The sequence below is a fragment of the Papaver somniferum genome, unplaced genomic scaffold (genome assembly GCF_003573695.1).
Source record: "Papaver somniferum cultivar HN1 unplaced genomic scaffold, ASM357369v1 unplaced-scaffold_65, whole genome shotgun sequence".
Taxonomy (NCBI): Eukaryota; Viridiplantae; Streptophyta; class Magnoliopsida; order Ranunculales; family Papaveraceae; genus Papaver; species Papaver somniferum.
The window spans coordinates 4,296,991-4,369,079 of NW_020649304.1; the positions used below are offsets into that span (position 1 = coordinate 4,296,991).

Sequence of the window (72,089 nt, forward strand, 5' to 3'; positions counted from 1 at the left end):
AATGAACTAGTTAAAGAGTTGTTCAATTGCTATGAGATCTTATGTAACTACACAAGACACAATTGAAACAAAGATGATTCAATTCGATTGAATCGGCTCATGAACTTTATAACCACGGTTTGCATAAAACATTCCTTAGTAATTTAAGTTTCATGTTCAGAGCACATCTTTAGATCATAACCTCTTAAGTTCACAAACAAGTTCGCAGACTTAAGTTAATCGGTTGAGTTTTCCATACTCAGCAGAAATTCTCGGAAAGAGAACTTCCGCCAGTTCGCGGACTGAGTTCGCGGACAAAGCACACAAACGAGTTTTGGAAAATCCAGCAGAAATTCTCGGTCGAGAACTTCCGACAGTTCGCGGACTGGGTTCGCGGACTTGGCAAGCCAATTCCACAATCCTCCCAATTTCTCTTGTTCAACAAAGTTCGAAAACTTCGGTTCAAGGAATACATGGTTATGTAATCTAACTCTCATTTCAATCATTGAGACATTCTCAGAGGACGCTATGTAGCCGTTATTCACAGACTGATTCACGTCAGAGCAATTCTCAAAGTGATTGAAACTTTTCATGACTTTCGTCACTAGGTGAAGATAAACTTGATCAAAGCGAAACGCTTTACCAACACACGATTTCGAGATAAAATATAAGCAATGAATGCTCAGCTCGAAATGTCAAATGTGTATGATCTAGTCTATATAGCATACGACTTTTTTCTCATAAGAAGTAGGAGGTAGAATAGATAGACTTTTGAGTGATAGATAAGTTCAAGTCTCCACATACCTTTTTGTTGATGAAGTTCCACGGTTCCTTGTATAGATCTTCGTCGTTGTATGATGAATCTCCATGAAGTCCTTGAGCTCAACTACACTTTTCTATCCTAGTCCGAGACTTAGCTATGTAGGCTAGAAATCAAGACTCATAGTTTTGATCACTAACATTGACAAACATGCTTGAGATAGCAATGCATGCGAGGTCAGCCGAGCTATGCTCTAACAAAAACAAACAATGTTGTTGGAAATATTGTTTTTAAAATTGCTGTGCACACCATCAGAGTTAAAATCCTCTTTATCTGAAAAAATACTTCCCTTGATTCGAAAGCACACAAACAAAATATTAATTATAGTTTAATCTCTTATGAAGAAGAGAGGCAAAGGGGGCATGCAGTCTCGGGCTATATCAATTAACGTAAAGCAAGACCTACTATTACAGAAAACACGTAAAGAAAGACCTATTATTACAGAAAACTATCTTGGCGAATAGTTCACTCGGTACAAATTTATCAAGGGAAGTAAACCCTAATGTTACCGCATTGAGGGAGAAGATGATGAACACAACTCGAGCAGAAACCAAGCATTCATGTATCAATTATATATAGCTCCGTAACTTGGTTACAAAGAAATTTCCCTAATTCTTTCACTAATTTTAGCATAAGATGCCAAAGAATCAACCGATATATACGGCGTAATCTATTTTAGTCTCAAACAACATCCACAAAAGAAAAAGAAAATTCGTCTGGATCACATTTCCATAATTATAATTCCAACACGGAAATCCTGCATGAGCATATCTAAAAAGATTCTATAAATAGACAATCTTATGGTAAGTAATTTATTTCAAATTTGGAAATTAATAAGATTTTCTATTTAAAAAAATACAACATTCAAAACGTTTCTTTTCATATCAATTTTTTTTTATAGTTAATAATAAGATTTTTGAGATTTCGTTTTTTTTTTTATATTTCACGGCCCTAAAATATCCTGACCCTCTATTATTGATTCGATTATACGATTCAGATTTTATTAATATTATGTAAACGTGGTGTAAGAATTTTTAACGAATTTTAGCCAACCAGAATCAAGGATTTCGTCTACCTACCAACATAAAAGAGGGTGGACGAAACCACTAAATTTGGAACATCAGATCAAATCTATTCAATTAAAAATTGACGGCCACGAAATGTGAGGGGGCTAACTTGTTTTTCATCCAATCAGGAGCGAGGGTTCTGTTCACCGACCAATGGGAGGGGAGGTAAGCGCAACTCTCGACGTGGTGTGAGAGATGTGATTGGGTGTTTAGGTTGTTGATATACTAATATAAAGAGAAGGAGGTAATTTGGTTGGTCACAAAATGACAAAATAACTTGGTGTAACCTTGATATTACTAATATGACCTTAAATATCAACCACATACATATGTATTCAAGGGTGGAAATGTACACTGAATCAATACTTACATAAACAACCTTATATATTCACATATTCACATAAATGCCATTGTTATAAAAATACATCAATTTTTTTAAAAACTTGATGTCTCATATTTGGAAAGCTCTTTAAAATACTTATTTAATGAGTACAAATTAGAATATTAAATTTTATTTTACGAAAAAAAATATCATTGTTATCAAATTTAGTATTGTTAAAAGAGCAAAATTCAAACATGTACATGGCACGTGTGGCATCACTAGTTAATAATAATAACAATATATTTACATCGGCAGAGTGAGACGTTGTCACAATGTTAGTCTTTGTAATACGTTAAGGCGCTGTGCTTAAGTGAGTGAACCTGCGCACAAAGGAGTTAAGAATTGGCCTGGTGCCAATGTATCGGCCGGCGTATTTGAAGTTTTGGAAGTGTGGCTATGATGTCAAACATAGCACCACTAGTTTATCCATTTGAAGAATTTTTTAATGAATTAGCTTTATTGTTGTTGCACGTGCTTTTCGTTGAGCATAGACCCACAGGTTTTCCCGTCGACACCATCGCCCACTAGATGAGACAAAAGTATCATAATACGCACATATGCATGCAACTACGTCAGCAATGAAGGAGGAAGTGTTCTGAAGGAATATAACGAAATGACAACAAAACAGGGTTCTCTCATGGACAGCGTCACCTTTCCTACAAATTGGCCAATCCACAAAAATCCTCGAATTTGAGTTTATGTCCTACCAGTATTTAACTTTCCTTCTCATAAAGAGCAAAAAGACAAAACTGCACTAATGAAAAAGTATCCATAGGTATCAGAAAGGGATTTGGTCCGTTGAAGAAATCTAAGAGAGTTTCGTGGTAGACATGGAATCATGATAAGTCTTTGATGTTTATCACAGATTACATAACTCTGATTTAACCTTTCCTATTAGTAAAAACTACCCAATTACGTCATGTTTTGTCAAACTAGGGTATTTCCACCTTCCAAATATCTTTGTTTGTCTACCATTAAGTGGAAGAAACAAACCGAGGATTGACAAAAGTGTTGGTTTACTAATGTTGTGCCACGAGACAGAATTTGGGTCACTTGGCAAATTTTACATTTTTGTTTCTATTGGAAGATTTGAGACATTGCAACATTTTGTGCTAACCCTGACAATATTCTTGTTCGACTTTGAGAACGGGCATCTAAGGTAGGTAGCGAGTGAAGTACTAGTTGGAACTGCTGCTCTCCTAGAGCTACAAAATATACAGGCGTACGTTGCCAGTTAAGCTTTTTATTTTCGACTACAAATGAAGGATCGTGTTTCAAAGTTCGTTATCCCAGAGCTCTTCTAAAGACTTGAACGGTCCATTGGCTGATATAAGAACATCCGCAATTGCTATTCTTCGTTGTGGGAGCTCACTAATTGCGTTCAGGTCTTCCGCTGTCAGTTCCCAATCGAATATCTTCAGGTTCTCTTTCATCCTCTCTTCGTTGTAACTTTTCACCAAAAGACTCACACCTTGCTCGTAAACCCATCTCAGACTAACCTGAACAAATAAAATACGGTCTAATATTTACTTTGCATAAAGAGGGCATGCACATGTAATATTGTAGTGCAAATACTATATCATGGAATATATTGCCAAATTGTACCAACCTGAGCAAGTGATTTTCCTCTGGCCGAGGCAATCTTGTTCAGTACCTCAGAGTCAATAACTGCATTGGATCCCCAGAAGGTTCCTTTGGCTCCCAAAGGCGAGTATGCAGTAACCAAGACATTGTTCGCCTTACAATGCTCCCTGAGTTTCTTTTGTTGCCACATCGGGTTCATCTCCACCTTAATCATTGGAGGTGCAAATTAAATTACAAAAGAGAATTCTTTGTGGAAGTTGTGTGTGCAAAATGTTAGAACATTAGATATAGCATAATCTATCATTACTTTGATTTCAGATACCGTATGCATTAGATATACTTTTGCATCTATCAAAACCATGTAGTAGTAACAAAGTTATACTCACTTGATTTACAGCAGGAGGGATAGTGGCTGTGTCCATCAACTCTTGAAGAATCTTGCAGGAGAAGTTGCTGACGCCTATTGACTTGGTGAGGCCAAGCATCTGACACTCTTCCATAGCTGCCCATACAGACTTGTAATCCATCGGAAGTAATTCATCCTTTTGAACATTTGGCACAATCTATTTGGCTTCAAGCTTACTGGATAGTGTATCAGGTATAGGTCCAGATATTCCAATTTAAGATTCCTATATCATATAAAACAAATCAAAATATAGGATAATCTTATATCAGCATATTATTCTTCCCCAGGGAACTTTCAAACTCTAATTTGTTATTCTCTTAGCAATCAGTCTACAATTTTAATATTCTGATAGATGTTTCATGTGTAGCCGTAGCTATGCAAGGGTTTGCACACAAGCCTAGGGTTCAACTTGCAAAAAGTTTACCTCAGAGAATTCTGAAGTGCGAGGAGGACACGCTCAGGGTGAGCATCGGTGCACCAGAGCTTGGAAGTGATGAAGAGTTCATCTCGGGATTTGATTAGGCCAAGTTGAAGTGCTTCAGCTACAGCTTCACCTAGAGAACCTCAACAAGCGCTGACTTCACTCTTTCGGATCCTTCAAGAAGGTTTTCAGCCGTTCCCATACCTAAAATTGGCATCCCCTGCTGGAACTTAAATTTATTACAGGTACATTACCACTTTCCATGTCTTTTCTATATCTCTCCTTACCAAACAAATTGTACATGTACAATACTTCTTGTTGTGTAGTACTTATATAAATAAATACTCAAAGAGCTGTAGTGGTAGCAGGTATAAAAAACAATATTAAGGTCATTTACCTTAAACAAATGCAGTTGATTAGTCTTTGTTTTGAATGGAAGATTATACTTAGGATAAACAATTTAGGTATCTTTGTAGCTATTCTAGGTTTTGTCACGGAAAACGTCATTGTTTAGATGAATAAAAGCCTGATATGTGTGCAACTGCGTCAGCCATGAAATGGCTCGAACTTAAGTTGACTAATAAGATTTTTACATCTGAAGTTAGTATGAAGAATTAAAAGAAAATCTGCTTTAATGAAAAGGGATACACAAGTTTACAGTATGATTTCTAGTTCTTGATGAAACTGAAACCGAAAAATAACCAAAAGAAGAACAGTGAAATGATCTCTAATTTTAAACACTAGAATCTTACCACATTTCACAATCATTTGATAATTGGGTTAAGTGGCAAAATGCCCCAAAATGGACATCATGGTTATGAAAATGCCCCGGACGTTAGGCGAAAGATTGAAATGCCCCAAAATGATATCGAAATGTCCAAATCCATTAAAGTTGCCGTTAGACATGGTTAAGTGGTCAAATTCAGAAGCATGTGGTTCGCAGATAAGCATGTGTTTTACTGAAATGATAGTTATTTTTTACAAAATGGTTGGCTGATACAAAAAAAATTCCGAAATGATAGTTAATTTTTACAAAATGGTTGGCTGATACAAAAAACTCATTTGGTCATTCACATTTAACAGACGCAATACGTTCGTTTACAAATTACAAAGTAATTCTCTTCGACCATCCCTTATCTGTACTTCTTCTCTTTATTGTCTCGTATTTCCTTTTGCAAATTTCTTGTTTCCTGATTATGAAGATACAAACAAAAAATGTTGTTTACAATTTGCTGACCATTCTTTCCGACTTCCCTTTAGATGGATGGTATATCAAGTGACTAGCCTTAAGTCATCTATGAAATTCCAAAGAATTACCAATTCATTCTTTCTGCACCAAATGCTCCACATCTGCAAGCTCGACCTCGCCTCTCTGCCATTCTTCATTTCCCTCCTGAAATAACAACTCGATTTGCTCCAGAGACTTTCATTTTGTTTCAGGAACATGTTTGTAAACAAAAGCAACTGAAACAGCTGAAATCAAAGAGAAAATGAAGAAGGTTCCTCCAACTGTAATGGCGCGGGATACAAAAAGGAACGACATGGCAATGAGGCCACTGCATAATCTGTTTCCGACTGCACCAAGGGCTGCTGCTCGAGCACGAACCCGAAGTGGGAAGATCTCAGATGTCAGAACCCAGCAAACTGGACCAATTCCCACCGAGAATAACACGATGTGTCCACAGATCAATAGAATTGCCAATGCAATGCCCATTTGTTCGTTCCCCATAACAGTGAGTGTAAACGCCAATCATAACAATACAACTCCTTGAATCTGCCACCCATATTAGTTATCCAGAAATCCCTATCTTCACTACCCATTCTAAAACAGTAAACAAAAATAAAACTAATCAATGAAACATTTAACAAGCCCCTACACAGAGTTCATTCTATTGCAGCAAGCTTATAAGGTGAGATTACAAGGGTAATTGCTCACACTTAACCACTATATGATTTTACATTAATCACCTAACTGGTGTAAATGCAAGTCAGGGCAACTTCAAGTTACATTTCACAGCAAAAAAAAGATTGAAGAGCAACTTATACAATTTTAAACATCCACAAACATTAAAAGAACACTAATATTTGCAAGAACCAATATTAGTTCCAAAAGAGGAAAACTGTTAATTATTCTGTTTTAGTACTTTAAATCAAATTAAAATATTAACAAAGTGTTAAATTTCTGTTAAGGAGACTAGAGAGACTAGATCTACAGTGGAAAGAAGGAAACAAGTGGGGTCAAATAGACCAGACTGACACAAGCGGCTATTCCGACGATCACATGTAAATTTTTACCATTCATTCGTCCAGCGACTCCAGCCTGCTTGGCAAAGGTGAGTATAGTAAAAATCTCATGAGAAACCCAAATTCACCCTTAAAGACATCTTCGAGTTAAGAGAATGTGGTATTGGAGACAACAGAGATCAAATTTCAAAGACATTACATGAAACATGTGCTAGACATTTTTTAAGAGTTCAAAATGGAAAAAGAAAAAAGGAATCGATTCAGTTGTTATGCACGGAACGATGAGTAATAACAGTCGAGAAATAACGAATGATTACTCGAGAAAAAAAGAGATCATACATTTTCAGAACATTTCTCATTTTTTAAGCTTCACACTGCTACAGCGAGCACTAGACACTTCTCATTTTTTAAGCTTCACACTGCTACATCGAGCACTCGACACATATGTGAAACAACTCCCCATGATGGCATATCATAAACGAAAATAATACAGACTGTGATTTTCATATGTTTAGCTAAACAAGCAAACAGGCAGAGAGATCGAAGATGAGATCAAAAATGAGAGGTGATGACGTCTTGACAAGGCACGCATAATTTGATAACACTAATTAATGTGAATGGATAATGCTTATGCATAATTTGATAACACTAAGCTTATGCATAAATTGTAATTTGTTCTACCATGAGGATCCTCAGAAAATGCTTATAGCTGTCATCAATTAAATTAAACAGGTCTCAAAGAAAATATTTCTGTCCTAAACAAGGATTATTTGTGGGAACACACTAACAAGACAAAATGAGATCTAGCTCTACATTGCATGAGAATTAATTCAATTAAACAACACACCATAGAGAAATATCCCAATTGAGTATACAGGGGAGATACATTCCATATATAAGTCGTATAAACAATGAAAAATATTAATCCCTAATTTCATTTCTACTCTCTGAAACCCTAAATCATATAAACCAAATCCTAAATCATATAAACATTTTTCATCTGCTAAAAATTTAAAAACCCAACATTTTAATCCCGAATTTCGTTTTATTCAAACCCTATTTAGAGTTGATGAAACCCTAATTTTGTTTCTATGAAACCAAATTTTGTTTCCCTGAAACCCTAGTTACAACTGTGGTGAAACCCATTCTACAGCTTATAAAACCCTAATTTCATTTCTACTCTCTGAAACCCTAATCGCAGATACCAGCAAAGCAAGGTTGGGTTTCGAAAATCCCAAATCGTAAAACAAAATTAGGGTTATAAGTTACCTGTTCTTCGCTGCAACTTCACAGTTCTTCCCCGATCTTATCTTCTCCGTCTCATCTATCCTCTCTTCTTGGTCTGCAACTTCACAGTTCCTCTCTGTCTCTCGATCTCTCTCGATCTATATCGTTCTGTGTTTTGATATTTTTCTGGCTCATCGAGAAGATAAGAACTGTGGTACTCGAATGAACCACACGTGTGGTACAGGTGGCAGTCAAGTCCACCTGTCAGAATTCTACATTGCACGCGTGTCATTTGTTTACAATGCCCACGTGTAATGGGTTCATTAGCACACGTGTGAATCAGTACAGCGCTGTTTCTGTCAAAGGGCATTTTTGGACATTCGTGTCACAGTTGACCGGTCAAAAAAATTAAAATGCCCCATTTTGACTACTATAGGCCACTTTAACGGATTGGGGCATTTCAATATCATTTTGGGGAATTTTAATCTTTCGCCTAATGTGCGGGGCATTTTCACAACCATGGTGTCCATTTTGGGGCATTTTACCACTTAGAACTCAAGATCGAAAGTACACTATTACACTTACGAATGACTAAATATATTCTGCACAATATATATATTGATCTGTTGAAAGGTTGTAATTCATTTGATAAAACATTTACGAATGACTAAATTTAAGGCATAAGTTACGATTTTATTGGAAAGGAAACAAGAAATCAAGAGAAACAAACACTAAATCATCAAATGCTTCAAGAAAAATAAAAAAAAAACAAAGCGAAACAATCCTGACGCAGAAGATCAAAGCTATCTTCAACCAAGAACTAACAACATAACTGATGAAACAATGTGTTGTTGAGCTTGGTGCTGCTTAAGCAGATTCTAGACAAAGTGAGAGAAGTGATTTAAGGAGGGAATACCATACAATCAAACCTCTCCATCCCATAGTTCTTCAACAGTCTTAAAGGGAGCTCCTAGAAGTTCCGAGACAGCAAGATCACTTGGGTGACCTCTGCTTTGTGGAAGTTTGCTGATCTTTACCAAGTCATCTTCAGCCAGCTGCCAATCAAAAATCATCAGATTCTCCTTCATCCTTTGTTCGTTGAAGCTCTTCAATAGCAAACCCACTCCTTGCTCGTATACCCATCTAAGACGGACCTGAACACACAAAGTAAAAGTAAACTACTAACTGCTTGTGCAAGACCTTAAGCTTTTCGCATGACATCTTCCGAACCAAATTTTAAGACCACTAGATATGCTATGCTTTGTGGACATTCAACTCAAGACCAATTGACATTAGCTGGTGCAACCCAGGGTCATTAGAATGTGGGTATGAAGCCAATCCACTCTTGAGTCACTCCACTTGTTGCTGATTGATTTTAAATTGTATTGTAAGTGTAGATAATTCACAGGACTAGGTGGAAAGATCCTAAGCTGTGATACACCAAAGAACAAAGAGCGGCGAAGCACAAGATAGAACCAAACGGCGCAAAGAGCGAGGTGTCACGTGGGTCAGACGTGATGGCCCAATAGGTGTCGTATGTGACGGGACCCTTATCCTCTGAAAGGTCGGGCGAACAATCAGAAAACACTCGGTCAGACGAAGGAAGATGGTCAAACAAAGAAACGAGAAGAAAGAAGGGCGACACCGTGTTAACCAGACGATTAAGACTCGGCCTCGGGTGAAGAACTATCGGTCAAACCATAAAGTCGGGCGAGCAGTGAAGGTCCGATAGGGAACAACTAAATTGATGTAATGTGACCAACATTGTAATTCTGTTGTATGTCGACCTTGGCCTATAAATATAAGGGCAGGTCGAGAGAGAGAGGCAGGTTGTAAGGGGAGAAAAAGAAGGAACCATACTTGAGTTGTGAGAGCTTCACCATTTGAGAAGGAGAAAACATTTTTAACCAAAGAATAGAAATAATAACATTCGCCCTTTCACCCCTTGGACGTAGGTAATCATACCGAACCACGTATATCTTTGTGCATATGTTTGTTGTGTATCTTCACTTTGTGTTAATCGATCTTCTACTTCGTTGGATGTGGTGTGTGGTTTTATGCCACTACATTCTGGCACCGACTAAGGGGAACGTCTAAGTTCTCCGGATACCTTGACTGCATGTGCCGACAGAGACGATCCAAAAGCTCCTAAAAACACTTTGTGTGTTAGTTGATGCTATGTGATGAAATCTGCTCGGTGAAAGTCTGTATATGATCGTTTGGTTTGAAGTCTGTTGAGATAGTTAAGTTTTCGTTGTTAAGATTGAGTCGTTAGCAAACATGTTCAGTTGGGTCGATCCCGAATAGTCGACTAGTCTTGCTTGTATGCGAGTCTGTTTTCGTGTCCTAATCTTCGTTTTCATAGTATTTTTCGCACTTATCTTCGTATTTTGATCTTAGTTTTTGTCTTGCGAGTTCAACAACGGAATACCCATAAACTTCCAAATAACATCTTTGATGTGTGGTTGAAGTTGCTTGAGGTTCCATGTTGGCTGGGAAAAATTCCAAAGCAACAGCACGGCGAGATCATCGGTCACTGGTGAAAAAATCCAAGGAATCAAGGGAAGACATCCCTTTGTAGTTACAAGGGAGTGCATAAGTCTTAGTCCAGTTTTTTCCATGGCATGCTGACCTCATAAAAGTACGAATTGAGACCTTTTACCCACAAAGAACTAGGTTTTAATGATTTGGAGTCTAGGGAATGGAGGACAAATTGTAGTTAATGCAGAGTCGTGGTATTGAAAGCGACGTCGTGCCCTTGAAAGCGACGTAGCAGGATACCCGTCTAAAAGAGACACTTAGAGTCCGAACAGGGAAAACTGGCGAGGTCAGCATGACAGAGCAGAAGGAATCGTACTTTTGAAACTCAGTTTTAGTGTCAGTCACCTTTTTCTTCTAAAAACCGTACGTACTATAGAAACTTTTCAAAAACAGGTCAAAGTAAAGTGTTGTCTGTTTCCGCTGACATAGGTAGGGACGACTCTCGTACTAACAACACACTGTGTCCGATGGCTAGCACATCAGGGATGGGAAGAACTCTGAGGAACCGCATGATCTCCAGTAACATCATGCAAGGAGGAGTAACTGGGACGAGGCGAGGGAGTAACATGCATCCACCACTAGAGGAATCACGAGCTGCTGCAAGGGGTATGGCAACTGTGGACGAGGAGATCGATCTGGGACGAGACGGTGACCCATCGCCTGTGGAGCGAATCGCCTCGCCCCCAAGGAGGGATGATCAAATAGATGGACTTACTGCGTCAGACACGGAAGATGATGAGGCAGCATTGAACCTGCATGCTCAGAGACGAAACATCAGACGACAAGCTGAGCATCAAGAAACCCTCGGGCGAGAGCAAGAACGACTAAGGAGAGTACAACTATGACGAGAAACAACTATCGGAATCGATCTGGCGACATCGACTCAGATACCCCCTGCAGTACCACCTCCACCACCTATGATGACGACACCACCCCCTGCCCATTTAGGCCATCCAAATGGTCACTCTAGCCATGAGAGTACAGTTCCAACACTGATCGCAATTCTAGAAAGCCAAAGAAGGCAAGAGGAGGTTTTAAGGGATCTTCAGCAGAGGAACCTAGCTCTAGAGTTCGAGAACTATCAGCTACGGAACTTAAGGTCGAGGTCGAGAGGATCTTCTAGCCGAGGGACATCAGGAAACCAAGGTCGAATCCGGCAGGTTCCACCTGCAGTAGGACCAAGCAATTCCGGTCGATCAGGACCACCCCCAACACCACCTATCGGAAGATACGATCCACCCGAGGATTCATCGACAAACGACGAAAGGCACGAGAGGAATAATCAACAGAGAAACACAAGGTCCTACAATGCGACTGAAGCCAAGCTAAGAGAGTTAGAGGAAAAGATAAGGAAGTTGTCAGGAACCGGCGAAGAAGATAAGCTCGCCGAGGTCATAAGCGAGGCTGAGAGGACCCCTTTCACCCAAGAGCTAGAACTAAGGGCCTTCCCACCTAAGTGCACGCTCCCAACCTTCCCATCAAGGTTCGACGGCACGGGAGACGCAGTTGAGAATTTGAAGATGTACACAATGTCCCTAATACAATGGAAAAACCATGAGGTGGTAATGTGCAAGTTCTTCCCTGCAAGATTAGAAGGCGAGGCAAGGAAATGGTTCTACAACCTCGCACCAGGAACAGTCAACAGTTATGAGACTCTAGTCGAAGACTTCCTTGAGACATACATGCACAACAACAGACCTCGGCCCAGGGTCAACAGGTTATTCACCTTGGCCCGACGGTTCAAAGAACCTCTCAGATCATTGACCGATAGATGGAGAAATTTGTGTACAAAAATTGGGAAAGTACCCGTCGACCAGCAGATATTCAAGTTTGAAAACGCACTTGGGAGGTCGGATCCCATCTGGATAGCCATGTTCACTGAAAAACCACAAAAATTGAAAGAAATGAGGAAAATGCAAGAACATTTCATCGCCCTAGAAGAAATTCAGGAAGAGTCAAGGGATAGGGGAGTGCAAGAGGCTAGTGCGACGCCCGAGTCGACATCAGACGATGTTCAAAGGCGGCCCGAGAAGAGACCGAGCCCACCTACGCGAGGAAATGGGAAGAAGGAATGGGTGTCTAAAGGAAAGAGTCCGAGGCACGAGGCGAGAACGTACACCCCTTTGAATGCACCACTAGAAGAAATATTCAAAGAGGTCGAAAAAAGGAGTGACATCATATACCCATCTTCAAGAGGGGTACAGTTCGAGGAGACCAAGGATCACCCGGAATATTGTCATTATCATCAATATCGAGGCCACTCTACAAATAACTATCGAGAAGTGAAAGACATCATGCAACACCTTATTAGAGATGGTTATGTGAGGAATTTCGTCCGACACCCAGCCCAGTCAACCGCAACGCCCGATGCACCCGTTCATCAGGTCCGGACCGACAGATCCACACAGTTTGTCAACACGATTTCCCATTCCGCCACTCAAGCATACAATCTGAATCCTAGAATCATGTCAAGAATCCACAAAAGAGATCATAATGGGAAGGAAATTTTCAGTGTAGCAAAAGCTTTGCCGATGGAATCCTGGATGATGCGACCCATCGTTTTCTCGGCTCAGGATGTCCCGATGAATGACCAAGCTCACAGTGATCCCTTGGTTATCACCCTACTGATTGAGGAATGGGGGGTATGAAGGATACTAGTAGATAGTGGGAGCTCAGTCGAAGTACTCTTCTACGATACGTTCAAAAGGATGGAGTTGTCAGATGATATACTTGTCCCATCGACATATCGTATCTATGGTTTTAATGGGACCGTAACCATCCCAAATGGAGAAGTAACTCTAAGGGTATCGGATGGAGGTGGTTACCTAGATACTTTAACCACATTCTGCGTGGTTGATGTCGTCTCGCCCTTTGAAGTTATAATCGGAAGACCATGGATCGCGGGAATCAAAGGAGTGGCATCGTCCTATCATCAAAGGCTACGATTTCCAACGTACAAGGGGATAGCTGAGGTCGTAGGAGATCCACATGAAGCCCGACAGTGCATGCAGGTCGATGCCCAGATAAATGAGGAGCGGCGAGCACGACAAAGGGGAGAGAAGAAAAGGGCTAAAGAAGCCAAAGTCACAGAAGAACTGGAAAGAGTTATTTCGCAGGCGGTCATGACTTACGAAGCACAAGGAAACGAGCCTTCATAGCAATTAAAGGAGACGGCGCCGGTGAAGGAATCAAAACCAAATTTATCGGCCGTGGAACCTACTCGGGAGATTAATTTGGGAACTGTAGAAGAACCAAGGGTGGTAAGGATCGGGTCCTTACTATCGGACGAACAAGTAATCCAGCTCGTGGCGGTGCTAAAGGAAAACATGGACGCATTCGCATGGAACATGCACGATATGGAGGGTATAGATCCGGAGGTATGCTGTCACCATCTAAGGATCGACCCAAGCTTCAAGCCAGTCCGGCAAAAGATGAGGCGAATCGCACCAGAATTACAGGCGGCCGTCGAGAAGGAGCTAAAGAAGTTACAGGAATCGGGAATAATTAGGAAATCGCACTACCCACAGTGGATATCTAACATGGTCGTGGTTCCAAAGAGAAACGGAGGAGTCAGAATCTGTATCGACTTCAGCGACCTGAACAAAGCTTGTCCGAAGGACAGTTTCCCTCTCCCAAGTATCGATCAACTGGTGGAATCTATAGTGGGGTACGAGGCACTAACGTTGATGGACGGATACGCGGGGTATAACCAGATCCCGCTGGCTCCCGAGGATCAAGAACACACCTCCTTCTTCACACCAAGGGTCCTATACTGCTACACCAAGATGCCGTTTGGGCTGAAGAATTCAGGCGCCACATATCAGAGGTTGGTGGGCGATATGTTTGAAGACCAGATCCACAACACCATTGAGGTCTATGTCGGATATGCTAGTAAAAAGTCGCCTAGCCAAGAATCACATCCGAGACCTGCGGGAAATTTTTCGATCGATGAGAGAATATAAAATGAAAGTTAACGCGACCAAATGCGATTTTTGGGTCACATCGGGCAAATTTTTGGGATATATCATCACTCCAAAGGGGATAGAAGCGGATCCCGAGAAAGTCAGAGACATCCTCGAGATGCCGTCACCAGCCACAATAAAAGATGTAAAAAAGCTGAACGGAAGTATAGCAGCATTGGGGCGATTCGTATCTCGGTCGTCCGAAAAATGCAAGGATTTATTTAGCACTCTTAAAAAGGGAGAGAAATTCAAATGGACGGACGCCTGTGAGGAGGCGTTTCAGAATATTAAGCTACATATTGCAAGTCTTCCAGTATTACAAAGACCCGAGCCGTCGGAGGTCCTCACATTATACCTCGGAGCAACTTCATATGCTATCAGTGCAGTCTTAGTTCGAAATGAAGGGAACGAGGAAAAACCCGTTTACTTCATTAGCAAGACATTGAGTCCGGCCGAGAAAAATTATACAAGGATGGAACAGATGATTCTAGCGCTAGCTTTCGCCACCTTGAATCTAAGGACATATTTCCAATCCCATCGGATCTGCGTGCTCAAAAAATCACCTATTGAGGCGGTACTGGACAATGCAGGCCGATCTGGAAGGATCTCCAAATGGGGGGCGCAAATTAAACAGCTCAACGTTTTCTACGAAATGAGGACAGCAGTGAAGGCACAAGTAGTGGCAGATTTTTTGGAGATTTTCCACTAAGCGACGAAGATGAGGTCGAGGACATACCCGGAATGGAAGAAGATCGAGAAGACCCGGCCGACTTACTCGAAGCAAGTATCCCATCACGTTGGGAAGTATTCGTCGATGGAGCGTCAAACAAATATGGATCGGGACTTGGGATAGTCTTTACCACACCAAAGGGACGAAAAATGGTTCATTCGTTTAGATTGGAATTTAAGGCGACAAACAACGTCACCGAGTACGAAGCTGTGATTCACGCCCTGAGATTAATCGTCGAGATGGGCCTACAAGATGTAAGACTAACTAGCGACTCGCAGTTGGTGATCCGAAAAATCACGGGCAAATACGCCATCCACGACCCGATTTTGCAGAAGTACTGGGAGCTCGCCCAATTCTATATCGACCAGATCCCCAACATCAAATTTTTCCACATATGCACAAAAGATAATTGACATTCGGATGCATTGACATATATTGCATCCCAGCTCACATACCCAAGTGTGGAGGGTATTCGTGTCATGAGACTCCTCACCCCATCTATACCAGAGATACCCGAGGTGCACGTCGACGTGGTTATCAACACGGCCGACAGATATCCGGATGGAGATTGGAGAAAGCCGATTCATTCGTACTTGGAGACAAGCGAATTACCCAAGGGGCGACCCGAGATCAACAAAGTGAAAAGCAAATCGGCCGCTTACGAGCTAAGAGACGAAATCCTATACTGGAAATCATACATGGGACCACTCTTAAGATGCTTAAGTAAGGAAGAAGGCCAGACAATCATGAATGAACTACACTATGGAGCGGCCAGAAATCACAACTCGGGACGAAGTCTGTCAGCGAGAGCGAAAACGATGGGATACTTCTGGCCGTATATGAACGATGATGCAAAACAAATGGCGCAAGCTTGCGAAGAATGCCAGCGGTTGGTAAGAAGATACATGCACCTTCAGTAACTCTAAACTCGGTAGTAAGCCCCTGGCCCTTCGCAAAGTGGGGGATCGATATCGTGGGACCATTACATGTGGGATCGGGGAGAAAATACTTAATAGTAGCGACGGATTACTTCACTAAATGGGTGGAGGCGGCACCACTGAGACATATCCGTGACAAGGACGTCTTCAGGTTCATTTGGGAGCACATCATATGTCGTTTCGGAGTACCGGCGGCCATCGTCTCGGATAATGGAAAACACTCCAGGGAGAAAACATCGACCTACTATTTAACACCTACAACATCAGAAAAAGCAAGGCTACCCCCATATACCCTCAAAGTAATGGGAGGCCGAGATCACAAACAAAACTATCGCCGATAATATGAAGAAAAAATTAGATGGAGAATACGGTAATTGGTGCGAAGAACTCTACAATGTTTTATGGGCCTATCGAACCACTCGAAGGGAAGCAACAGGCTATCACCTTTCATGCTGACCTATGGAACCGAAGCGATACTACCAACTGAAGCAATGATACCCACCACAAGAACTGAAGCCTGGAGGCGAAACATATCGGCAGATCTAATATTGGCCAAGCTCGATGACTTGGAGGAAACAAGGGAGATGGCGTTGCAAAAAATGGAGAATTACCAAAGGAGATTACAACGAGAATACAACAAACGAGTTCGACCAAGAGAGTTTCAACCGGGGCAGTTAGTGTTGAAATATCTAGCCGATTGGGAACGTGACAAAAGGGCGGTAAACTAGCGGCAAGGTGGGGAGACCATACACAATCGTGTCTAAAGCTGGCGAGGGAGCTTATCGATTACTCAAACCAGACGGCAAACCCGAGTTAAAACCGTGGAACGCTCAACATCTGAAACTCTATTACCCATGAGGGGTTCGAGGGAAACAGGAAAACATACTTGTCATTCATTTCTTTAAAACCGCGAGGGGTAGGAAATATGACATGAGCGACCAATGGTCATTCGTACTCGGGGCAAAGCCAGTGAGGAAGTGCCCAGGTGACTTACACTCGAATGGTCATTCGTACTCGGGGAAAAGCCAGTGAGGAAGTGCCGAAGTGAATTACACTCGAATGGTCATTCGTACTCGGGTCAAAGCCAGTGTGGAAGTGCCGAGGTGACTTACAGTCGACTGGTTATTCGATACTCGGGGCAGTGGCAGTGTGCAAGTGCCGAGGTAGCCTAAGGGTACTGGTGGTTGGAAGCCAGATACCAAAGGTCGTTAAGATACGATTTCTTCTCAGCCAGGTAACCTACTTACATCTGAAAGGTTACCCCCATCGCAGGTGGCCGTGACCACTTGCCCGAGTTGGTTGGTCGATAACCACTCGGGATTATCGAGCCTAGACCTAGGAAGACTATAACCCTTCCACTGAATCTAAAATATAGTGATGAGATACCTCGGATGGGACATGGCATCGGGCCCGATGACCCTTCTTGTTGAGTGTGTTCCACAGAAAAAGAACTAATAACCAATACATGTGACATTAAATGCAGGTGCATAACATAAACAACAAGATAAGGATGGAATGATCAAGAGAATTTTCAACACAGTGGAAAAGGCGGAAATTGTCAAGGAAAATAGAAAAGAAAAAACAAGCTTGGCGACGCAGCACCCCATTTAAAAGAAGTTGTTCAAAGAAGCATGGGACAAGTGTTCAAACGAATTACAACCCGCAACAAAGGGAAAATTAGTGGCGCAACACTACAAAAGGCGTGATCAACTCCTGGGTGGAACAACACCGGCCCCTCCCTTCCTCTGAGCAACCTCGCAGCGCTTTTGCGCGATGTACTCGTTTACACCGGCCTTGATCTCCTCAGCAAGCTCGCTCTGATGAGCGTTTTTCTCATCCACAATCTGCTGAGAAAGCTGCTCGGACCTCGACTCGGCGGCTTGGATATTAACATTCGTCTCACCTTCAGCCTTCTTCCACTGCTCCACCTCTTTCCCGAGGTTGTGCACATATCGCTCCAGATCCTTAGCACGACCCTGCTCGGCTGCAAAAAAACATTATAAGCATGTTAAACACGGAATATAGCAGAACACGGAGTAAAAACAACAAATTAACTCGGTCTTAAGGCCACCCCAGCATGCACTCCAGAGACCTGATAGGGTTGACAACACAGATTCTAACGACTCCACGGACTTGGACAACTCATCCTCGGCCTTAGAAAGATTCAAAGTTAACTCATTATAGTATTGTTCATTGAATTCATTCGAAGGGCAATATTTCTTGTGATCGTTCCACTCGTCCCTATGACGATTATAGGACAATTGTAGCATCGATAAATGGGCTTGGGTCCACTCTAGGTCACTGGACAGCTTATCGAAGCCCTTGGTCCTTTCAACAAGATCTCGGTTGGACTGTTCGGCCACAACTTTTTCCCTCAAAATTCGTCGACAATCTTCATGAAGATCTCGATTTTGAAGCCTAAGGGAACCATTTTTACTCTCCATATTATCGGCTAGTAACGTTTTATCACCAGCAAGTCTCTGAAACATCCCCAAGCGAGCCCGTAAGTTATCTATCTCCTCGGGGACATACTCAAACAGGCGATATCTGTCCAATTCCTCTTGAAGTTGCTGGATCTCGGCCTCCTGTCGGTCTATCTTCCCATCCTTATTGCAAATTCGTCGTCGAAGATTCTCCACAAGATCTTTCTCGATATCCCATTTTCTCTTCATAAGCCTATGCTCCGAAGAAGCATCTATATCTATACTAGATATTTCGGCTAGAAGAACAATAATTGACTCAGGATATTGGTACGAAGAACTCAATCAACACAACTATGTAAACAATATACCTTGAGCATCGGCGAGTTTGATCTCCAGGTCACGAGATCGTTTCTTCTCCTGCTGAAGAGCAGCCTCCAACTTCCTAATCTCTTGTCGTCGGAGTGCAGCCTCCAACCTCGACCGATTCAATGCCTACAAATTCCATCCCAAGGCGACATTAATAAGGCCCGATAACATCAAAACGAAGAGTTCAAACAAACCACTTACCAGATTATCAAAGACCGGCGCAATGTCATGATACAGGGGCACGGCAGCAATCATCTGCTCATCAGTATAGGAGCCGAACTCCTCCGAGTGTAATGCGCCAAGAGAATCACACATAGGGCCCGATATGGTAAAAGATGTCAGAACACCCGAGGGAGACCCAACATCCTTCTGGGGCAGCTTTTGGAGCGATGTTCGGGTCGGCCCCTGAGCTCCAGACTGCATGATAGGAGTCACAATAACAGTTTCCGCAGGAACCTCCCCTTCCTTCTGACCACCAGCATCCTCATCAAACAGTTGCTCGTCCCCGAATATATCGTCTTCATCTTCTTGATCGGGGATGTCGATCACAATGTCCGAGCTTTTCAGCACCACTACCTTCGCCGCCACCTTTCCCCGAGGAGGATTACGCCTTGGAACCAAACCTTCACCACCAACAGTATCGTACCCTCCAACATCTTCATCCTCGCGCCTAGGGAATTTCTGCACAAGGTTCAGCGTCAGAACACGTGAAGGAAAAAAACAGGGGCAAGTACATGTACTTAGAATAAAATCTATATGTTTGTTACCTTCCCCTGGTCTTCCTCGACCCTTGTGCCAGCACTCCTATTCTTGGAAATAGAAGCCGATTTGGTAGGCTCGCCCTGAGGCTTAACCTACGACAAGAAAGTAATCAGTACCCCAAGACGATACAGCAGGAATCAAAGAAAGTGGAAAGAAAGCAACATACCCTATCATCGTTAATCACCCAGAATGGATAAGGCTCTGCAGGAAATTGAGGATGAGGAAAGCTACCATGCAAAATTTGGCCGCGAAAAAGAAGTAGAACTCGGTCCCAGTATGGGTCATTGGTGTGGAGAGCACGCTTGTTGGAACCTTTACCAAGGGGATCATCATCTAGCATCAATCTGTCAACACCCTCGGGCATAGATTTCTGACGGTGAGGGCTAGCAGCAAAACCAGCAAGGTCGCCATTGGTAGCTATATCGCTTCGGTAGTTCAATGTTAAAATTGGCAGAAGTGTTATCGGGAGCGTCTCCAGGCTTATAGGTCGACCAATCGTCCGTAGAGCCGCGACCCTCGCGTCGGTCTCTCTACTCATTCATTAGACGGAAAGTGTTGCCATTCCACTGAGTCAAGGCTCGATACGGACGAAGCTGCGACAATACCTCATATTAGAAAGGGCTGGCAGGGTTGTATAGAGGAAAGCGAAGGCCAAGTTCCAACTTCCCACGAGTGACGATGACCGCCTCGGACGACTGTTCATGCTTATCGACATCGGTCTTCTTCAACACACCCGTTTGGCCCGAGACTAGGGTCACTTCATAGTTTTGAAGACCGAATTCTTCCTTCAACTGTTCAATAAAATCATCATCAGACAAGTCTTTGGAGACTCTCTTATCATCCCTACATGAAAAAGAGGGAGAATCATCAGGAAAAAGGGAATTTATAGCACGATAATCGTGATGGGAATGACTCTCAAGCCAAAATAGGGAATCAAGAGAAACAACATCGCCCTCGGAGAAGGTATCATTCACACACCTTTTTTCAGTCATTTACGGAGAATAAGTAGCCATGGCAGAAAGCGAAAGGGGAGATACGAACGTTGGTGAAGAGAGAAGTAAAAGAAAGAACTAACCACGACTGTCGCAAACCTCACCAACAAAAACAGCAAAGCCGAAGACGGAGAAGATAAGAGAATCACCGGAATTAATGGCGTCGGTAAAGTGGGAGGAAAAGAAGAAAAAAAAGAAGAACAACACTTGGGTTCTCTAAAAAATGGCGAGCAAAGGAAAGAGAACATGAAGGTAGGTATTTATAGGGTGCAGCGCCTCAACCGACAGCAACGGTTACAAGTCATAAAGGGAGAATTAGTGGGAGACTGCATGGCGGAATTCTCGGCATGCTCGAGGACGTGGGGAGGTGGAGCGATTTTCTTTCCCTCGTGTCAAGCACACTAGCGAAAGAAGGGGCATAAATGTAGGTGTAGATAATCCACAGGGCTAGGTGGCAAGATCCTAAGCTGTGATATACCAAAGAACAAAGAGAGGCGAAGCACAAGATAGAACCAAACGGCGCAAAGAGCGAGGTATCACGTGGGTCAGACGTGATGGCCCAATAGATGTCGGATGTGACGTGACCCTTATCCTCTGACAGGTCGGGCGAACAATCAGAAAACACTCGGTCAGACGAAGGAAGATGGTCAAACAAAGGAACGAGAAGAAAGAAGGGCGACATCGTGTTAACCAGAAGATTAAGACTCGTCCTCGGGTGAAGAACTATCGGTCAAACCAGAAAGTCGGGCGAGCAGTGAAGGTCCGATAGGGAACATCTAAATTGATGTAATGTGACCAACATTGTAATTCTGTTGTATGTCGACCTTGGCCTATAAATATAAGGGCAGGTCGAGAGAGAGAGGCAGGTTGTAAGGGGAGAAAAATAAGGCACCATACTTGAGTTGTGAGAGCTTCACCATTTGAGAAGGAGAGAACATTTGTAACCAAAGAAGAGAAATAATAGCATTCACCCTTTCACCCCGTGGACGTAGGTAATCATACCGAACCACGTATATCTTTGTGCCTATGTTTGTTGTGTATCTTCACTTTGTGTTAATCGATCTTCTACTTCGTTGGATGTGGTGTGTGGTTTTATGCGACTACATGTATGAAGACAAAATTAACAGCACCTTATTCGAAACACGGGAATCATAAATTAAGAACAAAATCAAAACCTGAGCATGAGTTTTGTTTCTTGCTTGAGCAATCTCATACAGAACCTGTGCGTCTTTGACCCCATCAGATCCCATGGGGTTCCACTGGCTCCTAAAGGTGAATAACCAGAGACAAAGATATCATTGGTCTTACAGAACTCCCTCAGTTTCAAGTTTTGCCAAAGCGGGTTCATTTCCACCTTCCAGTAACATAATGATCAATAAAGCGATTAGAAGAAAGTAACTAATAAATGAAAGACTTGGTTTTGATAACATTGCATCGACAAATCCAAAACATCGGTTTGAATGTCACCTTAGGAATTGCAATATAGGCATCACACTTCCAGAACTCAATGTCACCTTAGGAATTGCAATCTCCATCTCTGTCTTAAGATATGATTTGTGTGTGATACTTGATCGCCTGTTTGTAGATCTAAAGAGATGGATAAGTAGGAAAGAAATATTATTAGACACAAATAGAGGAGAGGACAGAGTCATGTTCATCAGCATTTGTGGTGGAGTCGTATTATATATTAATCGATATGAATTATGCCCATTCAAGTCAAGGAGAAAACATAATGTTTCAGTGGATAAGACATATATGATTGGAACAGCCATATAAAGACAACGGGATTCATCCAAGGACAAGTTGGATTTGTTGGATCACAAACACGTCTGAAAATGTGGGAATACGTATCGGTTGTGATTTCTAACCAGAGTCCCCAAACAGATAACTACAGGACCCTCTCCCAATAGAGCCATTTCACACAGTTTACATTTTTCTTTTTTTTGTTGTTGTGCAGTGAGGCAAAATGTCCTGTTTCACCTATAGAAAAACTGTGCATGTCGAATCAAACCTCTCCGTCCCAGAATTCTTCGAGAGTCTTGAAAGGGGCTGCTTCAAGTTCCGAGACAAAAACAGCACCTGAGAGTCCTCTACTTTGTGGGATTTTGCTTATCTTTTCCAGTTCATCTACACCGAGTTCCCAATCGAAAATCATCATGTTTTCCTTCATCCTGTGCTCATTGAAGCTCTTCATTAGCAAGCTCACTCCTTGCTCGTATACCCATCTCAGACAAACCTGAAACTCACGCAGTCAAATTAAGTTACCGCCTAGTCCTTTAAGACCATAAATAGATATTCGTCCAACCAAAACTTTGTTTATTTAATACGAAATGAAACACCACGATATAATGTTCTATTTTATTATACTATAGAGATATAGGGGAAGAACGGTACGAAACCTGTGCGTGAGTTGTCCCTTTAGTCTCAGCAATTTCGTGCAGAACTTGGGCTTCGTAGACTGCATTAGACCCCCACGGGGCTCCTTGGCCTCCTAAAGGCGAGTAGGCAGTGAGAATGATACTGTTAGCCTTGCAGAAGTCCCTCAGTTTCAAGTTCTGCCAAACTGGGTTCATCTCCACCTATTGAATCGATTTAACATCGATATATACAACATGATTAATCAAAACCTCGGTTAATGCAACAACATGGTTAAAGAAGCGGGAAAAGATAAAATGAGAGCTTACTTGGTTAACAGCTGGAGGGATGTTAGCAATGTACAAAATGGTTTGAAGCTTCTTACAAGAGAAGTTGCTGACACCAATTGACTTTGTAAGACCAAGTTTTTGGCACTCTTCCATAGCTGCCCATACAGACTTGTAATCCATTGTTAGCAAAGCATCCTTTGGCAGTGGAAACACAAGCCCTGCAGCTGGTTTCGCGCTTATTGGAAAGTGTATCAGATATAGATCAAGGTACTCCAACTTCTGGTTCCTACAAAAAAACTTACATTCAATCACACTCGATCATTTATCATTGTCGTTACCTGCATCATAAAGATACACTGACTATATGTGAAACAAAAATAGAAAGTTATTCTTCTGTAACATGTCTAGAAAGTAACAAAATGAAGGCTATTTCTCTTTAACTATTCGAACTGCTATATGGGAAGACTGAAGAGCAGAATAGTAGACTTTTTAGAGGGAAGTTTGCTACTTATGCAAGCTAGTGATTAACACCATGGCAACGTTTACCACTGAGCATCTACCTCTAACAAATTAAGAGTGTTTCCCTTGGAAACTTTATATGCAGATGGGAAAATTTCAAAATAACATGCAAATCTATCTATGTGCCCTTTCTATCTCTTTGAACACTACCGAAATAAGTAGGATACGATATGGTACCGTAGAGAGTTCCGAAGTGCAGGGATGACACGGTCAGGGTGAGCATCACATGGCCAGAGCTTAGAAGTTATAAAGAGTTCGTCTCGAGATTTTATTAAACCAAGTTGGAGTGCTTCAGCTATAGCTTCACCAAGAATTTCTTCAAACTGGTAAACAGCAGCTGTATCAAAATGTCTGTAACCTGTCTTGATAGCATTCAAAATTGCCAATTTCCCTTCTTCTGAATCAACTAATGGGTTTGCAGCAGTGCCCATACCTAATATCGGCATCACACTCCCGGAACTCAATGTTACTGTAGGTATTACCTTCTCCATTCTTCCGCCTCTCAAAATCTCTATCTCTATCTGGTACTTACTTAGATACAGTGGCTATCTAATCTATTTAATTGGGTATCATTTGATGCTTGTTTGCTTGGATTGAATTAGTTCTTGTAACCTACCAAAATAGACAAAATGGAGGAGAAACGGCCAAATTATCTCTAACCACCAAACCGTTATCACATTTTGTCTTGATGTCAAGACGATAACCTATATCAACCCCTACACCTTCTGACTTTGTTTTATCATATGTATTGATGCAAAAAGACATTTTTTCTGAACTTTAGTCGGCATATCTTGCTACACCCATTTTTCTCTTGGAAACAAATGACATTTTTTTTCTTGGAGGCTGAGGAAAAGTTTATCCAAAGGCATTGTTACACTTTTTTCAATAGTACCCGAGAGAGCTTAAATTCTCGTTATGAGCCGTTATAGAATTAATCAATCAAAAGCGATTCGACAAGTCAGTTTTCAGGACATTTTTTTATTGAAATTTAGTACTCCGTATTACATTCCTGCTACAAGCGAAATCATCTAGTTTGGTGCTGCGTAGGTAAGGAGATACCAGAGAAAGAGAACATTATCTCTTAATCAAATTTCTCCATCCCAGAATTCTTCGATAGTCTTGAAGGGTGACCCTTCAAGTTCTGATACAAACAGATCACCTGGTAGTCCTCTACGCTGTGGAATTTTGCTGATCTTGACCAAATCATCAGCAGTCAGTTCCCGATCAAAGATCATTAGGTTCTCTTTCATCCTTTGTTCATTGAAGCTCTTAACTAGCAAACTCACTCCTTGCTCGTATACCCATCTAAGACAAACCTAAACACATCAACATAAAAACTGTCAGCTACGAACTAGTAACTACTCGTGCAAGCTAGATTTCAAGATTTTCACATAATATATAACTCAAGAAGTGATGAAAATACGTTTGAAATTTCTTTGGGGATACAATAAATACACATATGAAATAATTAACATGGTATGAGTTTAGTGGAGCAAATGCACACATGAATGACTCCCCCAACAGCCACTCCACTTGATGCTAAATATTGCGTTGCACAAATGATGCTAATTTTAAGAAACAAGAATGAAATCCATACCTGAGCATGAGTTTTTCCTAAACCTCTCGCGATTTCGTGCAACTCCAGTGCCTCTTTGACTGCATTAGATCCCACGGGGTTCCGCTAGCTCCCAAAGGTGAGTAGGCAGTGACAACGATACCTTTAGCCTTGCAAAATTCCCTCAGTTTCAAGTTTTGCCAAACTGGATTCATCTCCACCTTCCAAAGAGAGCTCCTTATCAATACCGTAAAATAGATGAAATCAACAATATTCTTCCACAATAAAATCATTTTCATCCATCGAGAAAATAAATAAAAATATGTTAGAAAAGAGGTGGAAAAGGAAGAGAGGTTTACTTGATTAACAGCAGGAGAAATATTAGCAGTGTCCAAGATAATTTGAAGCTTCTTGCAAGAGAAATTGCTGACACCAATTGACTTTGTAAGTCCAAGCTTTTGACACTCTTCCATTGCTTCCCAAACAGATTTGTAGTCCATAGGAAGGAGATGCTCCTTTTTTAGAGGATACTCGTACTTCATTGGCTTTAAGCTTACCGGAAAGTGTATCAGATATAAGTCAAGGTACTCCAACTTTAGATTCCTACAAAGATGTTTCATCAAACAATAATATCACTTGATTGTCCAATGATAAAAAAAATAAAAAAAAATAAATAAATAGAGTGTCCAGTGGCGTTATATAGGATACTTGGTCATACCTGAGAGAGTTCTGCAAAGCAGGGACAACAAGATCAGGGTGAGCATCAGTGCACCATAACTTGGTAGTGATGAAAAGTTCGTCTCGAGATTGGATCAACCCAAGTTGAAGAGCTTCAGCGATAGCCTCACCTAGGAACTCTTCAGACTGGTAGGCAGAAGCTGTATCAAAGTGTCTATAACCAATCTTGATAGCATTCAAAATTGCGGCTTTTGCATCTTCCGGACCGACAGGCGGGAAAGAAGCTGTGCCCATTCCTAACATAGGCATCACTCTACCAGAACTCAATGTCACTTTAGGAATTACAATCTCCATACTCTCTCCAAAGCGTGTCTTTGGCGCAACGAAATCAAATACAACAAATTTTTCCACCTGAAGTTGACAAATTATTTCTAACAAAGTATTTCAAATTTTCAACTCAAAGTATACTAGTATTTGACAATACGATGTTTGAAGGTCTATAATCTGATTCTAGATCTAAGATTTAAAGACACCAATAAGCAGGAGAGCGTACACGACTGATAAAAGATAATGTAGGGCAGGATAGAGATACTCAACAGCCCATGGGTTTGGTCAATGAAGAAGTCATCGAGTTGCAAAAATTAATGCGCGATGATGCTCCTTTCAAAATAAAAAACGCGTGATGCTCTCATTTCAAGAACAATCAATTAGGAATCGTCATTTTATTTGACGTACTTAAATTAGAAGAGTGTCACATTCATCACTAATCTTTTGTTAACCTTATCGTTTAGGGCAGTTCTATTTTTATTTGCCGACAAATAAAGAGTGGCAAGTTTAAGCGCACACTCGGTGTTTGGCTTAAAAAGGCTTTTTTTTGTTGTTGTGGTAATCGAATATTTGTCCCTATTTTTGATGGGTATACAAATATTCTTATCATGCAATAAATATGTCCCTCCCTTTTCATAAGCCCATGAGGGATCCATTAGCATTTTTGCTTTTTCCGAATTCACCCCTAGATACTGATAAGGTTTCAGAGAAGATCGTTTCATTATTTTCATTTTTCATATTTGTACTTCCTCTTTGATGCTCTCCCGTTAAAATCAATCGAACGCACCGTCGTCAACTTCATCCTTGCAACCACCATCACCACGATCTCTATCTCCGCCACCATAACCAACACCATCACCGTCGTCTTTATAGCCACCATTTAGATTTGAGATTAAAATCAATCGAAAGTATTTCAATTTCAGATCTGAAATTTATGAAAACTAATTTTACGATTTCGAAAATCTTAATTTTTATTGTGGATTCATAGGATCCGTAGTGGTGGAGATTGGTGTTTTTCGTGATGTATTCGTGGTGGTAGATGGATCCGTGTCGCGTTTGGTTAATTAAATGTGATGATAATATTGAATCTGTATCATTGACTGAAATAGGAGAAGATATTAATCATAATCTTCCATTTAATTCTTCAAAGTCAGGAATGATTAATAATTTCATTTCTCCTAAAAATTGCTTGAGTGTCCTGTTCGTACCAATTCTATCAACCTATTCATCAAGTATGTTTCTTATTTGACGACGAAGAAATTGACGGTAGAATGATAGTGGTTTAATTGTGATTACAACTTTTGTATATGATTAAATTCTTATTTTTCTAAAAATGTGATTATGGTTCTGGATGTTTATGGTGATGTTGGTGGTGGAGTTTGACTGTGATTTTGGTGAAGATTGGGTGTGATTTTGGTTGCATTTGTTGATGGTGTTCCAGGTATAGTAATTGTCCTTTCACTAAACCTACTTACTTCAGTTTTTACGGGATCAACTATTGTTGTTGATCCAACTTATGGGATCAACTGCTATTGTTGACCCAATTTTTTATGGGATCAACTCCTGTTGTTGACCCAATTTTTCATGGGATCAACTACTGTTGTTGATCCTTTCAACTCCTATTGTTGACAATATTTCCTTGGATAAGTATAATCATGCTTATAGTTGAGATCATGTAATTTTCTTCCAATGTTGAACTTGTGGTGCAATGGTAGCATGACTGACTCCATGTCAGATGATGGGTGTTCGACTTACGCCAAGTTCACTCCATTTACATGGATCAACTTTCATTATTGATCCAATTTAGGGGATCAAAATTGGATCAACTTCTACTGTTGATCCTTTTTTTTTGGATCAACTACTGTTGTTGATCCCCTAAATGGATCACCTTCTACTGTTGATCCTTTTTTTTTGGATCAACTATTGTTGTTGATATAAAAATATCTAAACCGGCGGTAGTGACGGCGGCGATGGCGGTGATGGTGGTGGCAGCGGCAGACTAGTGGTGGTGGCGGACTAGTGGTGGTGACGGAGTGGTGGTGGAATATCAGTGGTGGTGGCGGTTGGTAGGTGGTGGTCGTTGAACGGTGGTGGTGGTGCTAGTGGTGGTGGTGAAGTGGGAGAGGAAGAAATTTGTTCCATTTTGAAATAAAGAAAAAGTATATGGGTGAGGGTATTGAGGTAATCTAATTTTAAATAGATAAGGTTATTAAAAAGGAGGGACATAATTATTGTTGAATAAGGATATATTTATAGGGTGTTAAAAGTAGGAATATATAATTAATATACCCTTGTTTTCTTTTGGGGCTATATAGGGTCATGAAATAGTGATAGTGAACACCGGCTATCCAAATATTTTCATAATGACTAATATGACCCTCATTTGATTTGAGATAATAATATTGATTAACATCACTAATCATGATTAGTGAATCAATTAAGACTAATTCATTTCTTTTAAGTTAAGTGATGAAGATGAAAATCAAAACAACCAAAAAAGTCAGAGGGAGGCCAAAAAGGTACCTTTTCCGGTCAGATGGACGGGTAAACTTTTGTGTGGGTGAAATGGACAGAAGAAACATTTCTTTAGCATTAGACAATTATACCCTCCACTATAACTTCATCATCCTCCCGAACAAAAAAAAAAAAAAAACATGTCAAAGAAATCAGTTTCTCTTGAAGAAATTTTCTTCTTCACCACCATCTTCATCTTCCTCTATCATCCCCACCACCACAACCAGCACCACCATCGACAACATAAACTTCTTCCGCCTTCATCATCTCCTCTACCACAAACAGTAACACCACCATAGACAACATCAATTTTCTCCATTATCGACACCACCATCATCATTTCCACCACCGTTGACTATATCGGTTTCCCCGAAACCATCATCGACACCACTACCACCACCATCATCCAAAAGAATTTTGTAATGCATGCCCTAATTCAATTGAATTTTCTCACATTCATAAATTAAGAAAGTTAGGGTTTTGTATTAATCGAAGAGTATCCTCAAATTGGTATGTTTCCAGACCCTAATGTTAGATTATATTCAAAATGGTTTCATCTTAATTAGTAAATTTGATGAACCCGTGTACATATGTTTTAGCTTTGTTTATTAAATGTGCGATGTGAATGGATAATGTTCTTAATTGGATTTTGAATATGATTTCATCCGGTTTTAAACTGAGATAAATTTAGTTTCATCCTGTTTTAATGTGTAAATTGATTGATTTGTTTTTTTTGGAAATGTGGATATACTCATTCTTTTTCCTTTTAGGTGAGAGTTTTTGTTCAATGACATGATAAAACTGGTTTTACTTCTATGTAAACTAGAACGGAACTGGTTTCATTGTTTATATATTGTGTTAAATTTGATTTTACCCATGTTTAAACTAGGATGAAAATGATTTCATCTTGTTTTACATCAATTAAATTTGGTTTCACTCAGATTAAAACTAGAATGAAACTGGTCTCATCATGTTTAGATACTTGATCATATTATTCAGGTGGAACTCCACAAATTTCCAACATTTTACACATGATGAAACTGATTTCATCCTAGCCTAAATTTGGTTTCGCTTATGTTTAAACTAAGATGAAACTGATTTCATCCAAATTTAGTGTGGGTTGAATTTGGTTTAACCCATGTTTAAACTAGGATGAAACCAGTTTCATTCTGTTTTAGATACTTGATCATATTATTCTAAATTATTCATGTGAAACTCTAGAAATTTCCAGCATTCTATGTATGAACTTCACAAATTTCCAACATTTTATACATGATGAAACTGATTTCATCATAATTTAGTATGGGTTGAATTTGGTTTTACCCATGTTTAAACTAGGATGAAACCAGTTTCATCCTGTTTTAGATACTTGATTATATTATTCTGAATTATTCATGTGAAACTCCACAAATTTCCAACATTTTATACAGGATAAAACTGATTTTCATTATAACTTAAATTTGGTTTCGCTCATGTTTAAACTAGGATAAACATCGTAGTGTTGTGATACCTGCTATTACAAGTTGTAGAAATATTTCTTACACCACCGTCATGTTAGGAGCAGCTTTGGTTGCCAAAAAGGCCTCTGAATTAGGTCTACAGATTGGTACATATTAAATTATGCATTCTCCTTCTCTAATTGCACCAAGTTCTCTCTTGGCTAAACATTTGTTGTCAGGAACTTATGCTATGTTATCTTTCCCCATTTTGTCAGGTTAAACCATGGGTCAAAACAAGTCTTTCCCAAGTTCCGGAGTTACTACAAGGTATCTTCTCCAGAGGTAATGTTTTGTGGTTTATGAAATTTATATAACCAATTTGTAGCTTGGAATATCAAGTCTCCCCCTGCGAGACTTGATAAATATTCTTGTAACATTATGAAAGCCAGTTTACAAACAATACATTGACTCTGACAATGGTTTTCATTTACATAGTGGCTTACAGAAGTATTTGAACCAGCGAGGATTCCATATTGGATACAGTTGCACAACTTGTATAGGAAATTCCGTGGATCTGGGTGAATCAGTTGCTTCTGCAATTACAGAAAATGGTACTGCGAGCTCTCGCTCTTCATTGTCTTATCACTATATCATGTAACATAAGAACGATTCAGTAGTTTGAATGTTGTTTCAATCTCAAATTTAATTCTTTTTTATTTTACAGACATTGTTACATCAGCTGATTGATTTCATCCTATTTTATCTTGTTTTAGTTTGGATTGAATTTGGTTTCACCCATGTTTCATCTTGTTTTAGATATAACACCGTTTCATTTTCTAGGTTTGTTCTATCAGCTCTTTATTTACGATGGGTCGACCCTGAAATCTGCAGATTGTTCTAGCAGCTCTTTGTTTACGATGTGAAACTCCATGTTGCCAATGTTTAATGTTTAGGTGTCTGGTAGAACTAAGTTTGGGCTTGATCATGGTTCAAAGTTTGGAAGATCCTCCGGTCCACAGACAAATTTCCGGGACTTGAAAGTTTTTGTGCTCTACTAATCATCTTTTTATTCTCCTTTCTGATAGGATTAGCGTTTTGTCCTAAACGGTATCAATTTTTGTATATGTTCCTCCGTTACACACTTGGCTACTATTTCCGGCTAGTGGGGTTAACCATGAACGTCTCACCGACTAAAAGCAAACACTTGTCTAGATTAAACAAGTTCACAAAACTAGAAGAATTTTGAATCCGTTAATTGAAAATCGTGATAGTGTTGTTCGTATTATATTAATAATTAGATATGGATATTTTAGTACATGGTGAAATATTAATTTGTAAGATTCTGGGTAGAATATCCAAAATGGATAATAGAAAAGTATCTTTTTGATTCCCGTCCATTTAAACAGTATCAAATCTTACATGTCTTTCTCACCCAGGAATTGTTGATTTTGGTCTTTTTAACCAATTTTGTGAATAAAAATTTGGAGAAAAATTAGAAATGAGTAATTCAAGCAAGCTTTTTGATGTAGGTGAACCCGAATCTTCAAAATACGATAACATAATAATACCCATCAACAACGATCAGTTCTTTGCTGATTTTTCAGAAAATCATGAAACTTTTTCTCAAACTCAAAATAACCCTTATGAACCTTACTATAATTTCGAAGGACCAACCCAAGAAGAAGAAAAAATCGAAGGAACAAATGCTCAAGATTACCAAGTATACCTCTATTCTAACTTCAAATTCAGTTTTTAAGCTCAGAGCGGCAAGAAGTTTCGATTTTTTCCTTCCGAAAACCCTAGGTTTCCAGCCGCCAGGTACAATCACGACTGGGAACCCATGAACTCCTGACCGTTATTTTGTTATACGGCTCACAATTGATGAACTCCCAGCCGTTATCAAAATGTTACGGATGGAACGATGAATACTCTTGGCCGTAACTAAACAATTACAGCCAGGTATTGTCTACGTGCATGGGAAGCATTTAATACTGTCGGCGGCGATTAGGTTTCCTGGCCAAAAATATTAAATGTTATTTAATGATGTCAGCGCCAGTTGGGTTATCCAGCCGTATCTACTCATGCAAATATAGGTAAACTAACGGCCAGGAACTCCTAGACGTAAGCTGTTTACGGTTAGGAATATGACCAGTCGACCCAGCCATGTACGTTTTGACGGCTGGAATATCCCTGGTCGACCCAGCCGTGTGGGTTATTACGGCTGGATATATACTTTTCGACCAAGACGCATACGTAAAGACGACTGGGTATTCCATTTTGACTCATCCGTTTTTGTGTGTTTAAAAAATATTTTTTGACAACCGATGTGACATATTTCATTTTATTATAGATTGTACCGTACATTCCGATGGAGGACCAAGAGGTGGTTATCGAAGATCAAGAGGTGATTATGGAAGACCAACCCCCACTTGTGCAAGTTTCCAAGGATACAAGTGCTCAGTATGCAAACAACTATGATTGGGATGATAAGGAAGATGCAAAGAAGTGGGCTCGATCACAAGGGTTGAAAAAGATGTGCATCATAGTCCAGAATAAACAAGTTACAACCACCACCTTTCAAATGGTTTGTGAGTGTAGTGGAAAGTATGAGAGCCATTGGAAAAGGGTAGTGATTATAAACCAAAAACCACAAGGAAGAAGGGACGTTATAATACGAATAAATGTGGATGCTGAAAATGCGGGGGTCTAACAACCTCACCCAATATTTCGATTAGCAATCTGTATGGACTAACTCTAATATACTTTTAAGAGAATCAACTAGACAGTCAGACTCAATCTTAATAGAAAGTATATCAAGGAGTTAATATCTCTATCTATTGATTTAAATCTTACTCAAGTAATCTTCGAGTCTCGATTAAATACAAGAGAGATAAACTTGGATGGTACCAAAGACCAATATCCAAGGATCAATCAATATCCAATCAACAACCAAAGGTTGGATTTCACTATTGATCGATACAACGCACAACCAGTGATATTTCAATTATATAACAAAATATAATGCGGAATATAAATAACACAGACACAAGAAATTTTGTTAACGAGGAAACCTCAAATGCAGAAAATCCCCGGGACCTAGTCCAGATTGAACACTACATTGTATTAAAACGCTACAGACACTAGCCTACTACAAACTAACTTCGGTATGGACTGTAGTTAAACCCTAATCAATCTCACACTGATTCAAGGTACAGTTGCGCTCCTTACGTCTCTGATCCTAGCAGGATACTACGCACTTGATTCCCTTAGCTGATATCACCCACAACCAAGAATTGCTACGACCCAAAGTCGAAGATTTTAATAAACAAATTTGTATCACACAGGAAAGTCTATAAGGATAGATAAATCTGTCTCCCACAGATAAACCTAAAAGTTTTGTTCTGTCTTTTGATAAAAATCATGGTTTACAAGAACCAATTGATAAACCGGACCTATATTCCCGAAGAACAACCTAGTATTATCAACCTCACAATAATCTAAATCGTATGGTAGCGAAACTAGATATTGTGGAATCACAAACGATGAGACGAAGATGTTTGTGATTTCTTTTTATCTTGCCCTATCGGAGGTATAATCTCAAGTCAATTATTCAATTGAACTAGTATGATAGAAAATGGCAAGATCAGATCGCTCAACTACAAGAGAATTAGTTTCGTCTGGCTTCACAATCCCAATGAAGTCTTTCAGTCGTTAATCGACGGGGTCTCGAGAAAAACCTACGATTAAAGGAGAATCGACTCTAGCAAACCAACTAGTGTCACACAGGAGGTGTGGGGATTTTTTTTGCACAGTTGCTAGACGTCTCCTTATATAGTTTTCAAATCAGGGTTTGGAATCTAATTTACCTTGGTAACAAAGCATTCAATAATCACCGTTAGATGAAAAACCTGATTTATCCAAGCTAATATCTTTCAACCGTTAGATCGAAACTTAGCTTGTCACACACAAATGAAATGTATTCATTTAGGTTTGAGTAACCGTACCTAAGCGTGTACATTGGTTGGTTCACAAATGGTTGACCAATGGTTAGCCATATGAGTGCTTTCATATTAACTGTATTCATCTTTCTCATAACTAGTTCAAATGACTCATAAGAACTAGTTCAAGAGTTGTTTAATTGCTTAGGTATTTATACATATTTGATTCATTTGAATCAATTCATGAAAAATATACCCACGGTTTGCAAAGATTGCATTCCTTATAATTTATTGTTTTAAGTCCATGAGCTACCGATTTGAGAAATAACTAGCTTGGGTATGCGTACGGGTATCCGTACCTTAGCTACCGGATTTTGAGTTGGTTTTAGTTTCTGTAGATGGGGAAAAACGAATTGCTGGTTTTTACGAAATTGGGGAGACGACCGTGCGGAGGAAACTCCTTGAACCGAGAGAACTGTTAAACCTCACACAGATGCACTGCAAGAAGGGAGTGCTTTGAATTCGAGAGATCAATCTGTAGTACTCCGGCCTAAACCAAGACAATGGTCGTTCCAGAGTAAAGTCGGTCACAACAGAGGATGGGTCGATCTGTAGGAGGAAATCTGAAAAATGTGTGAGATCAATGGTAATCGAAGATTGTAGGTGTGTTATATATTTTGAAAATAAGATAAGTTCTGAATGATTGAATTTTGCTATGTTGAGAGTAATTGCTCAGACGTTGAGTTGTTGATCTCGTGTTGTCTGTTTGACGTAAGATTGTCTTATTTTCAATCATCATTCAGAGACTTATTTATATTGCTAGAATTATAAACACCATGATCCCATGAAGTGTGACAGTTGATGGAATCAAAGAGTGGAGAAATGAAAATTGTGTTAAAACCAGTTACTCAACATGCGGAGACTTGGTCGATTTTTCATCCACTACTTTGTTAACTCCTTCAACTGATTGCACGACTTGCTCACATTCTCATTGTGTGTATGAACACACGTGTCGTAGACCACCAGACCAAAACCCTAGTTAATATCCCCCATGTGACACGATTGATGTCTCGTGATTAGTTAGTCAGTTGCTGACTTCATGACTTCATGGGACGATGAGTCCTTGTATTGTTGAGTCGAACATGATTTGAAAATGTTCTGAGACTCATGAATTGAACATGTCTGTTGAGACAGAGGTATAATGTATGAAAAAATGTCGATAGTTAACGTGAAAAAATATTGCTCGATGAATTGTTGAATATTGATAGTTGAACCAATATTCCTTGGTTTGAGCAAATATTGCCCATCTGAGCGAATGTTGCTCATTTGATGAATTATTGGTAGCATGACCAAATAAAATATTAATTTAAATTTCGGCAACTGAACCAAGTATAATTAATAAAATGTTGACCATGAGATCGTCGTAAAATTATTAGCGTTTGAATCTGGAATTATGAACCTTGGACTCAAAACCCTAATTCGATCAATTGATGGTTTATTGAAAATTAACCACAGAATGATGGAGGGACCGACACATGGGATCATGGGTCGACCATGTAGCGTCCAGATGTTCAAGTGAGCGAATACCAAGGTCTCTTGAAGACTTGTTGATTTATTGATGAAAGGATAATTAAATGATGGTTTAATCATTTATTATTAAATAATGCTCGTCTGAGCCTTAGGTGATAAAACCTAATTAATTGTGAAGAGATGAGGGACCGACCAAGGGGTCATGAAACCGGCCATGGGTGGTCACGGGATCAACTGATGATCGTTTCATGGAATTCCAAGTTGTTTGGAAGAGTTTGAACCTAATATGAACAAATTAGGTTAAATGATAAAAATACATGGGAACGGCCTCTTGCAAGCCAAAGAGCCAACCTTGGTCGGTCAAGGTAGTATGCTTGCGTCACCAAAGTGTTCGTTCCTCAGTCCTGAGAATTTTGATATTTTCTGATGTGCGTTTGAGCAATCATTTGGGAAAATATGAAGAAATCAGGGATTTTTGCTGAAACTGAGGAAACTTCATGAGATGAAGGAAAATAATAATAAAAATGAAGGAATCATGAAGTGTGGGACCGACTATGGCCAAGGCATGGCCGGACGGCCAATAAGCCCGGTCCCATAGCATTTTTCATGATTTTATTATATTTTTCATGATTTTATGAAAATACCATGAAATCAAAGAGTTTGTTGAAACTAAGGAGTTTTATTGAAATCAAGGAGTTTCCTTGAAGTGAAGGAGTTTCCATAAGATGAGGGAAACAAATAATAACAAAATAAGGGTGTGGGACTGGCTAGGGCCCTGTCCCGTGAGTTTTTCCTAATTTTATGTAATTTTATGTATTATTTCCATGATTTGAAGGAATTTTCATAATTTGACGGAAATATCATGAAATCAAGGAATTCCATGGGATCAAGGAAACATAAAAATAATAATAATAAAATAAGGGGCGTATGGGACCGGTTAGTGCATGACCGGCCGGCTGGGGCCCGGTCCCACGAGTTTCCCTAATTTTTATTATTTTTCATGATTTGAAGGAAATACCATGAAATTAAGGAGTTTTCATGAGATTAGGGAAATAATAATAAAATAATGAGGAATAATGAGGTGTGGGACCGGCCAGGATCAAGGCATAGCCGGTTGGCTAGTAAACACGGTCCCATGATATTTTTCCTAATTTTATATTATTTCCTTGATGCGAAGGAAACACCATGAAACTGAGGAATTTCCTTAAAACGAAGTGAAAAAGCGGGGGTCTAACAACACCACCCAATAATTCGATTAGCAATCTATATGGACTAACTCCGAAATACTTTACTAGAGAATCAACTAGACAGTCAGACTCAATCTAGATAAAACTATCTCAAGGAGTTAATATCTCTCTCTTGATTTGATTTTTACTCAAGCTAAAAACAATAGCGAGTCTTTATCAAATACAAGGAATAACTTGGACGGTACCAAAGACCAATGTACAAGGATCAATCAATATCAATCAACAACCAAAGGTTGGATTTACAATTGATGATCACGAACGCACAACCTGTATTATTTCAATTATATAAAATATAATGCGGAAAAAAGATAACACAGACACCAGAAATTTTGTTAACGAGGAAACCGCAAATGCAGAAAAACCCCGGGACCTAGTCCAGATTGAATACACACTGTATTAAGCCGCTACAGACACTAACCTACTCCAAGCTAACTTCGGAATGGACTATAGTTGAACCCCAATCAGTCTCCCACCGATCCAAGGTACAGTTGTACTCCTACGCCTCTGATCCCAGCAGGATACTACGCACTTGATTCCCTTAGTTGATCTTACCTGCAACCAAGAGTTGTTGCAACCCAAAATCACAGACTTGATAATAAACAGATATGTCTCACACAGAAGAGTCTATCAAAGGATAAATCTGTCTTCCACAGATAAACCCTAGGTTTTTTTTCGTCTTTTGATATAAAATCAAGGTGAACATGAACCAATTGATAATCCGGTCTTAGATTCCCGAAGAACAACCTAGATTAATCAATCGCCTCTCTACAATCCTTCCTGACTACACAAGCGGATTGTCGAGGAATCACAAACAGTGAAACGAAGATGTTTGTGACTTCTTTATCTTGCCTATCGGAGAACTCTCATGATCTCAAGCCAATCAATTGATTGTACTTGTACGATAGAAGATGCAAGATCAGATCACACAACTACGATAAAGTAGTATCGGTCTGGCTTCACAATCCCAATGAAGTCTTTAAGTCGTTAACCTGATTTTAGAGAAGAAAATCAAAGGTTAATGGAGATCGACTCTAGCGGGCGCACTAGTATTTGCACAATGCTAGATGTCTCCTTTATATAGCCTTCAAATCAGGGTTTGCCTTAGGTACAAAGCAATCTGTATTCACCGTTAGATGAAAACCTGATTTAGATTCAAGCTAATATTTCTCAACCGTTAGATCGAAAACTTAGCTTGTCACACACACTTGGGTATACGTTTACTGGGTTCGTGAAAACCATGCCCAAACGTGTACGTGTATGTTGGTTCAACAGAGTAACCTAAAAGGTTAACCATATGAGCATTTCATATTAACCTTGTTCTTCTTCACCATAACTAGTACAATTGACTCAAATGAACTAGTTAAAGAGTTGTTCAATTTCTATAAGTTCTTATGTAACTACACAAGACACAATTGAAACAAAGATGATTCGATTCGATTCGATTGAATCGGCTCATGAACATTATATCCACGGTTTGCATAAAGCATTCCTTAGTAATTTAATGTTTCATGTTCAGAGCACATCTTTAGATCATATCCTCTTAAGTTCACAAACAAGTTCACGGACTTAAGTTAATCGGTTGAGTTTTCCAAACTCAGTAGAAATTCTCGGAAAGAGAACTTCCGACAGTTCGCGGACTGAGTTCGCGGACTTAGCACACAAACGAGTTTTGGAAAATCCAGCAGAAATTCTCGATCGAGAACTTCCGACAGTTCGCAGACTGAGTCTGCGGACTGGGTTCGCGGACTTGGCAAGCCAATTCCACAATCCTCCCGATTTCTCTTGATCAACAAAGTTCGAAAACTTCGTTTCAAGGAATACATGGTTATGTAATTTAAACTCTCATTTCAATCATTGAGACATTCTCAGAGGACGCTATGTTGCCGTTATTCACAGACCGATTCACGTCAGAGCAATTCTCAAAGTGATTGAAACTTTTCATGACTTTCGTCACTAGGTAAAGATAAACTTGATCAAAGCGAAACGCTTTACCAACACACGATTTCAAGATAAAAGATAAGCAATGAATGCTCAACTCGAAATGTCAAATGTGTATGATCTAGTCTATATAGCATACGACTTTTATCTCATAAGAAGTAGGAGATAGAATAGATAGACTTTTGAGTGATAGATAAGTTCAAGTCTCCACATACCTTTTTGTTGATGAAGTTCCACGGTTCCTTATATAGATCTTCGTCGTTGTATGATGAATCACCATGAAGTCCTTGAGCTCAACTACACTTTTCTATCCTAGTCCGAGACTTAGCTATGTAGGCTAGAAATCAAGACTCATAGTTTTGATCACTAACATTGACAAACATGCTTGAGATAGCAACGCATGCGAGGTCGACTGAGCTATGCTCTAACAATCTCCCCCTTTGTCAATTTTAGTGACAAAACTATTAATACATATGGAATACAAAAAGATAAACTTTAGTGGCTCCTATTCCATAGTCTAATCTTCAACGTTCCCTGAAATCTTTGTCCTTCCAAGTACTCCAATGATCCCAAAGGTTGTAAGTTTAGCATCACCGTTGTTGAAGATCCGTAGCTATAACAATGAGAGAAATCGAGATTCTCAATCATTATTATACAGTGTCATAGTATTACTATGTAATATCAAAGTCCAATTGTATCACGACTTTAACAATAATACTACGGTGATATGTATCACTCCCCCTTAGTCAATACTCCATATCGATCATGGAAACCACTCCCCCTTACACAATGATCCGAAAACCATATGTATTTGTAATGTGAACTACATTATTTCTCCCCCTTTTTGTCAATAAAATTGGCAAAGGTACAAGAACGGGATCATAATGAAATTCCCACAAGAGACATTTCATAGACTAAATAAAAATACATACCAACTTAATTTAGATGCAATCATAAAGCCTAAGCTAAATGCATTCATCAAGGAGTTTTAAGATACAAGATAACCCCTATAAAATTCCACAACCGCACACCCGCAAGATATTACCATTAAGCACAAGTTCAAAAGAACTCTCCCCCATTTTATGTCATTCCCGAAAGAACAACAAGAGAAACCTTAATTTCGAAAGAAAAGAAGGATTTTTTAATTTGGACACCAAAAACCATGAGAATGATTTTCTATATCCAAAACTCAACCAAATTAATCATAAGTAAACCCATGATTAGTTCAATTGAAAATGCAACTAAATCAAACCACAAAAGTGATCAATTTAATTGAAAGTGCTCAACATAAGTAACTTACGGAGCTACGACTAAGGTAATCATACGGAGATGACTAACTTAATCGTTCACATACTCAACATAAGGAAAACCTTACGGAATATACGACTACATTAACCAATAGAACATGATTAGTATATCCGTTCATATACTCAACACAAGAATTTGTGGAATATATGAAAACTCAACTAGATTAATTGCAAGAGAACCTATAATTAATCTAATTGGAATACAAACAACCAAACTAATCACCAAAGTAATCAATTTAATTATTTTGGGCTCAACATAAGAGAACTTATGGAACCTCGACTAAGTTCATCATAGAATATGACAACCTTAACCGTACATGTACTCGACATAAGAAAGAAAACTTATAGAGTACAAACTAAATAACCAAACTGGTTGATTAATTTAGTTCCTAATGCTCGACCTATAGCATCTTATGGAACAACCAATAATCTAATAAGAATAATAGACTTAGTTATGTCGTGCTCAACATAAGACACTCAATGGAGCCTTCACGGTAAAACATAACAATATGGATCAATGAAGATCAATACCATGGATAACATACAAGGATCTATTCTATTTTCCATCATAACGATATAATAGACTTTATCCTTATCAAACAAAAGATATCATCCTATTTTCCATCAAATACATGATTGCATAGGCATAACTTTTGTAATTGTCAAAAGTCCATTCGTCCTTTCATCAATACGAATACTAATTCATGAACGATTACTTTTGACCGCAATATGGGACCTTCAAGTTCACAGACGCAAACAATACATATCCCATAAAAATATTGCAATATCACAAACCATTAAAATACTGCAATAAACATCATCCTCCAAATATTTTTAGAATTTAAAACCAATAAACCTAAAAAATAACATAAGAAGATGAAAACAAAAATAGCTATGTGTAGTCACAATCATCGCTATTCAAAGCACTAGTTATTCTTCCAACTAATCCAAAAAGAAGACATACTAGGCAACAAAACTTAGTTTTCCTTGATGATTTCATACCTCAGAAATGGTCCATCAAAGTAGGAGTCACTGATATCCTTGACCCTGTTGACCGTAGAGACACCATGTTCAAAAGTTAGAACATTGACTTTTTGATCAATAGTGCGAGCATAATGACGAGCCTTTGCACAATCAAGGATAACTTTATTCTGATTTCTGATCAAGATATTCTGAGTACCAAGAATTTTCACATGTCCATCAATAAGCTGGTTTATCTGCAATTGAAAGTTAGCCAGTTCGTTCTTAACTTCATTCTGAACACGAAACAGATCCTTGACAGATTCACCAATCCAAGTGTTATACTCTTTTCTTGCAAGCATCTTCTTCCGTATAAACTCTTGACCAGAATCACATCATTTGAGATCATCCTCAACCATAGGGTTAACTTCTTCCTTGGGAACAGTTTCCATAGAGCTCCTTTCTGAAGAAAAATGAAACTCATATAAGATTTATATATGTTCGTGAATGCTCTGGATAGAAACCCTAGATTTCCTTGAGGATATATGAGCGTTCGCATACCGACCATAATGGCTCTAAAGAGAGATATTGTGCAGCTTCCAAAGCGTCCACCATCCCAAAAGATCAAAAGTGACAGAAAGAAAAAGAGACTGGAGAAGATCATTACAACAAGGGATATACAACCTAGAGAAAATATAGCACAATACTTGAGCATTTCTCAAATCCTCATCCTTGTATCTCTCAAGTTAGACACAAGGATAGAACATTATGCTGCTAGATAGCAGAGGGAGACATAGTCTCACCATAGGTTCTGAGAGAATAGCTGTAATTTTCTCTAGGATATCTTATCTCAGCAATTCTTGTCCTTTTACCGTAGCTTCCAGGAAAAACGGTGTGTCTCGCAGTCTTTCTGGGAATCATAGGAGAGAAACCTTTCTGATGACAAAGTCTAGGACCTCTAAAAATAGGTTCTAGGGGATTTTCCGAAACTCGTTTCCACACACTAGACTTAGATTTATCAGATTCGTTTTTATAAGTACAGGACATACTTTCATTGGTAGCACGAGAATTTAAAAATGTCCTGTAATGATTTCTAGGAGAGAGATCATTTTTATAAGATGCCTGGTTTCCTGTGAAAGAGACCTTCATTGTAGTAGTCGTCCGACTATTTACTCCATTGACAGTAGAAAGAAGCAACTTGTGAAGTTCAGAATCACGTTTCTTTCTAGCAAAACAATGGATAGCATAGTGATTTCCTTTTCCACAGAAGGTACATATTCATGGAGGAGAAGCAACAACTGGTACTTGTTTAAACTTCATAGCCACCGGAGAAGATTGTAAGTTATGCGAACTTTTCTTGACACAATCTTCTTCTGGAGAAAATTTCATTCTGTACAGTAACTCATGAGAATTAATTTGTGTATAAATTTTTTTCTTAAAAATAGAGTTTTCCTTTTCAAAGGATTTGTACTGTCCATGGGCTAAGACAAGCGATGCTTCAAGTTTCTCCATATCAACACGAAGTCTGTCTAGATCGGATGAATGCGTCTTGATCAAACAATTTTCTCTAATTGAGCCTTCTTTAACCAGCTTTTCAAGATCACCAATATTTTCATGCTGTATATTGTTTTCTTGAAGAAGTTTCTCAATTTCCTCGGAGAGTGTCCCTATAATGTTATAGAGTACCTGTTCACGATCAATAGACTTTGCATCATCAATGAGCTGTACATGATCCTTGATATCAACAAACTCTATAGAATTTTTTGAAATTCTGGTGAGCTCCATTTCAGCTTTAGCTATTATGTCCGATGTCTCATTGGAGGAAGAATGATCAACACAAGATGACACATTCTTCTTACCTAGGGATTCGGAAGAATCATCTAAGGAGTGACCCTTTGAGGTATTTCAGAGACACTTGACAAAGTTGACAGCTTTAGGAGGCATTTTGGTATGCGTATGAGATTCTGTCCACATACTCAGATTGCCACAAACACAGACTTGTTAGGTCTTAAACGTGTTTGCCTGCTCTGATACCAATTGAAAAAGCGGGGGTCTAACAACACCACCCAATAATTCGATTAGCAATCTGTATGGACTAACTCCGAAATAATTTACTAGAGAATCAACTAGACAGTCAGACTCAATCTAGATAAAACTATCTCAAGGAGTTAATATCTCTCTCTTGATTAGATTTTTACTCAAGCTAAAACAATAGCGAGTCTTTATTAAATACAAGGAATAACTTGGACGGTACCAAAGATCAATCAATATCAATCAACAACCAAAGGTTGGATTTCCAATTGATGATCACGAACTCACAACCTGTATTATTTCAATTATATAAAATATAATGCGGAAAAGAAATAACACAGACACCAGAAATTTTGTTAACGAGGAAACCGCAAACGCAGAAAAACCCGGGACCTAATCCAGATTGAATACACACTGTATTAAGCCGCTACAGACACTAACCTACTCCAAGCTAACTTCAGACTGGACTATAGTTGAACCCCAATCAGTCTCCCACCGATCCAAGGTACAGTTGTACTCCTACGCCTCTGATCCCAGCAGGATACTACGCACTTGATTCCCTTAGCTGATCTCACCCACAACCAAGAGTTGTTGCAACCCAAAATCACAGACTTGATAATAAACAGATCTGTCTCATACAGAAAAGTCTATCAAAGGATAAATCTGTCTCCCACAAATAAACCCTAGGTTTTGTTCCGTCTTTTGATATAAAATCAAGGTCAACAGGAACCAATTGATAATCCGGTCTTATATTCCCGAAGAACAACCTAGATTAATCAATCACCTCTCTACAATCCTTCCTGACTACAGAAGCGGATTGTCGAGGAATCACAAAAAGTGAGACGAAGATGTTTGTGACTTCTTTATCTTTCCCATCGGAGAACTCTCACGATCTTAAGCCAATCAATTGATTTTACTCGTACGATAGAAGATGCAAGATCAGATCGCACAACTACGATAAAGTAGTATCGGTCTGGATTCACAGTCCCAATGAAGTCATTAAGTCGTTAACCTGATTTTAGAGAAGAAAATCAAAGGTTAATAGAGATCAACTCTAGCGGGCGCACTAGTAGCACACAGACGTGTGGGGATTAGTTTTTCACAATGCTAGATGTCTCCTTTATATAGCCTTCAAATCAGGGTTTTGCCTTAGGTACAAAGCAATCCATATTCACCGTTAGATGAAACCCTGATTTAGATTCAAGCTAATATTTCTCAACCGTTAGATCGAAAACTTAGCTTGTCACACACACTTGGGTAGACGTTTACTGGGTTCGTGAAAACCATGCCCAAACGTGTACGTGTATGTTGGTTCAACATAGTAACCCAAAAGGTTAACCATATGAGCATTTCATATTAACCTTGTTTTTCTTCACCATAACTAGTACAATTGACTCAAATGAACTAGTTAAAGAGTTGTTCAATTGCTATGAGATCTTATGTAACTACACAAAACACAATTGAAACAAAGATGATTCGATTCGATTGAATCGGATCATGAACATTATAGCCACGGTTTGCATAAAGAATTCCTTAGTAATTTAATGTTTCATGTTCAGAGCACATCTTTAGATCATAACCTCTTAAGTTCACAAACAATTTCGCGAACTTAAGTTAATCAGTTGAGTTTTCCAAACTCAGCAGAAATTCTCGGTCGAGAACTTTCCAAACTTCCGCCAGTTCGCGGACTGGGTTCGCGGGCTGAGTTCGCGGATTTAACACACAAACGAGTTTTGGAAAATCCAGCAGAAATTCTTGGTCGAGAACTTCCGACAGTTCGCGGACTTGGCAAGCCAATTCCACAATCCTCCCGATTTCTCTTGATCATCAAAGTTCGAAAACTTCGGTTCAAGGAATACATGGTTATGTAATCTAAACTCTCATTTCAATCATTGAGACATTCTCAGAGGACGCTATGTAGCCGTTATTCACAGACCGATTCACGTCAGAGCAATTCTCAAAGTGATTGAAACTTTTCATGACTTTCATCACTAGGTGAAGATAAACTTGATCAAAACGAAACGCTTTACCAACACACGATTTCAAGATAAAAGATAAGCAATGAATGCTCAGCTCAAAATGTCAAATGTGTATGATCTAGTCTATATAGCATACGACTTTTATCTCATAAGAAGTAGGAGATAGAATAGATAGACTTTTGAGTGATAGATAAGTTCAAGTCTCCACATACCTTTTTGTTGATGAAGTTCCACGGTTCCTTGTATAGATCTTCGTCGTTGTATGATGAATCGCCATGAAGTCCTTGAGATCAACTACACTTTTTTATCCTAGTCCGAGACTTAGCTATGTAGGCTAGAAATCAAGACTCATAGTTTTGATCACTAACATTGACAAACATGCTTGATATAGCAACGCATGCCAGGTCGACCGAGCTATGATTTAACACGAAGGATATTTGTTCAAATGAAAGGATTTTTATAAGATCAAGGAGAATAACAAAAATATGATAAAATATAAAACTGGGCGTGGGACTGGTCACGACACGACCGACCGGCCGGTGAGCCCAGTCCCCAGCGCCTTGGTTAATATTTTATTATTTATTATTTTCTTTCCTATTTTGCATAGGTTCATTATCTCGTCGTATTTTGAAATACTCATTTGTGTGTTCAGGTGCTCATTATTGTTGAATACACTTGCACCATTTTGGTCGGGACTTATTCGATAGTGCTCAGATGCCCGTGTGTTGAATATTTATTACTAACCATGGAGTTCTGCTGAGAAGAACCATAAATTGAAGTAACGAAATATTATGAAAACTTTGAATATTTTCCAGGGATTCAGTTAACGAATCTAATGATTTAAGAATAATTTATTGATGGCTCTATACTAGTACGATCGTCTAGGATCATTAACTATTCAGGAATTGAGTGATATGAGCTTGTTGAAGCGTCATATATCTTTTATATAGTCAGGGAAAACATTCTTATATCCTGAAGACGTTATTGCTCTATACTAGCAGGCAAGCTGTCTAGGAGCCGTCTAATCTTGCAATTTTATATAAAAGTGATCACTGAAATTGCTCAGTATTCATGAGATATGTCGTTGCCTCAGTTGATAGACTACACATCTACATATACTCTGAGAGACAGTATTCTCAGTCAGAGATTCTCGTGGCGTGAGCTTTCACGCTTTCGATAAGAAACATGAGCCTCAATACTCGTCTGATTGCTGGATCAGGAACATATACAGTTATGGGTTTACGATTTTAGCCCTTGTCGAAAATCTACCATCTACATTAACTCCCTTGCTTAGTGACGAACAATTATGTTCCTTAGTCAGCACTGAATGGTGATTTTCCGGTTATAAACAATGTAAGCAATTGAACTTAGTCATAAGATAAGACCTTACCAGATTTTGATAGTACAAGTAAACTCGACTTGAATGAAGATTCCAGTGGTATGATAGAGCGTCGCTTAATGATCATGAATTAGTGTTGAACCGCTGATTTTAATGGCGGTACCTTGGTCGTTTTAGGACTCACGTGCCGGGCCCAATAAGGAAATCCTTGTGAGATTAGGTTTTGGAAATAAAATTTGATATAAAAGGAATTAATCTCTTTTATTTTTATTTCACCTACAACAAACGGCCACCACCTTCATCACCTATTCATCTCCTTCACGTCAGCAACAGAGGAAAAGTTTTCGCCAGAACTTGCTGCCGACCGTCGCCGATCGTCACCGTCCGGCCATATTCCGGCCACCGACCATGTTATTTTTTTTATTTTTTTTTGAAGTTCATGAGTTTCATGAGTTGTTCATATCTTGATCATGCTAAAATTATATACATGTGCATATATGAGTGTGAGTTTTGTTGAAAACCCTTGTTTTTGAAAACATATGTTCGTTCGATCATTAGTTTAAGAAACTAGTAATAATCCCTAATTTAGGAGAGATTTTTATGTATAGACTTGTGTCCAGTGACAAAATTTTGTTTATGAGTTTTCATGGAAATCAAAACTTTATTTTGAAAAGACATGGACTTCTCACAAAACCGAAATAAACCCTCGTTTCAAAGAAAGACGACATACGAAGGAAAAAGTTTTTTTTTTTTTATAAAACCATGGCCTATTCATGGATTTGTTTTTTGATGAGACCGTGGAATATCCACAAATTTTATTTACGTGAGCCTTGCTCACGTCAAAATGTTTTTTTTTATTTACGTGAGTAATCACGTTTTATTCATATATATGAATATATATATTTAAAAAATCAAAACTTGAATTTTGATTAGTGTTTAAAGGTAAACAATTATTTATGATGAAATATTGTTTTAGTTTTCAAGATTCTATGGTGAATGTTCGCACAGTGGAAATGCTCACGACTTTATGAAAATCTGAGTTTTGCTCGTCTTTTGTAGATTCGAAAAAACGAGCAAGTTTTGAGGTGTTAACTCTCATATTATAATCACTACTGTTAGTGGAATCATAAAAGGCAAGAGTTAAGAATTACCATTTTGGTAGATGCTAGTTGAGCATTTTGCTATTTGCATGATTCCATCATCTTGTCGAAGTTTGTATCTGGATGATGTACTGAAGTAGAATGTTATGTGAATTTTACGGCTACTTTGCAAAGATGTCTGATTCCCAAGCTAATGATGCCTCCAGAGATGATACATGTGTAGACAATGATTCCTCCAGGGATGATACATGTATGGATGAGACTTCTTTTGGCTAGGAGGAAGATGAAACACGTGGAATCAAGAATGTCCCGAATATAGATGATGTGTTTTTCGATGTTCAGGAAGCTGAAAACATCTCAGATCCCAGCATATCGCCTTCTGATAAATCCCAGAAGTGTTTCTCAGAAGAAGTTGGTGACTCCTAAGGCAGCGATTCGATTTTTTCTTGAATGAGGACTTTTCCTTGCATCAATCATAGAGTTTAAGCTTTCTCGTCGACCTTTAGAAAAATTCTCTGGATGGGCAAGACACATGCTGGGTTTCCCTCACGTCAGGGCTATGCTCGATTTAGCACAAGTAACAAGGGCTATTCAAGCATCTGGAGACTTGTTCATTTTTCATGATATGCGAGGTATTGTGGCTCTACTTGCCCGTTGGTGCATTTCAACCCATACCTTCATATGTATATGGGGAGAATTTACCATCACCTTGGAGGATGTGTTGCCTTGTTGCATCTCCCAGTCACGGGAAATCTCCCTGAGAGTCTTTCAGTCGAGGAGACTGCAATTTCCAATATCTTGAAAGCTGCAATGGAGGAAATTAATAAGGCATCCGGAAGCAAAGGTTGTTATGCTCACTGGTTAACACGCTGGTGGCCAAAAGAAGAGGTTTCTGATAGTCCCATCAACGGTATGTTACCCATTGTTGCTTTCTTTTGTTTATGGCTGTCTAGAGACGTATTTGAAGATAGTGGAAATTTGTTGAAGTCTTTCGTGATCCCCTTTGCTATCAAAATGGCTCAAGGTGAGCAACTTCCAATCGGTAGCCTATTCTTGGGTTCTTTGTACTCTAACTTAGATTCCTTAATTATAGACTCCAGTGTATCGAATGGCTTTATGAAGATCGAATGCTATGCCAACACGATGTTTCTTCAAGCCTTGATGTGGGAGCATTTCAAGAATTATGCGCCTATTCCACGTACTATCTTTCAAGGACTGAATGCCGATGCCCGACATATTTTCGCTGAGAGGAATAATGCCAGAATCATGCGCTTGTCTACCATGGGTGTCGACTAATCCTTATATTTCTCAGCTGACAACTTTCAGTACTGGAAAGAGTATGGCTTTAGCATCTGGTGCAGGTCTGAGCGATGGCGAGAGATCTTTTATGTTGAGTTTCACCCCTGGTCACTTGTTATCAACGATATATGGAGAGCTTTCAGTGTAAGAGTATAACATTGACAGGGAGGCTCGACAAATGGGTATGGATCAGTGTGTTCCAACTTTTCGAAAGAGGAAACCATCGGTCGAACAACTTAGGACCCATTTAAACCGTACGCATGTGGAAGAAAGTGAATATTGGTTCCCTTGCTCCAAGATAATTGCATAAGTAACTCCAGGTTATGTAGACTTTTGGGATCAGCAACTCGAGCGGTTACATGACTTCGTGATGATTGGTCAGCCTCCGGTGAGAGACCCTCCTTCTGCTGAGATGGTTTCTACTCGACCAAGATTGAAGCATCTCTCTGGTGATAAGCGAAAATCACCCCCGGGATGTTCTCAGGTATGTACTTTTGAATAATCTTCATAAAATGATGATAATTGTATTCTAATTATTGCATCAAATTCTACATGACGGTCGTAATGTGAGATCCCGAATCCATGTAGACTTCTCAGAGACTGAAGCGATTATCCATGGCGGAGAAGGCAGAAGCAAAAATTATAAGTTGTTACCTAATACTATAAAGTCCCCAGTTGTTTGTTTGGTGGGTTGTCAGTACTTCTTTTGCTATGACTCCTTCTCATCTGTATTATCGGGATTAGAAAACCAATATTTGTTATTCCGTTGCAGAATTTTACTCCATAAAGTATTGACGGTCTTCAGTTCTCTGCTGCTGGGCAAACAGTTTCTGACTTGAGTGACGAAGAAGAGCCCGTAAGTATTTCTTTGAGTAACCAACCGTGGTGCTTTATAGATAAAACACTAATTGTTAAGAATATATCCAGGAGGATGTCTCCATGGAGATGGATAGTGCTGGTGATGTTCGCTCATCCTCTGAAGATGGTGATAAAGAAAATTCCCAGGGCTCAAAACCGAATGAAAACAATGGTGTTCTTGATGTTGATACGGGCAATCCAGGGTCCTCGAACACTTCGGAGACAACCCAAGTAAGTACTTCTCTTGCATTTTATCCAAATAAGTATAAATTTCTTGTCTGATGAATGAATGAATGATAATTCATATGAATATACGAAAAGTTTCGTCGAAATACGTCACCAGAAATTTCAGAACTCAGCCTTTTAGCAAAAAAGCTGTAGAATCTTCATACGACGTCATATTTTCGTGATCCACATATGCATATTTAAGCCCAGGAAATTTCCAAGCTTTACTAGAGAATATTTTTAATTTTTGAGCACGTTTAGGGGTCTAAATAGACGAAACAGTAAACATCCAGGAGACTTTCAGGAAAGTTTCAGTTGTCATGTAGTCCAATGTGTCGACCACATCTTTTTGCTAGTTCATACGATTGCTATGAAATTTTGACATGTTGTAGGTAATATCCATACGAAGATAATGGTATATAACTCAACCCTTGATTCTTCACCATTTGCTCCCAGTTCATCGTTTTTTACAGGGCAACGTAAAATCTTCTCAGACGAGCTTGTTGTAAAACGTGTTTTTGTGACTTTCAAGTTATTTGTTGACATCTAGCATGTAGAATGAAGGACTTTGATGATTTTAGACCACTTTTATGCTGTAATTTATGATTTATTTTGGTTGCATGCTTGGATGATCCTAATCTCATGTAATCTTCGTTATTAGGTGTCAAATACCGAAGTTGAGAATGAAGGAGCTAATAATGATGGCTTGAGAAACACAGAGGTTATTGATGAAGGAACAACCATATTTGCTCCTAAAAATAATGAGGGAGTTGTTTTTGATGTTGTTGAAGATACCGAGACTTCAATTGGTGTTGCTTCAGTGACGGAAGAAACTGAACCGCGCGTTGAAGAAGCTGAAGAAACTGTTGCTATGGCCGTAGAAGTGGCTCCGGTGATTGAGAACCGTATAGTAGTGCATGAATACCCAAGTGCAGGGATTGTTTTTGATCCTCCATTTGATGCGTCACTCCCATATCACGAACTAGTTGGTGGATTTAGTGTTCCCATTGGATATGTCGGTTTGTATGAGAAAATATGGAAGAAATTTGGTCACATCATCGTTTCTAGAGACCCGAATCGTGCTTATTCTTTAACAATGCAAGTAAGTGTTATCTTTCACGTTGTAAGTGATATATGCACTAGGGCCAGAAATACTGTGACTCCAGATGTACTCTTTGATTGGGAGTTCAACTTGGAGAATTCTGAGAGACTTGGATTCAACGTGAAGTGGCTTCGTAAGAAGATAAATGCTATTAAGGACTCATGTGAGAATAACATACCCTTTCCCAATGATGCTGTGATGGAGAAGGAGGACAAAATTCCCAGGCTGACTGAAGAGCTGAACATGGAGAAGGCGGCTTTACAAGTCTTGAAGGATGCGGAGGAGAAAAAATATTTCTTTGCTGATTTTCTTTGATTACTTTTCATAATCTCTTGAACTTCTGAACTTCTGATAGATGTGAGGTTTTATTTTTGATTTTGATTGGTTTTGGATAAGTAGATGATTGAGGATTTTCTTTGGGTTTGATAGAGATTTTCTTTAAGTAAACTGAATTTTGATAAATTGCTGAATTTAAATTACTGAATGCAAGTATTGCAAACATTTTGGAGGAATTTAAATACAATGAAAGAAAATTCTAAACGCCAAATATTTGAGGTGCTCGTGCCTTGAATCATCTAATACCTTGAATATTCAAAACCTTAAATGTCAAAGTCCTTGAGCCAATTATCATGTATCACGACCATGGTCTCCTTGTTGTCCATATTGATTAACTTGTAGTATCCACCGGTGACAGACTTAGAGATCATAAAAGGTCCTTCCCAGTTGGAGTTCTTTTCAGAATGAAAGTTACGCTTGGTTTCTTTTAGAACTAAATCTCCCTCCTGAAATTTGTTAGACTTGATCATCCGTGCTCTGAATATTTTCTGCTGATTTGAAATTCTTCGTGCAGTGGGATTCCATGTCTGTGGTATGTATGGACACTCGTGCAAAGGAGAGTATTTGAGATACTGTTTGTCATGCTTAACCATGTCTTAAGCAATAAATTTTTTGATAGGATGCTCAATTTGAAGAAGTCCTGAGCTCAAACATTTGGTGAAATATCGCTGAGGCGAGGTTATCCACTCATAGCATTTTGCAATAGTTAAGTTGTTGGTGGAGTAAACCCCTCGGACCAAATAATCATATTTGAAAACTGATGGACACATGAGGAGGAATGAGACTTGCCTGAGCATAAAAAATTTTGATGAAAGTATTTGCATCCTCTTCAGGCTTTTGTGTTAGCTCTATCAGGGCTTTGACCTCGTCCAGATACTCGAATGGTGACATATCTTCTTTTTCTTATTCCGAATTAGAGGTTTTTTCAACGGAGAAATGTGCAATTGAAGGTGTTGGCGTTACCTTTCCAGCATGAATCCATGTGTGTCCAAGAATCATATCATATCCTGGATCTTCTCGGATGATGTAAAATTTTGTTTCCGTCCAGGCTGAGTTGATGTTCACCTTGAGAGTAATGTGTCCATAAGCGTTTCTGGGTGTTCCTTCATGATCTGTGATTGTTACTGGAGCATGGATGGCTTCTTGTCGTGTGATACCAGCGGCTCTGAGAGTTTTCAGAGGGATAACATTGACAGCAGTGCCAACATCAATCAATGCTCGTTTGAATTCATTTCCCTTGAGATGGACTGTGGTGAGAAGTCCCCAGTCGTACATTTCTTCATCTGTTGAAGGCGGCTCAGGAATGTTTCTTGAATCGACAAACGCTTCCCTGATACGATGTGATTCAGTGCAGTAAACATGTCTCCCCTTTGAGCCTTTGATAAGTATAGTAATTCGCAGACATGCTCGATTAAGGATTGAACTGCTTCTTGACAAGCGGTTCAGAAAGAGTGAAGGTTCTGACTGGGAGAGGATCTCTGTGTACTCCTTCAGTCCCCAAGTTGAGTTCTCCTGATTCGATCTTTTCTTTGAATATGCGCTTCAAAGTTTTGCAATCACTTGTGGGATGGTTGACGAACCTATGAAAGTGATAGTAACGAGGATTTTCCATGGCCTCTTTAGTTGGTTCTTTCTGGACATATGGCAGTTTGATTGCACCGTCTTGAATCCAGGCATCTAGAAGCTCAATAACTTCTTCAATGGAGCAGGGAAAATCAGGTGCCTCTGGATCAGTTTCTGTGTGTTGAGAAGGAACTTGTGCATTATCCTTCTTTTGCGCCTTTGAAGGAGTTGGGGAAGTATTTTTGCGTTGTGGCTCAGCTTTTCGTTTGCTCCCTTCTGTAACAACATTTGTGGAAGGTTGGAGGTTGTATTGTTTGTTGATTAAACGTCTGCTTCCTCGAGTTTCTCGTGGATCCTCAGCCTTTGTTATCTTAGCTCTCTCTAATAAAGCAGGTGCAGTAGTTGCTGATCTCTTGTCCGCTTCATGAAGTTCTGAGAAAGTCTGAAACCTGAGATTCTTCAGTAAGGCTCTGTAGATTGGAATCATTCCATTGATGCACAAGTCCACGAGTTGTTGCTCTGTGACATCTGGGTCATGGAATTCCAAAGCTTGAACTCTGAACCTTTTCACATAATCGTTAGGATGTTTGTTGCTCCTTTGAAACATCCTTCCGAGATTAGAGAGGGTGATTTACTCTGAAACGAAGAAATATTTTCTGTAGAAAGCATTAACCATATCTCCCCAACTTTTGATACTTTCTGGTGCGATGTTGTTGTACCAGGTATATGCCCTGCCTTTCAGAGACTTTGAAAATTCCTTCAGACGGACAGTATGGTTGTGCTCATGTTCACCCAATGCTTCCAGAAATCGAGAAACATGTTCTCGAGCATTGTCGGTTCCGTCATAAAGTGTGAAAGTTGGAGAGGTGTAACCTTTTGGCAGAGGAATCTTTTGTGTAGCAACAGGTTATGGAGGTTGGTGACGATGGAGGGAAGGTGTTTTGTCTTTTCCACGGTCCTCCAAAAGACGTTCTAGGTCTTCACGGGTGATGAAACTTGATGACTCTTTTGCTGACGGATTCTCTGCAGCTTTAGGAACTTCCTCATCCTCTACTACATGGACCGGAGTGACTTCGGGATCAGCGTCTGAAGACGTTTCTTTATCTTTTCCTTTCTTCTGAGTTTTCTCTGACATCTTGTCTGTAAGAGTCTTGAGATAGTTGAATAGTTCCTTCTGAGTAGCAGCCATGTCAGTTTGATTTTTGGCAAGAGTTTTTTGCACCTTCATGAGATCACTTATAGTGGGAGGATTTTCTCTGACTTATTCAGGAGACCGGCCGAAGAGTGGATTTTTGATGGCTCCGGTGCTGTCACTTGCAGGGTGATCACTGGAGCACTAATGCTCGGAGGGGTAGTAGTGGCAGGTTGCGCCGGAGGAGTGATGTTGGCAGTACCACTAGAGCTTGCAATATTAGAACCGGTTGTTGAATTCGGGTTGGTAACTGAACCAGACCTAAGACCGGCCATCTTTATGAGAAGTGAGTTTGCAACCGAGAGAATGATCTCCCACTGTGGTCGCCAATATGTAGATGGGACAAAACGAGTTGTTGGTTTTTACGGAATTGAGGAGACGACCGTGCGGAGGAAACTCCTTGAACCGAGCGAACTGTTAAACCTCACCCAGATGCACTGCAAGAAGGGAGTGCTTTGAATTCGAGAGATCAATCTGTAGTACTCAGGCCTAAACCAAGACAATGGTTGTTCCAGAGTAAATTCGGTCACAACGAAGGATGGGTCGATATGTAGGAGGGAAGCTAAACAATGTGTGAGATCAATGGTAATCGAAGATTGTAGGTGTGTTATGTATTCTTAAAATAAGATAAGTTCTGAATGATTGAATTTTTCTCTGTTGAGAGTAATTTCTCAGACGTTGAGTTGTTGATCTCGTGTTGTCTGTTTTACGTAAGATTGTCTTATTTTCAATCATCATTCAGAGACTTATTTATATTGCTAGAATTATAAACACCATGATCCCATGAAGTGTGACAGTTAATGGAATCAAATAGTGGAGAAATGGAAATCGTGTTAAAACCAGTTGCTCAACGTGCGGAGACTTGGTCGATTTTTCATCCACTACTTTGTTAACTCCTTCAACTTATTGCACGGCTTGCTCACATTCTCATCGTATGTATGAACACACGTGTCGTAGACCGCCAGACCAAAACCCTAGTTAATATCCCCCATGTGACACGATTGATGTCTCGTGATTAGTTAGTCAGTTGCTGACTTCATGACTTCATGGGACGATGAGTCCCTGTATTGTTGAGTCGAACATGATTTGAAAACGTTCTGAGACTCATGAATTGAACATATCTGTGGAGACAGAGGTATAATGTATGAACAAACGTCGATAGTTAACGTGAGCAAATATTGCTCGATGAATTGTTGAATATTGATAGTTGAACCAATATTCGTTGGTTTGAGCAAATATTACTCATCTGAGCGAATGTTGCTCATTTGATGAATTATTGGTGGCATGACCAAATAAAATATTAATTTAAATTCTGGCAACTGAACCAAGTATAATTAATAAAATGTTGACCATGAGATATCGATCATCGTAAAATTATTAGTGTTTGAATCTATAATTATGAACCTTGGACCCAAAACCCTAATTCGATCAATTGATGATCAATTGATGGTTTATTGAAAATTAACCACGGAATAATGGAGGGACCGACTACATGGGATCATGGGTCGACCATGTAGCGCCCAGATGTTCAAGTGAGCGAATACCAAGGTCTCTTGAAGACTTGTTGATTTATTGATGAAAGTATGATTAAATGCTGGTTTAATCGTTTATTATTAAATAATGCTTGTCTGAGTCTTAGGTGATAAAACTTAATTAATTGTGAAGAGATGAGAAACCAACCAAGGGGTCATGAAACCGGCCCTGGGTGGTCACGGGATCAACTGACGATCATTTCATGGAATTCCAAGTTGTTTGGAAGAGTTTGAACCTAATATGAGCAAATTAGGTTAAATGATGAAAATACATGGGACCGGCCTCTTGCAAGCCAAAGAGCCAACCTTGGTCGTTCAAGGTAGTATGCTTGTGTCACCAAAGTGTTCGTGCCTCATTCCTGAGAATTTTGATATTTTCTGATGTGCGTTTGAGCAATCATTTGGGAAAATATAAAGAAATCAGGGATTTTTGCTGAAACTGAGGAAACTTCATGAGATGAAGGAAAATAATAATAAAAGTGAAGGAATCATGAAGTGTGGGACCGGATGTGGCCAAGACATGGCCGGCCGGCCAATAAGCCCGGTCCCATAGCATTTTTCATGATTTTATTATATTTTTCATGATTTTATGAAAATACCATGAAATCAAAGAGTTTGTTGAAACTAAGGAGTTTTGTTGAAATCAAGGAGTTTCCTTGAAGTGAAGGAGTTTCCATGAGATGAGGGAAACAAATAATAATAAAATAAGGGTATGGGACCGGCTTGGGCATGGTCGGCCGGCTAGGGCCCGGTCCTGTGAGTTTTCCCTAATTTTATGTATTATTTCCATGATTTGAAGGAATTTCATAATTTGAAGGAAATATCATGAAATCAAGGAAATCCATGGGATCAAGGAAACATAAAAATTATAATAATAAAATAAGGGGGCGTGTGGGACCGGTAGGACATGACCGGCCGGCTGGGGCCCGGTCCCACGAGTTTCCCTATTTTTTATTATTTTTCATGGTTTGAAGGAAATACCATGAAATTAAGGAGTTTTCATGAGATTAGGGAAATAATAATAAAATAATGAGGAATAATGAGGTGTGGGACCGGCCAGGATCAAGGCATAGACGGTTGGCTAGTAAACACGGTCCCATGATATTTTTCCCAATTTTATATTATTTCCTTGATGCGAAGGAAACACCATGAAACTGAGGAATTTCCTTAAAACGAAAGATATTTGTTCAAATGAAAGGATTTTCATAAGATCAAGGAGAATAACAAAAATATGATAAAATATAAAACTGGGCGTGGGACTGGTCACGGCACGACCGACAGGCCGGTGAGTCCAGTCCCCAGCGCCTTGGTTAATATTTTATTATTTATTATTTTCATTTATATTTATATTTTGCATAGGTTCATCGTATCGTCGTATTTTGAAATACTCATTCATGTGTTCAGGTGCTCATAATTATTGAATACACTTGCACCATTTTGGTCGGGGCTTATTCGATAGAGCTCAGATGCCCGTGTGTTGAGTATTTATTACTAGCCCATGGAGTTCTGCTGAGAAGAACCATAAATTGAAGTAACGGAATATTATGAAAACATTGAATATTTTCCAGAGATTCAGTTAACGAATCTAATGATTTAAGAATAATTAATTGATGGCTCTATACTAGTACGATCGTCTAGGAGCATTAATTATTCAGGAATTGAGTGATATGAGCTTGTTGAAGCGTCATATATCTTTTATATAGTCACGGAAAACATTGTTACATCCTGAAGACGTTATTGCTCTATACTAGCAGGCAAGCTGTCTAGGAGCCGTCTAATCTTGCAATTCTATATAAAAGTGATCACTGAAATTGCTCAGTATTCATGAGATATGTCGTTTCCTCAGTTGAGAGACTACACATCTACATATACTCCGAGAGACATTATTCTCAGTCAGAAATTCTCGTGGCGTGAGCTTTCACGCTTTCGATAAGAGACATGAGACTCAATACTCGTCTGGTTGCTGAATCAGGAACATATACAGTTATGTGTTTACGATTTTATCCCTTGTTGAAAATCCACCATCTACAGTTTCCAAACACAGCAGACTTTTTCGGGTGAAAAAGTTCCGCCAGTACGCGTACCTAAGGTGACTGGTTTTTTGAGTTCGTAAACTTCAAACTCAGCAGAATTTCACGGATGTGAATTTTCGTCAGTACGCGTACGGGTACGCGTACCCAACCTGTCTCCTTCACCAATACCGCATGCACACATATGCACGCACTTGGTTTCCGGCACATGGATTTATACACTAATGTGCGAATACACTATATGCTTACATCCATAGGTGGTTACATATTCTCAACTCTACATTTCAATCGTTGAAACATTCTTCTATAATGTTATAACAGTCGTTAGACATAAAGAATCGACTATCGTCATCAAAGCTATTTTCAAGATTGAAACGTCATCATGACTTTTGTCACGGGTAAAGATGAAGATGGTTAAAGCAAAAGCTTACCAACACGTATTTCGAGAAAAATATAGGCGAGTAAACTCGGCTTGAAATAGCAAAATAGTATGTATGACAACTATCATACTTATACGACTTTTGTCTCAAGGTAGGAGATAGAGTAGATAGACTTTTGAGTGACAAGATGAGTTCAAGCCTCCACATACCTTTTGGTCGGATGAAGTTCCACTGGTTCCTTGAGTAGTTCTTCGTCTTTGCAAGATAATCGCCATGGAGTCTGGAGCTCAACTATTCCTAACTATCCTAGACCGAGACTTAGTCATAAGTATACTAGAAATCAAGACATATAGTTTTGATCACTAATATTGAAAAACATGCTTGAGATAGCAACGCCTGCGAGTTCGACCGAGCAATGCTCTAACAATCTCCCCCTTTGTCAATTTTAGTGACAAAACTATCAATACATATGGATTACAAAATAAATAAAACTTTGTAGCTTATCGTCCACATGCTTGATCTCCTTAGTGCTTCAACGTTACTTGAAAACTTCGTCTTTTCCAAGTACTCCCATGATTCCATAGATGTTAAATTCAGCATCATAGTTTTTGAAGTTCCGTAGCCATAACAATGAGAAAACAAAAGCTTTCAATCATTTTTATACAGTGTCATAATATTATTACACAACATCAAAGTTCTCATATCACAACTTCGACAACAATACTATGGTAATATGTATCACTCCCCCTTAGTCAATACTTTCGTCTCAACATGAAAACCACTCCCCCTTACATAATGACCCGTAAAGCACGTAAATCATATGTATTTGTAGTGTGAACTACACATTAATTCTCCCCCTTTTTTCAATAAAATTGGCAAAGGTACGAAAACGGGATCCTAATGAAATTTCCACGAAGACGCTTCAAGACCAAAGAAAAGTACATATCAACTTGTTTAGATGCAATCATAAATCCGAGGCTAAATGCATTCATCAAGGATTTTATAAAGATACAAGATAACCCCTATATAATTCCACAGCGCACTCCCCACAAAGATATGGAAATTAAGCGCAAGTTCAAAAGAACTCTCCCCCATTTGATGCCATTCCCAAGAGAACAACAAGAGCGACCTTACTTTTACAAGAAAATAAGGATTTTATTGGATCACTAAGATACTTAGAAAGATACATCTACTAGAAACAAATGTGGAAACAACTTTACACCGCAAGAAGTTTCAAACTCAATTGCTCAAAAGATTGAGATAAGCACAGGGGCAAGAGTTATGAATGACTAATGGACCAGAACAACACCAATAGACTGCCGTAAGTTTTGAAACGTAGCAGTATCTAATGGTTTGGTGAGAATATCAGCCAATTGTTATCCTGAGGGCACAAATTCCAAAATAATGATACCATTCTCATAACGATCTCGAATAAAATGAGAATTGCACTGGTATTGAGTACAATTCATACAAATTCATTCTTAGTCCTTGAGTGTTCAACTGGATTTTCCGTTATGCAAATTGCACTGGTATTGTCACATAAGATTCTCATCACTCCAGTGTTGATTCCATAGTCAGCAAGCATCTGTTTCATCCATAGAAGTTGAGTACAACATGAGCCCGCAACAATGTATTCTGCTTCACATGTTTAGAGGGATAGTGAAGTTTGTTTCTTGCTATGCCAAGCCACAAGATTCATTCCTACGTAGTATAAACCCCCGGAAGTACTCTTTCTATCTTCCACACAGCCTGCCCAATCAGCATCTGAATAGGCAGTAAGATCAGTGTTAGTATCAAAAGTGTAAGATAGACCATACCCTGTAGTGTGATTAATGTAGTGTATAATCCTTTTTGCAGCTGCAAGATGAGATTCCTTTGGATTTGCCTGAAACCTAGCACAACAACCAACATTAAAAGCAATATCAGGTTGATTAGCTGTAAGATATAGAAGGCTTCCAATGATAGATTGATAGAGTTTTTGATCCACATTTACTCCTTTATCATCTCGATGTAGTTTACCAGTGGTAGGCATAGGAGTTAGTTTAGGAGTGGACTTATCGAGGCCAAATCTTGAGACGAGATCTTTAGCATATTTCTCTTGATATAAGTAGATTACATCCTTGTGTTTTTGAATTTGTAAACCCAAAAAGAATTTTAATTCACCAACATTGCTCATTTCAAACTTCTTTCCAAGGGAAACTTAAAATTCTTGTGCAAGTTTCTCTGATGTTGATCCATAGATGATATCATCTATATAAACTTGAGCAATAACAACATATTTTCCACTCCACTTGGTAAACAATGTTTTATCAGCTCCTCCTCTCAAAAAACCTTTCCCAAGAAGAGATGAGGTCAGTTTTTCGAACCAGGAACGAGGTGCTTGTTTCAACCCGTACAACGCCTTATTGAGTTTATGGACGTGATCTGGGAAGTCAGGATTTTCAAATCCCTTAGGTTGGGCTACATAGACTTCTTCCTTTAAGGTACCCTTTAAAAAAGCGGATTTGATGTCCATTTGAAATAGCTTTACCTTAAGAAAACAAGCATGAGCTAATAATAATCTAATGGACTCAAGGCGTGCCACAGTAGCAAAGGTCTCGTCAAAATCGATTCCTTCGATTTGTGAGTATCCTTGAGCGACAAGTCTTGCTTTGTTTCTGACAATGGTGCCAAATTCATCAGACTTGTTCTTAAATATCCATTTGGTGCCCACAATTTTGATATTTGGAGGACAAGGTATAAGATTCCATACGTCTTGTCTTTGAAATTGATTTAGCTCTTCATGCATTGCATTTACCCATAAGGGATCGCTAAGAGTTTCATCAATATTCCTTGGTTCTACTTGAGAGAGATAACAACCAAAATTGCACAAATTTTGAAGTTGTCGTCTAGTCTTTGCAGTAGAATCTCTTCCTCCAATGATATTGTTCGGATCATGGTTTATTTCAACCCAGAGGTGTCGTGGGGGGACACGTTCTTGTTCAACGGGTACAGTCTGATCAGTATTTTTCTCCTCGTCACTCGAAAGATCAGGATCAGTAACAGTAGGTGTAACTTCAACTGAATCCGGAACTTCTTTGACTTTCTCAGTTGTCTCAGTTGGAGGTGATTCCGAAGGAGAAAAATCATGATGAAAGTCACTAATATCATCAATGATGACATTTGCAGATTCCATCATTACTTGGGTTCTGAAATTAAACACTCGAAAACCATGACTATCAGATGCATACCCCAAAAAGATACCTTCATCACTTTTAGTATCGAATTTTACTCTTCGTTCCCGATGTTTTAGGATGTAGCACTTACTTCCGAACACTCTAAGATAGTGTAAGTTGGGTTTCCTACCATACCACAACTCATATGGAGTGTTTAGGATTTTTGACCGTAGGTAGAAACGGTTGATCAAGTAACATGTTGTGAAAACAGCTTCTCTCCAAAACCTTAGAGGTAGGTTTTTGTTATAGATCATGACCCTGGCCATTTCCTGAATATTCCTATTCTTTGTTTCAGCAACTCCATTAGCTTGAGGAGTAATGGGTGGTGAGTATTGTTGAATAATCCCCAGTTTATCACAAAATTCAAATACTTTGGTGTCTTTGAATTCAGTGCCACAGTCACTTCTAATTTTCTTTAGTTTGCGGCCTTGTTCATTCTGGATTCTATTAACAATAATCTTAAACTCACCAAGGGTTTCATTCTTATGAGCAAGAAACACTACCCAGGTGAATATGGTGTAGTCATATACCATAACTAAAGCATACTTATTTCCTCCAATAGTAGATTGTTGGAATGGTCCAAAGAGATCCATATGAATTAAATCAAGTGGGGCTTTAGTGAGAATATCTCGAGATGACTTATGGTGAACTTTCGTTTGTTTACCCTTTTGACAGGGACCACATACACCATCAATCTTTGCATTGATTTTGGGAACGCCTCTAACAAGTTCTTTGTTAATGATCTTAGTTAAGAGACGATAATTGATGTGACCAAAACGCTCATGCCAAAGATGTGTAGATTCCACCTTAGTCAAATTGCAACAATTACTAAACTGAGTATCGAGGAGATGACAATTGTTTTACCACGAGTTCCTTGAAAAATTACTTTTCCAGTTTTGTCTACAATGTCACATCCATTTTCATTGAAGACAACTCTATGGCCTTTGTCACAAATTTGACTAATAGAAAGAAGATTTGCAGTCATACCTTTGACATAACTACATCATGGATTATGGAACACCGGGAAGCTTGATTGTACCCTTCTTGCTAATGTAGCAACAACTCCCATCTCCGAACGTAATTGTTCCTCCTTCAAAATCGCTTATGGAAACAAACCACGAAAGATCACCAGTCATATGTCGGCTACAACCACTATCGAGAAACCATTGAAAAGGCGATGTTGATTTTAAAGCAAAAGCTCCCATACTAACACTACTTTTCTGTTTAGAATTTCTTGTTAGCATTGTACACCTTTTCAGATAAGTAAACAGTTGTTCAGCTTTCTTGTGAAGATTGCTCGCAACTTTTATACTTTTCTGAAAACATGTACATGTATGTTGAGCAAGATTGTGAGACTCACAAAACATACAAGGATTAACATCAATAATCTTATTTAAGAAGTTCTTCCTTCTATCAAGTTTTTCAAAGCAAATACTTTGTTTAACACTTGACTTCAAATCCTTATGCTTTGCAATTTCTGCAGCAAGATCACGGTTGATCCGGATTTGTTCATCCAACTTCTTTTGGAGAATGACAAGGTTTTTAGAACATTCTCTAAGATTGTGATGAATTCCTGGTGAAGCGTTTATAGAGACTTTACTGTCCATCTAGTCAGATCGCATACAAACACAGACTGATAAGGTCTTTAACGTGTTTTCCAGCTCTGATACCAATTGAAAATGCGGGGGCTAACAACCTCACCCAATATTTCGATTAGCAATCTGTATGGACTAACTCTAATATACTTTTAAGAGAATCAACTAGACAATAAGACTCAATCTTAATAGAAAGTATATCAAGGAGTTAATATCTCTATCTCTTGATTTAAATCTTACTCAAGCAATCTGCGATTCTCGATTAAATACAAGAGAGATAAACTTGGATGGTACCAAAGACCAATATCCAAGGATAAATCAATATCCAATCAACAACCAAAGGTTGGATTTCACTATTGATCGATACAACACACAACTTGTGATATTTCAATTATATAACAAAATATAATGTGGAATAGAAATAACACAGACACCGGAAATTTTGTTAACGAGGAAACCGCAAATGCAGAAAAACCCCAGGACCTAGTCCAGATTGAACACCACACTGTATTAAGCCGCTACAGACACTAGCCTACTACAAACTAACTTCGGTCTGGACTGTAGTTAAACCCTAATTAATCTCACACTGATTCAAGGTACAGTTGCGCTCCTTACGTCTCTGATCCCAGCAGGATACTACGGACTTGATTCCCTTAGCTGATCTCACCCACAACCAAGAGTTGCTACGACCCAAAGTCGAAGACTTTAATAAACAAATCTGTATCACACAGAAAAGTCTATAAGGATAGATAAATCTGTCTCCCACAGATAAACCTAAAAGTTTTGTTCTATATTTTGATAAAAATCAAGGTGAACAAGAACCAATTGATAAATCGGACTTATATTCCCGAAAAAAACAGCCTAGTATTATCAATCACCTCAGAAATAATCTAAATCGTATGGTAGCGAAACTAGATATTGTGGAATCACAAACGATGAGACAAAGATGTTTGTGATTTCTTTTTATCTTGCCCTATCGGAGATATTATATCAAGTCAATTATTCAATTGAACTCATACGATAGAAAATGGCAAGATCAGATCGCTCAACTACAAGAGAAGTAGTTTCGTCTGTCTTCACAATCCCAATGAAGTCTTTCAGTCGTTAATCGACAAGGTCTCGAGAAGAAACCTACGATTAAAGGAGAATCGACTCTAGCAACCAACTAGTATCACACAGGAGGTGTGGGGATTAATTTTGCACAGTTTCTAGACGTCTCCTTATATAGTTTTCAAATCAAGGTTTGCAATCTAAGTTACCTTGGTAACAAAGCATTCAATAATCATAGTTAAATGAAAAACCTGATTTATCCAAGCTAATATCTTTCAATCGTTAGATCGAAACTTAGCTTGTCACTCACAAATGAAATGTATTCATTTAGGTTTGAGTAACCGTACCTAAACGTGTACATCGGTTGGTTCACAAATGGTTGACCAATGGTTAGCCATATGAGTGCTTTCATATTAACCGTATTCATCTTTCTTATAACTAGTTCAAATGACTCATAAGAACTAATTCAAGAGTTGTTCAATTGCTTAGGTCTTTATACATAGACACAATTGAAACAAAATCGGTTTGATTCATTTGAATCAATTCATGAACAATATACCCACGGTTTGCCAAGATTGCATTCCTTATAATTTATTGTTTTAAGTCCATGAACTACCGATTTGAGAAATAACTAGCTTGGGTATGCGTACGGGTATGCATACCTTAGCTACCGGATTTTGAGTTGGTTTTAGTTTCGAAACTCAGCAGACTTGTTCGGGTGAAAAAGTTCCGCCAGTATCGCGTACCTAAGATGACTGGTTTTTTGAGTTCGTAAACTTCAAACTCAGCAGAATTTCACGGACGTGAATTTCCGCCAGTACGCGTACGGGTACGCGTACCCAACCTGTCTCCTTCACCAATACCACATGCACACATATGCACGCACTTGGTTTCCGGCACATGGATTTATACACTAATGTGCGAACATGCTATATGCTTACATCCATAGGTGGTTACATATTCTCAACTCTACATTTCAAATGTTGAAACATTCTTCTATAATGTTATAACAGTCGTTAGACATAAAGAATCGACTATCATCATCAAAGCTATTTTCAAGATTGAAACGTCATCATGACTTTCGTCACGGGTAAATATGAAGATGGTTAAAGCAAAAGCTTACCAACACGTATTTCGAGAAAAATATAGACGAGTAAACTCGGCTCGAAATAACAAATGTGTATGTATGAAAACTATCATACTTATACGACTTTTTTCTCAAGAGTAGGATATAGAGTAGATAGACTTTTGAGTGACAAGATGAGTTCAAATCTCCACATACCTTTTGGTCGGATGAAGTTTCACTGGTTCCTTGAGTAGTTCTTCGTTTTTGCAAGATAATCGCCATGGAGTCTGGAGCTCAACTATCCCTAACTATCCTAGACCGAGACTTAATCATAAGTATACTAGAAATCAAGGCATATAGTTTTGATCACTAATATTGACAAACATGCTTGAGATAGCAACGCATGCGAGTTCGACCGAGCAATGCTCTAACAGATGCCCTTTTAAGCTTCAATTTAAATATAACGATGATAAAAAAGTGTGATTTATAGTGAAAGTCGTCTCGGGTTATCATAATCATCCTATTCTGGAGAGTTTGATCAACCATCCTTATTCGGCAAGACTCAACCCCTTTTGAAAAGGAGTTACTACGCATGTTGAGTAAAAGACGCACAAGACTTCTTGATATTCTTAGTGGCGTGAAGGTGTTAAACCCCTCAAACTCATCCTCATTGGCAACTATCTATAACGAAAGAGAAAAATTTAGAAATGAGACATGGCAAGAGAGGGTGCTTATGCAACAATTATTGTTTTTGTTTGAGGAGGCAAAGTACTCTACCGCCTATGACACGGATGAAGAAAGGAAGTGGAATATCATTTCATCGCGAATCCGGAATGTGTACAATTGGCAAGATGCTTTCATCAAATTCTCTTTATGGATTGCACGTGTAAAACGAACAAGTAGAACATGTCGATATTAAACTTTGTTGGGAAAACATCTACCAAGTTGACATTTACCGTTGTGTTTTGTTTCTTGAAAGACGAGATGAAGGAAAGTTATATGTGGGCATTGGAAAAGGTGAAGTTATTGTATCAAGAAGGTTATACTCCTAAGGTGTTGATTACGGATAAGGATCAATCTTTGATGTGGGCCAAACCACGTGTTTTCCCCTACGCGTGTCATCATCTTTGCACGTTTCATCTATGGAACAATGTGCAAACTAATTGCAAGAGGGTTATTTGGCCAGCAAAGAAGACCGAGATGGAGAGGATTAAGAAACTACCCAAGGAGAAACAACAAGAAGAGAAAGATAAGTTTAAGATAGATGACAAAATAGCCAGGTGAAATGGGCGTATTTTCAAGCTGATTGGGAAAATTAATATGGTCGCTCACGGAAGAAGATTTTTTCCTAAGGGGACGTTTTGTATTGGAAAAATGGGATACCTACCCGGATGTTATAGCATATTTGAAGAACGAGTTATTGGATCCCCACAAAGAAAAGTTTGTTAGTGCATGGGTAAACCATTATAGATATTATGACAATGAAGCCACAAGCACGGTGGAGTCGTCTCACTGTCGCTTCAAAAGTAAGTTAAATGGTTGTGATGGTGGATTTGTTGTTGTTTTTGAAGTTATAGTCGAGTATTTCAAGCGTGATCTCGATAGAATTAAAGGGGATTTTGAAAAGAGACGATCTAGAAATCTTGTCGATTACATGGAGAACGCTTGGCTCCGGGGAATACATTTATGCGTTTCTCAATGGGCAATCCTAAAAATTATGGCGTAAGTGGAGGCTTGGGAGGAAACTAATTTTCCAATGGGAATAAGATGTAATTGTCACATCAAGTCGGCTTTGGGCCTCCCATGTAAGCATGCGTAGCCAATTATCCCTCAAAGATGATTCCGATCGAAGATATAGATCTATTTTGGAAACAACTATCATTCAGCGATCCATTACCCAATCAAGGTCTTGGGGACGTGTTTTGCGACACCGACGCACAAAAGGAAATTTTTGAGAAGTATGCTTCTTTACTACCGACGCAAAGACAACTTTGGTTGTATGAATTGCGGAAATTCAACGTCCATTCACTAGAGAAGATATTTTTGAACCTACCAAGGGGAAGGGCAAGGGTAGGCCTTTGAACAAAACAACAAAGAAAAACGAAAGGGCAGAATCTAAGAAAAAGGTTCAAGAGGGTCCACAATTGACTCCTTCAATGCGAAGAGATCTTTCGGGTTTTGAGAAGTTGAACGAGTTGTACAACGAGTTGAAAGATACGGCTACAAACAAACATAAACGAAAGGAAATGGAAAAAGGAAGACCAATCCGAGCTAGTAAAATGAAGGTAAAAGGCCCCAAGAAGAAGGTGGTTGTTGCATCCCAAGAAAGTTCAAAAAGAAAAGTTAATAGTGGAGTCAAAATTAAAGAACCAGTTGTTCCATCCCAACAAGGTTCAACAACAAAATAACTTAGTACAGTCCAAAGAAAAGTTGGTGGTGTAGTTGGTATGAAGCAATTAGCGAGAAGCCAAGGTAATGATGTCAAAGGAAAAGAACCTATGGTCGAACCATCGCAAATCACCCTACAAATAGTTGTTGGTGGTGAGAAAGAGACGGTTTATATGGACGTAGGTCCGGTGATATCACCCCCTATAGATGAGGAAGGTAATTATATCCGACCTACGTACACAATATACAAAAAACAAAGATAATTATATCCGACCTACGTAGGTCCGATGATATAACCCCCTATAGATAAGAATGTGGTGTGAACCATTGTATTTTGAATCACTCATTATAAATGAACAATCTAATTTACTCTTATTATATGTTTACAAAACCAAAGATAATGGTTATTTAGAGGTGCTTATAGCCAGGTTGTACGCCGACATGACCTAGCCGTAATGACCCAATGAACTGGTAAATAAGCTTTTCGCTAAATTACGTCTAAAAGACCTAACCGTGAATAAAATTACGGCTTGAAATCCTAACCATATTTCTGGGTACTGTCAGATTTACGACTGGTAATTCTACCCGTAAAATAAATTTATGTCTGGTAATTCTAACCGTAATGCATATTTACGGCTGGTAATCCTAGTCGTAAGTTACCATGGATTGTCAGTATCAGATTTCACTCTGTTATACTTAAATACGAATCTGATGAATTAAAACACTTGTATCCATTCATTCAAGGTAGATTAATATCCCATTACTTAAAACAAACGAAATCACCCAAATCCATAACGTAAAACATACTAAAACTAAGTCTGCATAATGAAAAGCTCAAATGACTTAAACAAGTACATAAAAAAATCATCCACTACGACCAACATTCTTGGGAACATCCTCAGAAGATGATGATGAAGAATTTGGGAACCACTCATCCAATCATCCTCGTCGTTAGTATAGAGATCATCCTTCGTTGGATTATGTAACTCCTGAAGCCTGAGAAGCAGTATTTTTTGTTGGTCGCGATCCAAATATAAAACCTCCTCAATGTTATGGATCAATCCCCTGTCCATCCACTTAGCTCGCTTGGCCTATTTTCACATCCTTCAATCAATAGTGGTACATAATTTGAGAAATGTATACAAAAAAAAAGAATCATATACTTAGCATACGTACCATCATCGTAGCAATATGACACATTGGTAGTTCCTGGGCTTCTTTCTCCTTTTCAGGGTTCCAAAAATGGTGAAAAACATATCAGAAGATAGGACCAATTCACTCAGAGTTATATAGTTACGGTTAGGAACCAACAAGAGACCCATCTGTATTACATAATATCGGCTGGGAAGTGTGTGACTTCCTAACCGTAAACATATTCTCGGCTAAGAAACATGCATACGACCATCCGTTTGACACAATTACAACCAGGAAGTGTGACACCACCTAATCGTAAACATAGTATTGGCTAGGAAATATAAATCACGGTTACGAAAGTTCTGTTACGGTGAGGAAATTCCCAGCCGAAAACAATCATCACCCAAGTTTTTTCTGCAAACACAGGCCAACTTACGGTTAGGAAAGTCCCATCCGTAAAAATATTTCATGGTTGGGATCTCGAATTTTCCTAACCGCGTAAGACGTTAACGGCTGGGAGTTCTTGATGTCCCAACCGTTAGGTATATCCGTAAAAATATGATATCCTAGCCGTAAAAATTTCAGAAAACCATTTTTGAAAACCCTAAAATCATCAATCGAACATATTTTTTCAATCTAATGGTAAAATAGTTGGTGGGTTTTTTGATTCTTACCTAGTAGGAGTCATTTGTGGAGGATTCGGGTGTTTGAAAAGATTGGTTCACCATATCTCCATTAAAAGGAACATCATAACTTGCCATGTTTCAGAATCAAGGTTCAATCGGCCGGATCTTGTCACTCTTGATCTTTCTGCCATCTTGAGAATCGAATCACGTTGAGCTGCTTCAAAAATCAATGGATAAGAGAAGGAGATGTTATTAGGTTTTGGAGAGTGTTTTTGAGAAGAAGAAGAGAGAAAATGAAAGGGTTTTTATTTTTGGTTTCGAATTAAGATTAGGTTTTGATTATATAAGGTTTGATTTTAAAATTGATTTATTAGGGAGGGGTAAATCTGACTTTTGAATCACTTAAGATGTCCCCCTATCCATATTTTGGTTACCCAAAGCACATCAAGCCCCAAAATTCTTATTGGGTTTAAGACCCAATAATAGGTTTCTTGTGTTGTCCCGGAAAAAATATAGCTGTCTTTAGATAAAATTTAGAGTACACATATACGGATCTACCTATCACTGTCTATGCGAAGATTCTATAACGATGTTTAATATGTCCACGTCGACTTAATTTTATGGACAGTTGACTTCAGATTTATCATTTATTTTAATCCTTTGAAACCGGGTTTATGTATCTTTATCTTATTTCATTTTATGTTTATTTTATTTTTAAAAGAGAGGTTAAAATTTTACAAAAAAAATAAAATAATAATAATTGGTATGCAAGCTTTGCAGGGGTAATTAGTAATATTAATATGGACTGGTTGGTTAGCTGGTACCAAAATAGAAATAACTCTCTGAAGCAGGGCCGGCCCTGAGATTTTGCAGTCCCGAGAGAAAATCTCAGTCCCCGGCACAATGGTTCTATTAGATAATGTGTGTCAATAAAGTGTAATGAGAAAACTATTTGTACCAGTTTTAGTTTTTTGTTCCTTTACATGTATGTCATCATGATCTTGATAAGTACTCTGGCTACATAGTCATTTTGTATTAGTACTCTAGTACACTGTACAACCACGAAAATAGATGTTATAATCTCAATTTTTACCAACATCATCCATACTATTACTCCAAAAAGTAATAATAACAAGAGTTTCCAATTCAAATAATAACTTAAGACCACCATCTGCTCATTTATATTATTGCTCCAAAAAGTAACAATACAACAGTTTTTAATTCGCATAATAAATTAGAGTCTTAGACCACCGTCAACTACTGAAAGATGACTCTTCTCGCAATTTTAGCTGCAAAATCACTAATTACAGTATTATAGTCAATTTGCATAGCCATATCTCTTTCAATTGGTAACATAGACAATCCAGTTAGTCTCTCTTGTGACAAAGTTGACCGAAGATACGATAAGATCACTTTTAGCTTAGAAAAACTTCTTCAACTTAATTTTAATTCTAGATCAAGTCACTTATGTAAGGAAGTGACATGTTCTGCACAGTTCTTATGCTCTTTAAGTTTTCTACCTAACTTATGCCAATCATTGAAACCACCGTTGCTCAACTGCAATTTTGTATCCTTTTTGTTGAAAAAGTTACAACAAAAACAGAAAACCTTATCCAAGGATATTGAATATATTAACCATCTCCTAGCTATCTTATTTCTCGAAATTGTTCATTCTCCAAATGTAATAATAGTTAGAGAAACATTTTCCCTTGGTATCTATAGGGAATTTGATAACTCTAACAGGACCCTTGGTCCCCACCAAAAAATCAATAAATTTTTGATCAATTTTGTTCCAATTATCTAGATCAAACATGGATGTATGTCCCAATTCATCACTAGCTTGTCCATCTGCATTCGGTTCTTCCGATGTGTTTAAATTATCCTCATGTCTATTATCACCATAAACAGATTCAACACCTCCATTCTCATTGCCTAGATTTCCATCTATACTATCACCATCAACACTTTTGTTCTCATTTTGGCATCCAGATGATTGCTTTCTTTTCAGACCCATACCCACACTAAATAAAAAACCAATAAACAAACAAAATCATTAAGCAATAAACAATGAATTCAAAAGATAATTAGAAGTTTAGGATTAAATTCGAGAATTGAAGTAAAAGAAACACAAAATCAGTAAAAAAACAAACAACAAACATTAGAAAACTTAATTTTGTTGGGGATTTGAAGTTCATGCCCTAATTTAATTGAAGATTTGGAAAACCCTAAAGATAACTTAATACAAACTTGTACCTGTATAGTTTATAATCTATTTAATTGACAAAACTATCAATTGATAGTTGTTGAGTGGTTGTTGTGATCGGTGATTCACAGTAACAGGGGACCGAGGGAGGAAGAAAGGTTGGAGAGAAAACGATAAGGAAAATATTTTGGTGGCTGATTTTTTTTTTCTTTATTAAAATAATTTTATTGCTGAGTATCCCTAAAATATGTTTCCTTAGGGTGTCGTGCTTCCCCAAGACAAAGTATTAGTATCCTTGGCTCAAGGCCGGCCCTACTCTTAAGTCCATAAATGATATGATAATATTGGAAGAATTTACAATGTGCATGGAATATATGGAAACTAAGGTGTGATGTGGTTTTTGAT

General features: G+C 38.8%; 2 protein-coding genes and 2 pseudogenes across 3 annotated transcripts; all 4 read right to left on the reverse strand.

Moving 5' to 3' along the window:
- Nucleotides 1-3,247: 3,247 nt before the first annotated feature.
- On the reverse strand, nt 3,248-4,962 carry LOC113343756 (annotated as a pseudogene).
- A 12,886-nt stretch (nt 4,963-17,848) lies between these two features.
- On the reverse strand, nt 17,849-22,429 carry LOC113343709. 2 transcript variants are annotated; one of them, XM_026587842.1, is made up of 8 exons: nt 22,312-22,429; nt 22,020-22,198; nt 20,523-20,695; nt 20,019-20,445; nt 19,858-19,944; nt 19,292-19,771; nt 19,093-19,216; nt 17,849-18,285 (listed from the first exon to the last, which is right to left on the reverse strand). In XM_026587842.1, exons 4-8 carry the CDS (start codon nt 20,388-20,390, stop codon nt 18,008-18,010), a joined length of 1,341 nt encoding a protein of 446 aa, XP_026443627.1. In that variant the 5' UTR covers nt 20,391-20,445; nt 20,523-20,695; nt 22,020-22,198; nt 22,312-22,429; the 3' UTR covers nt 17,849-18,007. The 2 variants fall into 2 exon arrangements, with proteins under 2 accessions (XP_026443627.1, XP_026443626.1); XM_026587841.1 differs by lacking the exons at nt 22,020-22,198; nt 22,312-22,429 and adding an exon at nt 20,831-21,454 and having other exon boundaries at nt 20,019-20,695.
- A 99-nt stretch (nt 22,430-22,528) lies between these two features.
- LOC113343710 (non-functional NADPH-dependent codeinone reductase 2-like) lies at nt 22,529-24,603 on the reverse strand. Its single transcript, XM_026587843.1, has 4 exons — nt 24,186-24,603; nt 23,529-23,775; nt 23,244-23,423; nt 22,529-23,080 (listed from the first exon to the last, which is right to left on the reverse strand). The coding sequence occupies exons 1-4, from the start codon at nt 24,497-24,499 to the stop codon at nt 22,850-22,852; spliced, it is 972 nt and encodes a 323-aa protein (XP_026443628.1). The 5' UTR covers nt 24,500-24,603; the 3' UTR covers nt 22,529-22,849.
- Nucleotides 24,604-24,957: 354 nt separating this feature from the next.
- Nucleotides 24,958-26,811, reverse strand: LOC113343711 (annotated as a pseudogene).
- Nucleotides 26,812-72,089: the final 45,278 nt, after the last annotated feature.

Coding starts and splice junctions, on each gene's coding strand:
- LOC113343709 (XM_026587842.1), bottom strand. CDS start 20,390: ATGAGTAGAGAGACCGACGCGAGGGTCGCGGCTCTACGGACGATTGGT. Junction 19,772..19,857: donor TCGAGGAAGACCAGGGGAAG/GTAACAAACATA, acceptor AACCTTGTGCAG/AAATTCCCTAGGCGCGAGGA. Junction 19,217..19,291: donor CGCCGGTCTTTGATAATCTG/GTAAGTGGTTTG, acceptor TGGAATTTGTAG/GCATTGAATCGGTCGAGGTT.
- LOC113343710 (XM_026587843.1), bottom strand. CDS start 24,499: ATGGAGAAGGTAATACCTACAGTAACATTGAGTTCCGGGAGTGTGATG. Junction 23,424..23,528: donor TCCCTCCAGCTGTTAACCAA/GTAAGCTCTCAT, acceptor TCGATTCAATAG/GTGGAGATGAACCCAGTTTG. Junction 23,081..23,243: donor AAGGGACAACTCACGCACAG/GTTTCGTACCGT, acceptor CGTGAGTTTCAG/GTTTGTCTGAGATGGGTATA.